This window comes from Cervus canadensis, chromosome 7 (genome assembly GCF_019320065.1).
Source record: "Cervus canadensis isolate Bull #8, Minnesota chromosome 7, ASM1932006v1, whole genome shotgun sequence".
In the NCBI taxonomy this organism is placed as follows: domain Eukaryota; kingdom Metazoa; phylum Chordata; class Mammalia; order Artiodactyla; family Cervidae; genus Cervus; species Cervus canadensis.
Window position 1 is genome coordinate 92,509,976 of NC_057392.1, and position 72,089 is coordinate 92,582,064.

At 38.9% G+C, this 72,089-nt stretch overlaps 1 pseudogene; it reads right to left on the reverse strand.

Moving 5' to 3' along the window:
- Positions 1-28,495: 28,495 nt before the first annotated feature.
- Positions 28,496-49,527, reverse strand: LOC122444784 (annotated as a pseudogene).
- Positions 49,528-72,089: the final 22,562 nt, after the last annotated feature.

The window sequence follows — 72,089 nt, forward strand, 5'->3', positions numbered from 1 at the left end:
ATCTGAGTCTTGATTTAGGTAGACCATCTGACCTGAGCTTTAATTTTGATATGAGTTCTAATTGAAAGATGTTGTTGTCACTAAATCGTGTCCAACTCTTTGTGATCCCACGGACTCCTCTGCCCATGGGATCTCCCAGGTGACAATACTGGGAAGTGAGTTGCCATTCCCTTCTCCAGGGGATCTTCCTGACCCAGGGACTGAACCTGCATTTCCTGCATTGGCAGGTGGATTCTTTACCATCGAACTCCCAGGGAAGCCCCCTAGCCTCCCATTTTAGAAATTTGTTCGTTAAGATACTGAATTATGCCTTTCTTTGAAAGAGTTGAAGGCAAGTAAATGTCCTTCTATGCTCAATAGCCAAGTGGTAGGGGAAAATGTGGCTATTATCCCCTCTTCTTGAATAGAGGGAACTAAAGAAGAGACAACCACAGCTATTTTAGATCTCTTGTGCATGTGAATACACCATGAGTCTGGTCAACATGAGTCTCCACTAATAGGTTCATAGCATACCTTTGTATAGTTACCAACATTTGCCAATGAGACCATCCAAATTATGCAGACTGAGGATAGAGAGGAATCCCTAAAATCTGTGAAGAAGTCTTCAACAAGCCAACAGCAAATATTTTTTGAGTACTTATATATTAGACTATATATGGGGTGTATACAGACCTGTTGTTCACTATCAAAGGATTCAAACACTTAAATATTTGGTAGTGCATGGGTTGCATATGGCATTCTATCTTGTAGTTGCCATTGGTCATAAGGCAGAATGAGGAGAATGGCAGGGAATTCCTCCCTTTTTACAGTCCGTAGGGGAAAAGGCACCTTAAGGGCCACACCTAGACTTTATGCCTGACATCTAGTGGCCAGTCTAGGAATTGCAGTGCAGGGTTGCTGAGAGGGCCTGTTGGCACTCTCAAGATCGGAGGGTGCTTAAGTAAAAATTCATTGCTATCAGCTTCCTCTCTCATAGTCCTGGACTTAACACTTATATACTTTCTACTGAATTTTCTAAATATGGTCCTAAATAATCATTTAATTTTAGGGCTAGAGTGTTCTCACACAACTTTCATTTATTATATTCTCATCAGTTCAGTCATGTCCGACTCTGCGACCCCCATGGACTGCAGCAAACCAGGCCTCCCTGTCCATCACCAACTTCCGGAGTTTACCCAAATTCATGTCCATTGAGTCGGTGATGCCATCCAATCATCTCATCCTCTGTCTCCCCTTCTCCTCCCACCCTCAATTTTTCCCAGCATCAGGGTCTTTTCAAATGAGTCAGTTCTACGTATTAGGTGGCCAAAGTATTGGAGTTTCAGCTTCAACATCAGTCCTTCCAATGAATACTTAGGACTGATTTCCTTTAGGGTTGATTGGTTTGATCTCCTTGCAGTCCAAGGAACTCTCAAGAGTCTTCCCCAACACCACAGTTCAAAAGCATCAATTCTTCGGTGCTCAGCTTTCTTTATAGTCCAACTCTCACATCCATACATGACCACTGGGAAAACCATAGCCTTGACTAGACAGACATTTGTTGACAAAGTAATGTCTCTGCTTTTTAATATGCTGTCTAGCTTGGTCATAACTTTTCTTCCAGGGAGCAAGCATCTTTTAATTTCATGACTGCAGTCACCATCTGCAGTGATTATGGAGCCCCCCGAAATAAAGTCTGTCACTGATTCCACTGCTTCCCTATCTATTTGCCATGAAGTGATGGGACCAGATGTCATGATCTTAGTTTTCTGAATGTTGAGTTTTAAGCCAACTTTTTCACTCTCCTCTTTCACTTTCATCAAGAGGCTCTTTAGTTCTTTGCTCTCTGCCATAATGGTGATGACATCTGCATATCTGAGGTTATTGATATTTCTCCTGGCAATCTTGATTCCAGCTTGTGCTTCTAATCACTGTATGAAAATACGAAGAAAAGCAAAACTTAAGAATTTCTGACTTTAACGAGTGTTTTGTCTAGAATTATCCTATTGGAAAGATGAGTGCCCACCTGTTTACTTTGTGTATAGTTTATCATTTTTCCTTCTTGAAAAAAAATGCATACTCATTTACTAACCTACCTCATAGGAGGATGTTGTTGTTGTTTGGTCCCTCAGTTCAGTTCAGTCACTCAGTTGCATCCAACTCTTTGTGATCCCATGAATCGCAACACGCCAGGCCTCCCTGTCCATCACCAATGCCCGGAGTTTACTCAAACTCATGTTTGTTGAGTTGGTGATGCCATCCAACCATCTCATCCTCCTTCGTCCCCTTCTCCTCCCACCTTCAATCTTTCCCAGCGTCACGGTCTTTTCCAATGAGTCAGTTCTTCGCATCAGTTGGTCAGTGTCAGAGTTTCAGCTTCAGCATCAGTCCTTCCAATGAATATTTAGGATGTTAAATCATGTAAGTAATATTGTACAGTGCCTGGAACATAATAAATACTCAAGTGGTTTTTGCTATTATTATTTTTTATTTTGGTTTTCATGATAATTAACATATTATTTCTGATGCATGTATGTTAGTAGCCTTATTACCTGTGAGGAGTATTATTTTCCCCAAATATTAATATCTACCTATTTAAATAATTCAAATTATATGTGATATTCAGGGATCATAGATATTCAGATTTGAAAAGGCATTCCCAATGTCTAATCCAGTCCTCTTTTATATACAAGAAAACATTATTTGACATGTTATGCAACTTTACAGGGTTGTAGGTGACGAGATCAGATGAGACTGAAATGTGAGTTTCCTCAGGAAGTTCAGTTCTTTTACTAGCTCTACAAGTAGCTCTTTTGTATTTTCAAACTAATGCTAAGAAATGAATTTTCCATCACATGGAGAAGTGTGAAATGCATGGTTACGGATTTATACTATACAGGTATAATGAAAAAGTTCGGTAGATATCCACATTTGAAAAATATTAATAATTTTAACAGTATAATAAAAACAATTCTTACTCACTATTGGAAGATTAGTAATATAAGCAGGCAAAAGTTAAACTAAAAAAGTATAATCCCGTTGCTCAAACATGCATATATATTAATATACATATACACACACATATATATTCAGTATGTTCATTTATGCATTTTATACTATCCTATATTCAGATGCACATACATTTGGACTAAAAGGTAGGTTTAACTCTACTCTGTAATTTGGGTCATTTATTTAGTTTATGAACATGTTTCCACATTAACATTCATCTTTAGCTATTTTTATTGGCTACATTATTCCTATTATGTTATTTTTATTAATTCCTCTTCTAGATCAAATTAATGATCAACAACAGGCTCCCCCTGTGGCTCGGCAGTAAACAGTCTGCCTACAGAGCAGGAGACTCAGGTTCAGTCCCTGGGGGAGGATCCCCTGGAGAAGGAGACGGCAGCTTACTCCAGTGCTGTTACCTGGAGAATCCCATGGACAGAGGAGCCCGGCAGACTACAGTCCATGGGGTCACAAAAGAATCGGACATGACCTAGTGATTCAACAATGATCAACAAAGAAAGTGAGGCTGTTGGTTAATAGCAGGAGACAAAGGAGAGAAAGACAAAATTGAAAGCGCTGTATTCCTCTCATTCTTTAGACTGAGATCCTCATGTCTCGCCAAATGGTACCAATGGTTGGGGAAGGCATGCTGGATCACGATGTGCTGACTTGGGTCCCGATGGGAGAGGACGTGGAATGTTCTGCTGAAGGAATATCAAGTCGTAAGTTTGAAAACATGAGTTCTGTGAAATGGCAGCACATGGAGTGTGTTACAGAATTCAGAGATCTGAAGGTAAAATGTGAAAAAGAGAGTAAGCTTCCAAGTCTTCAGGGATGGGGGCCAGGTTCAACCATCATGGAGTTGGGCAAGCCTCGTGGCTTATCGTTGCCTCCATAAATTTAAAGCTTGTTAGTATTTGCTTACTTGGCTGCCTGCAGTCTCCTGCTGCAGAGCAGGGACTCTGGTGTGGCTCAGGCAGGCTCAGCGGTTGCGGTGAATGAGCTCAGAGCACCAGGGCGTGTGGGACCTTATTTCCCTGACCAGGCGTGGGACCCGCACCCCCTCCATTACAATGTGGACTTTGAATCACGGGACCACCAGGAAAGTCCCCTACAAATTTAACACTGAATTGTAAATATACACACTGTAAATATGTGTGCACATCCCTTTCCATAAAGGTTTCCTGAGAGCCCAGCAGAGGGCTGACCAGCTAACGAGTCCGTTCACAGATGTGGGGAGTGAAGCAAAGCTGACTGAATGTGAGCTACTCTAAGAGTTTGACTGACCAGAGTCTCAGGACAGAAAATTCTACATACACAGAACTCGAATTAAAAACAGCCCACCAAATTTCCATCTTATAAGAGAAAACCAAAGAATGATCACTCAAGGATGTGAGCATATGACAAAAGTCAGGGCAGAACCACATCCTTTCCCATCTTGCTTTGCACCTAATTTTTCCACGTTCATCCATCACACTTTCACAGTTGAGCAAAACTCTGTGAATGGACTGGAAGCTTCCCCCCAGCCCCTATGCTGTGGCTTCCTTTCTTGCATGCCCTTCCACAGCTCTGGATGACCCCTTTACCTCCAACATCAAAAATACACCTTGTGTTAAACTGTGCATATTTATATTTGCCCGACAAAACGAGTTTTCATCCCTCAATAGTGCACCCCTCGCTTTTTCTGCAACACCAATGGCAAACTTTTGAGAACCCGAGCAGTGCTCCTTGGACCCTGCCGGGTGCACCCGCAGGCGCTCCCCTGATCCGCGTGTCGTCTCGGGTGCCGCCTGTCACAGCGGGGAACACGAAGCCAGTGCCCAAGGCCCCGCGTGCGGCCGGGCGCGGGGCGCGTGTCCCGCCCGCCGCGCCAGCCTTGCGGGGTGGAGCGTGGGTGGACCGTCCGCTCCGCCTGGCCCGCCGGCGGGTGGAAAGCACTGCGGAGAAATGCGCAGGTCTTGTCCTCCGGAGGCAAAGGCATGAAGTGCCTTCTTCCCGCCCCCCACCTTTGGAGGGGCGCTTCCTGTCTCTAAAAGACACAGGTAGAAAGTCACAAACAGAACCCTAGTCGACCCACCTTCCACACTTTGCTTTGCCCTCCAAATGCAAAGCTGTTTTCTTCAATCTAAGAATAGAATTCCACGGCTGTTTTCCCGAAAAAAATACAATAAAATCCCAGGTGAGGGTTAGCTCTCCTGGCTAATAAAGGGGGTCTAGTTTTTTTTGTTTTTTTTTTAAAAGGATCTCACTTGCTCTCCATGTCTTCCTATGTGAGACAGAAATAGGCAGACAGGTCTGCCAGGACAGCGTTATTGAAACCGTATATTCACACCCGTTCCAGTAGATGGTTTACGCACTTTAATTCCTGTTTAAAAAACTTAATTAAATTGCACGATTTATTATCTTATGTTAGATGTTGAGAAAAACAGTCTGGAAAGTCTATGTGCTGTGTGTCGGACCCAGCCAGCTATCTCAGACGAAAGACTTTCCGTCCTGTGTAAATTTTGTGAACAACTGAATTGCTAACAGGCTCTTTGTTGGATATTTTTCTGCACTTAATAGACCTCACATCACTTGGAAAAAAATGATGTTCTAAAAGGAGAAAAGATAGTGTGTATTTTGTTAAACAAATCAGCACACTCGATAATGATATTTTCCTTTGATGTCTAAGGGATTCTGCTACATTTCTACAACTATTAGTCTATAAAGGTATTTTGTAATATAGTCCACCTTTAATTTTACTTTCTATGAAAGTGACTGCCAACTATATTTATCTCCGTGCTTTCAAACCTGCTACAAATGTATATCTTTCTGTGATTGCTTTTAAGAGCACAACCTTAATTCAGGCTTTCTACACTCCTGGTTTATGGTGATATTAAATTCAAAGCAAATTCACTCGTTGAAATCAATCTGGGGGGAAAAACTCACTGGTCTGTAATTTAGGATTATTTGACTGTTCACTGGTGAATGATTAGATAGCATAATCACTTACTGAGCCTCAATCTGTGTTTTCTGAAATACTTTGCATGTACTATACGGTGTATTAGAATAAAGAAAGAAACAAAAATAGTAGTCAAGTTATGGCAACCAAGCCATTCTTCAGCTCTTGAGTTCATGTCTATAACTTAAAATGCCTTTCGGGGGGTGAGAGAAGGGAGACTTACAGAATTGTCTAAGATATTTCATATTTTCAGATAGACTCACACAGTCACATAAATGTGTCCACACACGTGTGCACACACACACGTATACACTTCTTTGCAATGAACTCATCGGGAAACCCCTCCCTAATTTAGGCCCATGCTTGCAAAGAAGTCAGTTGTTTTTTCTTTTTTCCTGACACTATTACATCAAAACAGTATCCAGGCATTAGACAGTATTTATTAGCTTGTAAGGCCAGAGATAATGATCCCATTCAATCAGAACACATGAATAATTCAAGAGTCCCAACTTCACATAATTTCTGGCTCTACTTTTAAAACCAGTGAAAGAACCATTTGTATCATTTATTTATTTTTCGTGACAATGAGTAAAAGACAAAAGAGGTTTTGTTTTGTGCTTTTTTTTTTTTTTTCCAGGAAAGAGAGTGTCTTGGCTCTTTCATTTCAAACTGATCAAAGACAATGCCAAAAGAACATGTATATGTATGAAAATATGAAAAAGCATACTACAAGGGGAATATACAGCAATTACCTCTTTGGATGATTTCTAGGAATTTATGGAGGGTATTTTAATCATTGTGAGTGGTTCAATATTATTTTACACACTATAGCTAGGAAGCAATTATGGTTTCTACAAGACCAATGAGGTTACAATTTCAGGAGTCATTTCTGCCATGTACTATCTGAAAAATACATTTGAAAGAGTATGGGCTATTTTAAGCAACAAAGAGAAGTTGAAATAACTTAATCTTATGACAAAATGTTGCTGCTCCCCCTTTGCTAACATAAACAATGAAAGTCAATGGAAGAGGTCACCACTGTCTCTCTCAAACAGCTCTGACCTATGGGACTCTATGTGATGAAGGTATGTTCCATATTTATACTGTGAACTATGGAAGCTATTTGGAATCTGTGTTTATTGAACACTTGAAATGCTCTTGATGCAACCCAGTAACTAAACTTGAAATTTTATTTACTTTCAATTAATTTAAATATAAACAGCTACATGGAACCAGTGGCTCCTTATTAAACCTCATAGCCTTTTAAGTCCTCAAGGAGAAAGGTTATTGGAATATAAATTTCAATAGGTAGATGCTTATTATTTTAAAAAAATTATTTATATTAACTTTATTTAAGAAATATAATTCTACAAAAGTTCCCATTTGGGCAAAAAATATAATTACCTAAGTAATGAGAGGTAGAAATTACAACACAAGAATGATAGAAGAGTTTTTGTTTGAGTTCTTTATAGCACTAAATAATGTCCCATGGCCTGAATATTGCAGTTTTTTTTTATCCCTTTCTGTCCTGAAGGACATCTTGATTGCTTTCAAGTTTTAAAAAATCATAAACAAAGCTTCTTTAAATTTCTGAGCTCAGATTTTTGTGTAGACATGTTTTCAACTCTTTTGGGTAAATACTAAGGAGTAAGATTGCTGAAATGAATAGTGTGAGTATGCTTAGCTTTGTGAGAAACTGCCAAACTGTCTTCCAAGGTGATGTACCATTTTGCGTCCTTACCAACAATGAATGAGAGTTCCTGCTTTTCCAGTGTTGTAGATTTTGGAAATTTTAATAAATATAGATGCTTATTATTAAGGTATTTTAATCCACCTTTTAGATTTACAATTTCCATTAAAACTCTTACTGTCTTACAAAATATTCAAGCATTTTTGATGAACCCATCCTGTACTTTCTTTGACTGATTCATTTGACAATATTAGAGTGAAATTGTGTTTCAATTGCTGCACTTGGTAAAATGTACTATAATGAATAATGTATGATACAACCATAAGAATGAATCAAAAAGAAGAAACAGACAAATTAGATGAGAGAAAGCTTTTATTTATATCTTAATGATTTAATAATAGGCAAAAATGTATTATCAATTTAAAAGACCTTGGAAAGGAAATTTATTTGGGAAATACTCCCTAAGGAAATGTTTGGTCTCTGATAAGCTAAAATTTGGATTTGTTCTTGAATAAACTAAAAAAAAAATAGCTTTTTTAAAAGTATAAAATGATTATACTTCAAAGATTATAGAAGAGACATTCGGCACTTTTTTCTTTATTATACTCTGTTAGTTGGTTTTCCTCCACCCCCGTGTAGAGTAGGTGAAGAAGAAAAGGAATCAATAAAGTAAAAATCACAGGATAGGAGTAAGACTAATCAATGTACCTCGCATATTTATTTGAAGTTTGTAAACAACTACCATAAGCATTTTCTCAATCAGGGGTCCAGAGAGGGAAGGTCGTTATTGAACCTCAAGTTACAGATGCACTTGTTAGCTTCCAGATATAGTTCAAGTGCATGCTCATGCATTCATACTAGCCACTAATTAAGGGCCACTTGGGGGGAGTTTAAGCTCTTAAACTGGATTAGTGAAAGTGATCAAAAGGACCAATTGAATTTTGTAAATTAGTTTTACAAGATAGGGAGTGGACTATGAAAAGGACTTTCTAAATCAGACATCACTGATTTCTTCATCACACCCTTAAGATGAGGGCTGTCATCAAGAGGATTTGAGCAGAATCATCAACTCAATGTTGACACTATCGCCACAGTAGCTGAAATGTGGTGTGTTGTACCAACAATTGGTGTCAAAATTCCAAATGCAAAATCCAGTGGCACTTTATGATTTAGAAGTTAAATTTGAAATGAAAGGTCCCTTTCCTTATTCTAGTAGCTGATTTAGAAAGAATCTCTTTGTTATTCTCAAAATACATTAAAAATTATTTTTGGATTTTTACATTAATGGATTTCTAGGTTGGGTAGTTAAGAGTGTCGTTAGATACAGCACAATTTTTTTGTGTATTTTCTACTATTATCGTTGTTTGGTTTAAAAGTGCCATTTTTTGAGTTTCAATTTTGTATGCATGCTTGCTTAAGTTGCTTCTGTCATGTCCGACTCTTTGTGATCCCACCAACTATAGCCCACCAGGTTCCTCTGGGATTCTCAAGGCAAGAATACTGGAGTGGGTTGCCATACCCTCCTTTGTGGGATCGTCCCAACTCAGGGATCGCTCTCACATCTCTTATGTCTCCGGCACTGGCAAGCAGGTTTTTTACCACTAGCGCCACCTGGGAAAATCTGAATAATCCTCACAAAACCTTCCACGGCGCATGTTTCTATTTTGCAAAGGAGAGAAAAAAGTTTCATGGATATTAGTAAATTTCTTTATGATTTCAGGGATAGTGCATCATAGAAGAAAAAAATTCATATATTTCTTTATGACAACATGGGCATCATGTACTAGAACTGAAAGTCCAGAATCATCCAGATCCAAAGCATTTGTTTTTCTTCAACACCTTGTTATCTCTCCAATTTGAATATAAAACACACAGTGTTTAAGTCTGTTTGGCAAGAACATATTTACAAAAACATTATTACAAAAAATAAATGTTGTTATTTAGGTCACTTATTTGGGGGCGGGAGGACCTTTTGTCTAGGACTAAGATTTTTTTTCCATCTTATGTATGGAACTGAACTGTTGACCACTGTTACTCGTTTCCAAGAAGCACAGGATTCTCCAAAGACTAGGCCCAAAGAAAGTCATATTTCATTAACATCTGTCTTCTAGCCTTTCGCTGATGTGCATTTTCTGATTCAAAGTTAATGGTTCTGATTTAGCTCAGGGACCCCTTTGAGAATCAGCGTGTGTAGACTGTTTTCTCAAAAAAAACCCACAAAAAACAAAAAAGCATATATTATTTTACAGGGTTCAAGAACCATCTGAATTGCAAGTTTTCTAAAGTATGATTTTCAGTTTTCTACCAAAGAAGATAATATTATGAATTCTTGATGGGAAAAGTAGATAGTGTTTTAGCTTCCTAGGGTTGTGGTTACAAACTGCCAAAAGCTGATGGCCCCAAACAACAGAAATTTATTTGCTCACAGCTCTGGAGGCTAGGAGTTTGGAATCCAGATGTCAGTGTGGTTAGCCTCCCTCCGTAGGCTTCAGAAGGAATCCTGCGTGGCTTCTTCCAGCTTCTGGGGGCTTCAGGTGTTTTTCTTGGCCGCATTACCCCCATCCCTGCCTCTGTCTTCACATGGGCTTTTCCTCCATGAGACCATCTTTTCTTCTTTTATGAGGGCACTTGCCGTGGGATTTAGATCCCACCCAGGAATCCAAGATGATCTCATGTCAAAACTCCTTTACTTAATTCCAGCTGCAAAGACCCCTTTTTTTCCAAAAAGGTCACATTTGCAGCCTCCAGGGCTACAATGTAAAAATCTTTTGGTAAGCAACAATCCAGCCACAGTCAGCAAGGCTTATTTTGTTTTTGAACCTCATTTCCCCACATAACTGGTTCATAAAAGCCCTGAAAATACTCCTACTTAGAGCTCCTGACAATTAATAGAAATGAAAAATAGGAAGGCAATCTACAGACCTAAGTAGGAGGCAGGAAGCACAGTGGTTAAGGTCACAGACATGAACATGATACTGACTCCCTTGGGTACAATCCCGTTGTGAACTTTCCTCATCTGAGTAATAGGATGAGTATCTACTTCCGAGGGGTCTTGTAAAGATCAAATGAAAAAAATCATGCCCAGAATTTAGCATAATGCCCTGGTATGCAGTTAATGGTAAGTAATGGCTTACCATTGGGCTTTCCTGGTGGCTCAGTGGTAAAGAATCCACCTGCTGGGCAGGAGGCATGGGTTCAATCCTTGGGTCAGGAGATGGCAAACCCACTGCAATATTCTTGCCTAGATGACCCCATGGACGGAGGAGCCTGTATAGTCCATGGGGTCGCAAGAGAATCGGACACTGCTTAGCTATTCAACAAGCGAAAACAAACAATCAAAAATGCTGGTCATTGATACACATGCTCCCTTAGAGCATCCTTTGATGTTCCTTACGCATCTATCTATCAATTTATATATCTATCTACTTATCCATGCATTCATCTTTAATCTATTCATTAAGCAGATTATTTGTTTTACTAACAATGTTTATAAATAAGAATGAATCAACTCCCAGACATGGAGGTTTTCATGCTTAGAAGTCATTTTCATGGGCAAAGACCAGTAAAATGAGCGTTCTTTTGGCCTGTAGAGACCGTAAACATTTATTCCCCCATTTGCCATTTACTGGACATTCTTATTTCAGGGTTTGTGATAGAAACAAGAGACCAAAAACGATTTGGACAATTTCAGCTGTCAAACAATTTAAATTCTATTCATGGACACATGAATTATACAATAATTATAATAGGGCATAAAGATGTAAGAATAGGAAGCCACGGGAACAGAATGAAGTGCTGGGCTCCTGCAATTTAGAAAAGCAGTGGACAGGCGGGTCAAAAGACTGTCTCCCAAAAGATGGCATTTTAGTGGGAAGAACATAGATCCAAGAGTCACGGAGACACTAGAGGGATGAATTTTCTCTGTGTCACTCTTGAGCCGTTCCTTTAACTCTCGGTTTCCTCATCTGTAAAATGAAACTAATATTTATATCATTGAATTGTTTGGGAATTAATTAAATAATGCTTTTGGAATAATACCTAGCAAAGGATATATAAATATCGCCTATTTAGTTGTTGTTGTTACAGCCACTCAGTCAATTTCCTAGTGCATAGGAGTTCAACAAGGCATGTTTTCTTTCTATCTATGGACAGCGATGTCCATGTTAGAATCATCTCCTGGAGGAGGCCATTTATAAGTACCACCTCTCACTTCCCCATTCTCTATATTCCATGGCAAGAGCATATGTATGTTCAAATAGCTGGTTTCTGTGTTTTTCTTCTCCATTATACCATAATCTCCTTGAAAACTAATAAAGTATCTTATTCAAATATGTTGCCCTCTCATATAATAAAATATGGAAGTTAATCAGTGAATGTTTTTGAGCTATTAAGATTTCAGGTGCACACTGTCCTCCCCACCCCCCCAAAATCTGATAGGCTATGAAGCTGTAGTAATACCTCAAGAAGTTTCTTATCATTAGCTTTAAACCAGAAGTCTAGGAGGAGGTTCTTTAAGTGTAATTGTGTTACTTTTCAGCTGTACATAATAATTACCAGGAACAAAGTGAATTAAAATAGCATAGTTCATGTCCTGGCTATTATAAACAGTGCTGCGATGAACATTGGGGTGCATGTGTCTCTTTCAGATCTGGTTTCCTCAGTGTGTATGCCCAGAAGTGGTATTGCTGGGTCATATGGCAGTTCTATTTCCAGTTTTTTAAGGAATCTCCACACTGTTTTCCATAGTGGCTGTACTAGTTTGCATTCCCACCAACAGTGTAAGAGGGTTCCCTTTTCTCCACAGCCTCTCCAGCATTTATTGCTTGTAGACTTTTGGATAGCAGCCATCCTGACTGGTGTGTAATGGTACCTCATTGTGGTTTTGATTTGCATTTCTCTAATAATGAGTGATGTTGAGCACCTTTTCATGTGTTTGTTAGCCATCTGTATGTCTTCTTTGGAGAAATGTCTGTTTAGTTCTTTGGCCCATTTTTTGATTGGGTCATTTATTTTTCTGGAATTGAGCTGCAGGAGTTGCTTGTATATTTTTGAGATTAATCCTTTGTCTGTTTCTTCATTTGCTATTATTTTCTCCCAATCTGACGGCTGTCTTTTCACCTTACTTATAGTTTCCTTTGTAGTGCAAAAGCTTTTAAGTTTCATTAGATCCCATTTGTTTAGTTTTGCTTTTATTTCCAATATTCTGGGAGGTGGGTCATAGAGGATCTTGCTGTGATTTATGTCGGAGAGTGTTTTGCCTATGTTCTCCTCTAGGAGTTTTATAGTTTCTGGTCTTACATTTAGATCTTTAATCCATTTTGAGTTTATTTTTGTGTATGGTGTTAGAAAGTGTTCTAGTTTCATTCTTTTGCAAGTGGTTGACCAGTTTTCCCAGCACCACTTGTTAAAGAGGTTGTCTTTTTTCCATTGTATATCCTTGCCTCCTTTGTCAAAGATAGGACATGGAAGCAACCTAGATGCCCATCAGCAGATGAATGGATAAGGAAGCTGTGGTACATATACACCATGGAATTTTACTCAGCCGTCAAAAGGAATTCATTTGAACCAGTCCTAATGAGATGGATGAAACTGGAGCCCCTTATACAGAGTGAAGTAAGCCAGAAAGATAAAGAACATTACAGCATACTAACACATATATATGGAATTTAGAAAGATGGTAACGATAACCCTATATGCAAAACAGAAAAAGAGACACAGAAATACAGAACAGACTTTTGAACTCTGTGGGAGAAGGTGAGGGTGGGATGTTTCAAAAGAACAGCATGTATACTTATCTATGGTGAAACAGATCACCAGCCCAGGTGGGATGCATGAGACAAGTGCTCGGGCCTGGTGCACTGGGAAGACCCAGAGGAATCGGGTGGAGAGGGAGGTGGGAGGGGGGATCGGGATGGGGAATAAGTGTAAATCTATGGCTGATTCATATCAATGTATGACAAAACCCACTGAAATGTTGTGAAGTAATTAGCCTCCAACTAATAAAAAAATTAAAAAAAAAAAAAAATAGCATAGTTCAGTTATCTCACTCACAGCTGAGGTGTGGGTTCTCATCTTCAGGGTCCCATGAGGTTGGGATCAAGGTGCACATTGGGTCTGCCATCTCTTCAGAACAATGAAAAGGATTTGCTTTCAAGCTCCCTCAGACTGTTGACAGAATTCACGTCCTTGCAACCTTAGGATTCATGGCAGCTTGTTCCTTCAAAGTTAACAAGGAACATGGCATCTCCAGAGCAAGTTTGCCAGCAAGATGGAGCCTTACATAACGTGCAGTAACCACACGAACGGTATCCCATGATCTTGGCCATATAACATAGCATAATAATGACGGTGACACCCCATCATTTCTGCCCTATTCTGCTGGTTAGAATCAAGTTCTGCTCATAAGAGAAGGAGATTGTTCACAGTGTAAAGATCAGGAAATCGGGGCCCCTGTTATTACTGTTATTGTTTAGGTTCTTGGTCACGTCCAGCTCTGTGAGACCTGATGGACTGTAGCCCGCCAGGCTCCTCCGTCTGTGGGACTGTCCAGGCAAGAATACTGGAATGTAGTTCCTTCTGCCATTTCCTTCTCCAAAGGGCCTCTGGAGATCTTAAGATCTTAAGGACCTCTTAAGATCTGTCTTCCAAAGTTATGTTAGGGGTGCCCAGGAGTTCTGGACTTCAGGTGCTTTCACTGAGGACTAGGGATTAGACGATAATGATAGTATTTAACAGTGATATATGCATAAGAAGAAATAAATAGAATGTGGGAAAGAATACAAAAAGACTTCTGCTGATATAATTCTCCGTAATAAAAAATCATGTACCTGAGGCATGTTGCTGTGTGAACTTAAAAGTATCTATTAGTTGATATGTTACGGTAGAACAATCATTAGAAAGATAATTCATCACACTAGAAGAACTGTGCTGTGTGTTATAAATTACTGTAATAATACACTGCACCTGATAGTTATTAATTTCAGTGCCATCTGATTTATCATAACATTAAACCATTCTGTATTTGAAGAGAGACAAATGGAAGTTCATTTTCTTGGTGTTCTGAAATATGGGGAAACAAGATGCTCAAGAATAATAATTAGGAGCATAGAGTTACTGTATTTTCTGGACCAGAGTCTATGATTATATGGATATGATGGTTAAATTTCTTAAGCTCATTATTATTATTTAGCAACCAGTCTGGGTTTTACTAAATGAAGGTGATTGTGAAGCTCTCTTTTGTTGTTCATTTGCTATGTTGTGGCTGACTCTTGTGACCCTGGTGGGCTGTAACCTCTCAGGTTCCTCTGTCCATGGAATTTCCCAGGCAAGAATACTGGAGTGGGTTGCCATTTCCTTCTCCATGGGATCTTGCCAACCCAGGGACTGAACCCACGTCTCCTGCTTTGCATCCAGATTCTTTATTGCTGAACCACCTGGGAAGCTTGCTCACGTTATATTTGCCTGGAATATCACATTGGCCGCGTAGGTAATTTGGCCAGTCTGACTGCCTGAGTGGGGCCTCTTCCTCACCTTGGACCCTTGCAACTCTCTTTTATACCTGCAGACTAATAGACAAAGATCACCTTCCCAGCTTGAGATGGATTTTTCCAGGCATTCCTCTTCATGGAAACTCTGAATTAGCATTCAATTCAAGTAACTTCAGAAGTCAGGAAGATGCAGTTAGTGAGGAAGTTGTGATGTCAAATAATGGTGTTAAGCATATGCCCCATTTCTACAGGTCAGATATTAATCATATCCAGTGGATTATTCCCACTTAGGAACATGGGCCTCATGATGTCCAACAAACTAGGGAAGTGCCTATAATTTCTGTAGTTTAATTAGTCATGGAGAGATAAGTTTTCATTGTGTTTAAGTCCCAATATTTACTTATATATTTTATATTTGGTGACAAAAATGCTACAATATGTTACACCTACCCAATAATCATTCAACAGTCATTTCCCAATCCATATTTAAAAATACACAACACAATTTTGTGTATGAATGCTTGAAAAATGATGCCTGTAGCTAATTACCAGCCCCATCCTGGCAATTTGGGCTTCTATTAGAAGAGAGGTTTAAGTGGAATGGCTTGTAGACTTGTAAGCTTTTCATGCCATATTGGGGCCTTCCCTGGTGGCTCAGATGGTGAAGAATCACCCCCACAACACAGGAGACCCAGGTTTGGTCCCTGGGTCAGGAAGATCCCTTGGAGAAGGGAATGGCTACCCACTCCAGTATTCTTGCCTTGAGAATTCCATGGGCAGAGGAGCCTGATGGGCTACAGTCCACGAGCCCATGACTGAGCGACTAATACTTCCACACTTTCATGCTGCTTTGACTCTTTGGAGCAGTGAAAGCCCTCTGTGGTATCCGCTGATCGTCACTCCTTCATGAGTAAGCACCTACTGTATACACAGTACTATTCTAGATCTTGGAGCTATGACAATGTGTAAGATAAAACCTCTGCCTTCAACAAGCTTATCAGTGAAATGGGGATTGAGAAGAAGACAGAAAAAAAACAGATGTAACATAATTCAAATAGTGATGAATACTATGCTGGAAAAAAGAAAACAGGGTGTTTTAGTCACTTAGAGATGCTATTATAAAACAAAAACAAAAACAAAAACAAAAACTACCAAAATTGGATGGCTTATAAATCAAATTTATTTCTTTCAATGCTGAAGGCACTGTGGAGTCCAAGATCAAGACACAAACATTCAGTCCATAACACAAAATATAAGTTTAAGAAGATGATAGCAGAGAAGGTTTAGAGTTCTAGTTGTTGTTCAGTCACCCCATTGTGTCTGACTCCTTGCGACTCTATTCTCAGCTGGGGGTGATTCAGAATTTTTTTTTTCTATGGCAAAAAGAATCCTTCTAATTTTGCCCCAAGCTTAGCTGTTATACCTCTTCTTTGAAATGGCATTAGACCCAGTATCACAGCCTTATGCCCATTCATAATTAAGCTAATGCCTAAAGTGAAAATATTTTTTCAATGCTTTGTTTCACCTTATTTACAACAGATATGAAACATAAATACTTTTATTTTTAACAGCTTCTTTATTGATCCTGATAGCTGAGATATAGTATGTATGTATACACGGTTGTCCCACATGGCTTGCTGCCAAATCTGCACCACTTCCTCCCAGAGTCTCATTTCCCGGAATGCCTGACCCTCTTTGGTACCTGTTTAATCAACTAGAAGAACTTGGGTAAATGTGGATGGTGGGGAAGGAGAAGCCGTTTTTCTCCAGAGGCAGTAGCAGCCAGATGTCTACCTTTGCCAAACGAAGAATGTGGAAGCCATTCAAACATCTTGTCTTAAAAGACCAAAAAAAGAGAACAATGGCTGTGGAAACGTTCCAGGTTAAAGGAGGCCAAGGTGATAACCAGATGCAGCACCCAGTCCTAAGCTGGATCCCGTACTGAAGAAAAGTAAAATGCTATAAGGGATAATATTAATTCAGCTGGAAAAACATGAATGCAAATAGCCAGTTGGGAAAAAGCATTGTATCATTGTTAATTTACTGGAGCTGATAACTGTATTGTGATTATATAAGAGGCTATTTCTACTCAGATGAACTGCACAAAAAATCTTGAAGGATAAAAAGTCATAATTTAAGGAATTTACCCTCAAGTGGTTCAGAAGAAAAAAAAAAGTGTGCGTGTTTGTGTGTAGGATGGGAAGCAAGAAAGCAAATGTAGTCATTTAAAAAAAAATAGGTGAGTGTGTATCGTGCGTGTTTTGTACTATTTAAAATTTGGCAGGACTTCCCTGGCGGTCCAGGGGTTGAGAATCCACTTTCCTTTCCAGGGGACATGGGTTCCATCCCTGGCCGGGGAAGGTCCCACATGCTGTGTGGCAGCTGAACCTGTGAACACGAGGCCTGAGGCCCGCGCATCTGGAGCCTGCGCTCCGCGACGGGAGAAACCAGCGCCCGGAGACTTCGAGCATCGTTCGGAGGAGGCGCCCTGCTTAGGGCAGCCGGAGACAGCCTGCGGGCGGGGTGGAAACCCCGTGCGGCCAAACAGAAGTAAATAACACTTCACAAGTTCCTTGAAATTGTTTCCCAGTTTTCAAAAAGAAAGCTTTAATTGTTGTCTCACGTGATTAGATTTGATGACAAAAATGACCTCTTTGCTAGTAGAAAAAGGGATAGATGGTGAAGTGTATGATTGGCAGGGGCCAAAGAGTTGTTTAAATGATCCTTTGTGGTTTCCTGAAGCAAAATAACCGGAGAAGGAAAGACTAGAATCTCAAGTAGCTTTTGTAGTAGAACATGATGTTGGATATAAGATCTTGAGGATTATGGGTAGTTTGGCTATTTATGACTGCACTGGAGAATTTTTTAAAAAGAAACTGATGAACTCAAGGTCTTAACTTCTCAGCTCAAGGCGCAAATAAAGAGTCAGAAATTTTCCAAGACTGCCCCCAAATGAAATATCTTATTTTCTATAATTGCAAGACTGAGATTTCTCAAACAAAGACTATCTCTGCAAATGGCTGAGTTACGATATAAAATCAATCGACAGCTTGCAAGATCCCTGAAGTTCAAGATAGGATGTTGAGAAGAAAATCTTTTATTTGGAAAATAGAAATAAACACTGGATCTAAAGTGATGAAGATGCTTGTGTGTTCATTATTATTTTAATTTTGTAAAGTTGGGTATAATATACATCCAGTGATATGCAATACATACAGCAGAAAGGTATAGTTCGTTAAATTTTAACAACTACCTATGCCTAGGTAATTTATACCCCAAAGTACAGAACATTTTCATCAATCTGAACAACTACCTCATATCCCTTTCCAGTTAATCCCTTCACCACAGCCAGGAGTAACCACTGCCCTGATTTCTGCTACCCCAGGGCAATTTTCTTCTTTAATTTTACGTGGTGGACAGAATAACTATCTCCCACAGGCACCCACACCCTCATCACTAGAACCTGGGACTCCGTTAGATTACATGGTGATCGGGAACTAAGGTTGTAGATGCGCTTAAATTTGCTAATCAGCTAACTCTAAAATATTACAGATTGTCTGGGGCTTGCCAGGTGGCTCCGTTGGTAAAGAATCTGCCTGCCGATGCAGGAGATGTGGGTTTGATCCCTGGATCAGGAATATCCCCTGGAGTAGGAAATGACAACCTGCTCCAGTATTCTTGCCTAGAAAATTCCATGGACAGAGGAGCCTGGCGGGCTTTCTAAGTCACATGACTTAGTAGCTAGTGGGACACGGCTAAGGGCCTAGCAAACACAAACACACTCTCTACGACTACTTGATATTTAGGGCTCCCAAGCATGAAGCTGGGCTATGTACTCCCCCTAATTAACTTCCATTTCCTAAAAGATTTTTTTCCTTTTTGTATTTTAATACTAAATTCAAACTTTTCTTCCATGAAGCAACTTAGAATACTAGGGTTATGACTGTTTATATTAGTAATAGCAATAACATCAGTAAATCATCTTTATAAAATTATATATAATCTCTTTTGAATCCTACAAAAGTATTCCAAAGGAGTCCAGAGATGAGAAATGTCTTTCTTAAATGATTATAACAACAGGAGCTAGAATCTGAATCCAGACAAGACCTTTGACTCAAATTCTTACATTCTTCCATAGAAGTTCTTTGCTGAGTTCATTCATCCATTACTCACTCATCAAATAGTTATGGAATGCCTATGGTATACTAAGGAATGTGCTACCACAGTCTGTGATAGCATATTGTATATTTATTTTAACATGTAATAGAGATTGATAACCTATTAGTGCATACTAGTGGAATTGTCAAAGGGCATACTTTATTTTCCTACTTGCTCATAACAATAAGGAAAGGCCAGAATTTTATGAGGTTCCAAATGGGGACTCCATTTTCAGGAAAGCATCTACTTTTGATGTGAAAATTTTAAAAAGAACAAACTCTTCATATATCTTTATGTATCTTCCCATAAACATGAAGGTAATTAGCTCTTTCACTTTATCAAAACCTTTAAGTGTCATTTCACATGGAAGAAAAAGAGATGTATGGTCTCATTTCTAATAAAAATAATATTTGATTAGCTTATTTCTTTAATATGATGTAAATGATCAAACTCCCAATACCTATTCCAAGACTGATTCACTGTAATTATCTACCAGTGAATTATTCTCATTCAACTTATTCAGAACAGTAACTCTGAAACTTATTTGACCATAAAACTCTAAAAATTATATTTTCCAAACTCCAAAGGCGAAAGGAAAAACTTGTCTCCTAGAAAAACTAATAGCTTCATGGGTTGACGCTAGATTTAATTTATATGTTTAATATACAATAACCACCGGATACATCATCCATACACAATTTGAATCAGTAGTCATTTATAAGATGACACTCGTTGAGATGGTTATTGGAGGGGGTTGCCCGTGTGGAGACGGGCAGTTTGAATGCCCTTCATTCATGTCACAGTAATTTCCTAGTCTTCTCTGAAGTGATACACCTCAGGCAATTTTTGCATTAAAAACAGCTATCTATGCCTGCATCTCTATTCCCAGTAGCATTGACATATATACAACACCATGGATAAAACAGACAGCTAGTGGGAAGCCGCTGTAGACCCCAAGGAGCCCAGCTTGGAGCTCCGTGATGACGGAGAGGTGGGACGGGGTGGGAGGGGGCTAAAGAGGGAGGGGGTGTGAGTGTATGCAGAGCTGATTCATCCTGATGTGCAGCAGAAACTAACAGAATGCTATAAAGCAATCGTACCCCAAAATAAAATTTAAAAAAACTAAGTAAGTCTATGCAATCTTTGAACCCACTTACATGCTACATTTTAGAAAAACAATGCTCCTCGTATCTGGTTCCCCTGAGTTTTGTTTGTTAATTTTTCCGGAACACAAATTGATACCACACCAAGCAGTTTGGGAAAAGCTAATCTCATTTCTCTCTCTTTGCTGCTTCTGGTCACGACACTGAGGGCGGTTTTATAAACAGAGAGTTTGTATGTGACTGTATTTATCTCTGGCTTCACTCCAAAATGAAACAGAAATTACATCCGCATAATCATTTCCTTTGTTTCTTTCCTCTGGCCTATATCACTGACAGTGTTCTGGCGACTGGGGTTACCAATGACAGAAGAACAACATCATGCCAACTTTTAGTCACTTACAGAGTACATTTCTTTTTTAAAAGTGTCACACTGGGAACATAAATACAAAGACTGGATTCCCATGTGCAAAGTGAATAGAAGTGACTTCATGTAAGCCAGAACCTCTAAACAGAAATCCATTTGGATTTAGATAATTGAGCTCATCTTTATCAATGAAATTTGCCTCAACACTCTTACCATCTCCGCCTAACGACTTCTTAGACTTCCTTTCCTGAGGCCCAAGGTCAGGTTAGCTATGTCTCCTCTGCGCTCCCCGACACACTCCAATTTTCCAAACACAGCACTTTCTCTCACTGTGACTCCTCAATCTCCCAACGTGATTTCCTCTTTGTTTTGGTGGATTTACTACTGGAGTGTAAAGTCTTTAAGGACGGAGACTGTTTCTCTGCTTCACTGTTGTATTGTTAGTGTCTTGCATGGTATCTGGTACATAGTATGTGCTCAATAAATATTTGGGAAATTAGTAACTGTTCTCTCCCCTCTTCATATATATATATATATATATATACACATATATATATATGCACACATGTATACATATATATGTGTGTGTATCAAAAGAAACACAGATCAAGAATTAACAATTATAAAGGCATAATGTCTCGTGTTATAATCATAGTGTTGGTAACATCAAAGAATGCAATGTCAACAATCTCTAAGTATTACATTGGCTTAATACTTAATAATTGATTGGCTGAAAATTTCAATGCTTAAAATGAGTGTTTTTTTTTCTAAATAAATTTCCTAAACTGAGTACTGAATAATGTCAGCCTAACTACATTTCAGATACACACATGCTTTGTTAAAGTCTCCATTTTTCACTTTCCTTCCGTCATTTTTTCTTTCCTTTTTTCCTTCCTTTCCATTTTAATTTTGTTGTGTTCTTATTTGGGAAATACTTTTGGCTATCAAACAGTTAAATTCTAGGCAGCACTGCTTTGTTTAGATTTCATAAGGTTGATGCTTTTGTTATTAATTTTAAATGGACCTATGCTATGTAGCTGCCATGATGAAAGCAATTGTAATTTTTTCCCATTTTATAATTTTTTCAGATACACCCTTGAGTATCTTAACTACTTATCTTTGAGAAGAGTTTACAGAACCACAAATGCTGTACATTGTAAGTGATGGATCTCTAAGGAACTTGAAAATCATGTAGTCACCAATGGGAAAACTGGGAAAGACTTGATAATTCATATATTAGTTGGGATTCTCCAGAGAAACAGAGCCAATAGTGTGGATGGATATATAGATAAAGAAAGACAAAAAGAGAGAGGGGGAGATTTTAAGGAACTGACTCATGTAACTGTGAAAGCTGACAAGTCTAAAATATGCATAATACACCGGCAAACTAAAAACCCAGCAAAGAGTTGATGCTGCAATTCAAATCTGAAGGCAGTCTGTTGGCAGAACATTCTTTTCTTTGAGGGAGGTCAGTCTTTTTTCTATTCAGAAGTTCGAATGATTGTAAGGTCTACCCACATTAAGGAGAGTAATATTTGTTACTCAAAATCCACTGTTTTAAATGTTAACCTCATCTAAAAAATATTTTTACAGCAACATCTAGAATGATATTTGAACAAATATCTGGGTACTGTGGCCTAACCAAGTTGACACAGAAAATTAACCATTATATTCCATATAGTGAATCTCTTCTCTTTTACCGTGCCTAACTAGACAATTCAGGTATGACCTAAATCAAATTCCTTATGATTATACAGTGGAAGTGAGAAATAGATTTAAGGGACTAGATCTGCTAGACAGAGAGCCTGATGAACTATGGACAGAGGTTCATGATATTGTACAGGAGACAGGGATCAAGACCATCCCCATGGAAAACAAATGAAAAAAAGCAAAATGGCTGTCTGAGGAGGTCTTACAAATATCTGAGAAACAAAGAGAAGTGAGGAGCAAAGGAGAAAAGGAAAGATATACCCATTTGAATGCAGAGTTCCAAAGAATAGCAAGGAGAGATAAGAAAGCCTTCCTCAGGGATCAATGCAAAGAAACAGAGGAAAACAACAGAATAGGAAAGACTAGAGATCTCTTCAAGAAAATTAGAGATACCCAGGGAACATTTCATGCAAAGATAGGCACAATAAAGGACAGAAATGGTATGGACCTAAGAGAAGCAGAAGATATTAAGAAGAGGTGGCAAGAATACACAGAAGAACTGTGCAAAAAAAGATCTTCATGACCCAGATAATCACAATGGTGTGATCACTCACCTAGAGCCAGACATCCTGGAATGTGAAGTCAAGTGGGCCTTAGAAAGCATCACTATGAACAAAGCTAGTGGAGGTGATGGAATTCCAGTTGAGCTATTTCAAATCCTAAAAGGTGATGCTGTGAAAGTGCTGCACTTGATATGTAAGCAAATTTGGAAAACTCAGCAGTGGCCACAGGACTGGAAAATGTCAGTTTTCATTCCAATCCCAAATAAAGGCAGTGCCAAAGAATGCTCAAACTACCGTACAATTGCACTCATCTCACACTCTAGTAAAGTAATGCTCAAAATTCTCCAAGCCAGGCTTCAGCAATACATGAACCATGAATTTCCAGATGTTCAAGCTGGATTTAGAAAAGGCAGAGGAACCAGAGTTCAAATTGCCAACATCCACTGGATCATTGAAAAAGCAACAGAGTTCCAGAAAAATATCTATTTCTGCTTTATTGTCTGTGCCAAAGATTTGACTGTGTGGATCACAATAAACTGTAGGAAATTCTTCAAGAGATGGGAATACCATTCCACCTGATCTGCCTCTTGAGAAACCTGTATGCAGGTCAGGAAGCAACAGTTAGAACTGGACATGGAACAGACTATTTGGAACAGACTGGTTCCAAATAGGGAAAGGAGTATGTCAAGGCTGTATATTGTCATCGTTCTTATTTAACTTATATGCAGAGTGCATCATGAGAAACGCTGGGCTGGAAGAAGCACAAGCTAGAATCAAGATTGCCAGGAGAAATATCAATAACGTCAGATATGCAGATGACCCCACCCTTATGGCAGAAAGTGAAGAAGAACTAAACAGCCTCTTGATGAAAGTGAAAGAGGATAGTGAAAAAGTTGGTTTAAAGCTCAACATTCAGAAAACTAAGATCATGGCATCTAGTCCCATCACTTCATGGCAAATAGATGGGGAAACAGTGGAAACAGTGACAGACTTATTTCTGGAGGGCTCCAAAATCATTGCAGATGGTGACTGCAGCCATGAAATTAAAAGATGCTTGCTCCTTGGAAGGAAAGTTATGACCAACCTAGACAGCATATTAAAAAGCAGAGACATTACTTTGTCTGCAAAGATCCATCTAGTCAAGGCTATGGTTTTTCCAGTATTCATGTATGGATTTGAGAGTTGGACGATAAAGAAAGCTGAGTGCCGAAGAATTGATGCATTTGAACTGTGGTGTTGGAGAAGACTCCTGAGAGTCCCTTGGACTGCAAGGAGATCTAACCAGTCCATCCTAAAGGAAATCAGTCCTGGGTGTTCTTTGGAAGGACTGATGCTGAAGCTGAAACTCCAATACTTTGGCCACCTGATGTGGAGAGCTGACTCATTTGAAAGGAACATGATGCTGGCAAGATTGAGGGCAGGAGGCGAAGAGGACGACAGAGAATGAGATGGCTGGATGGCATCACCGACTCAATGGACATGAGTTTGGGTAAACTCCAGGAGTTGGTGATGGACAGGGAGGCCTGGCATGCTGTGATTCATGGGGTCACAAAGAGTCAGACACGACTGAGCGACTGAACTGAACTGAACTGAACTGACATAGACAGTTTAGAAGGGCAAAGATATTATTGGAATCCTGGTTGGGATCTCTTCCCCGAGAGCAGGGAGTATTTAAGAAAAAAGAGACAGCAAATAGGATCAATAGTTTTTACCACTAAATTCAGAATGGGCTCTGCCGTCAGTTTGTGTGGCTATAGATCATCATTTAAGTTGTTCTAAAACAGTGTGCATCAGTTTCCTCCTTGTAAAAAATAACTATAAATCCCCAGTGATGTGGTAAGTGGGATACACAAATGCAGAGATTCTGATATTGGTTATTGAAAATGGAGAACCAGAGACAAGAAACTGGCTCTAAATTTAGAATATAAGGTATAATTGGATTCTAAATCTGACAAAGTGGCTGTTCCTTATCCCCAGTCAGTGATGAGTGCTGGAAGAGCGATAGACTAAGTACATGCAACATTTTCTTTGATGCTCTTTAGCACACCAACTGCTTTTGATCCACGTTTGAATGCTCCCATGAAGCACACTCACGAGTTCTTGTAAAAATATTTGTCTACATGAGAAAATAAAGTCCTATGATTTTGCCATGTGGCAAAACAGGTGGCCGTGGGGAGTTTCTGTATTGTGGATAAGAATGTCCTTCCCCGAGGGTAAACAGTGTCCAAGGAGCTTGTCATAAGCTAGACCAGGTGCTCACAATACCACACAAGAAATACACTTTGCAGTGGAATCGGATCTCTCCTTGATGCATGCACGTTTCATTGTGGATAATGGGAATTACATGTGTATTTTCAGAAAGCACTATGCTGGGTGAACTGCAAAAGAAGAGAAAACACAGGCATGAAATTTTAAAAGAAGTTAAATAAAAAGAACAAGAAACAAGAGAGAAAAGAGGCCCCAAGCATTATGCCTCGGTCCTCCTACGGTGATAATAAAAACTGTGGATGCTGGAAATGAAAGCGTGTACTTTTTAAAGAAACTAAATGTAGCTTCATGCCCTCCCATCTACGTGTAAGCTCAGATTCAAGATCATATTTGGCAACTAGTATTTTAGCTATTCATTTGCTTCCGTAAAACAGTAGGTATATTGCATGGGGGTGTTGACTTTATTTTTCTCCTTTTCAGTTATTGATTTTCAATGATTTTAAAATATTATAATTATAAATTCTGGAATTAATATAACTGTATAAATATTTTTTTTTACTATGTAGAGATCAGAAAAAATAGACTTTTGATTTATACATCAAAGTATCCTTCAAATAAAAGCAATAGTTATATGTAGTGTCAAAATATATTCAAGATTACAATTTTAGGCAACAGTTGATAAGAATAAAAACCAATTCCTATTAAAACAGGTAGCATCAAAAACTCAAAGGATAGTACTTTTTTGAGGTATGTAAAATTTGGGGATGTGTAAATATTTTTAATTCTTGCAACATAGCTAAGTACAAACTGTTAGCAAGGATTAACATCTTGCAAAAAAATTCTTGGCAAAACAATAAAACAGAAGGAAAAAAACAGAAAATATTGAGTCAGTCTCATAAAAGGAAGTAAATAGACTGTAAATAGAAATTGCTTTATTGCCAAGTCAATTCATTTTTGGCAAGCTGCATGGTAATATGATGTCTTTTATATGGTGCTGAAATAGTTTTCACTGTGAATTGTGAATAGACCCGTTACTAATGATTAACATTTACTACATGATAGTTAATATTCACAATAGAGCAGATATGGTTTCTGCAATATAATTTAATCAAATGCCATGAGAATTTTTTTTTTTTTTTTAACTGACCAACATTCAATTATCCCTGTGTGTGGTTTCTGTGTACAAAGCGAAGATGATTTCTCCTTCACATTGCCACTATGACCCCTGGGGCTGTTAAAATTAAGATCACAGCCACTACTTAGATTTGCCTGGGCAATTAATAATTCTAGAACTTATTCTACTGGCTTTTCCAGCATTTTAATGATAAAGTTGTTAATGATAACTATGATGATGGCCTTTAGAACCTACTCTATACTTTACATAAATCACTGCTCCTTCTCACAATAATCCTGCTATATATATGTATGTATATATATATTCCCAAAAAAATGCTTATTATAGATGAGGAAACTGGGCTCATAAAACTAAGTAACTTTTCCTTGTGGTAACATAAATGGGAAGGAAATCCAAATAAGAGGGAATATGTGTGTACATACGGCTGATTTACTTTGCGGTACATCAGAAACTAACAGCATTGTAAAGTAAATGCACACCAATAAAAATTAGCTTAAAAAAGCTCAATAACTTTTCTACCATTGTAAGCTGGAAAGCGTCTGAATGACTAAGCCCAAGGCTCAGAGACCCAACTGCCTACGTTTATGTGGTCAATGCTTATCATGTAATCAAGAATTAAGTGACTCTATATTAAAGGTGGTCAAATAAAAATTTAATATGCTACAACAAATAGTTTTTTATATGAAAACTTTTCATATATTTTGTGACATAATTTTTTTAATTTTACTATTGTCCAAGTAAATTAAAGCCATGACGACAAACTGTATCATTGCTTTGATATGTTTTAAAACACAGTATAGTGATTATAAATTTTATTGTAGATGAAAATGCCTTTAAAATAAAAAATATATATGTGTCATGATTATTTGTTGATACAGAATGTTCAGCATATTTTATATTCTAGAATTAGAGGGTGTATGTTAAATTAGGGCATCAAACAGCATCAAAGTACCAAGTTATGTTGCTTAGCTCAGGCATTATCTAAATCCATTATTAGAAATAGCAATGTACTAATATTGCTGAAGTTTTGGGGCATTGATTTCCTAACCAAATGCTCCATATTTTATAGTTCCCTACAAGTGCATAAATAGTAGTAACTTTTGCTAGCAGAATGGATACTAGGTGCTTAATTTTTTTTCCCAAAGTTTTTGAAATAGAAAAGAAAACTTCCTTCTGTTTGACTCAAATCGGGTTTCCAGATGTGTGGGGTCAAAGGTTGGAAATAAAAGTATCAAATTCTGGGCTGGTCTACTCCAACAGCCTGCCCAAATGTGTGCGAGCTTTCCCAGAGGAAAGTTTGTCGTTTTCTTTTTTCTCCTACTTCTCCTAGTAAGAGGTCCTTACTAACTCTGCTGAATAAGAGCATTCTAATTCCACCTTGTAAGTGACCTGGGTCGTCTCTTGTATTTATTCTTCAGGAATTGACTGCACTATGAACCATTAAAATGCTTGTTATAAGTGCATAAATTTGGAAAGCTCCTGATCTTCTTCCCCCTGAGTCTGACATTGCCACGTTCTACTTAGTAACATTTGATGTTCTCTGTCTCTGTTAACTAACTACTATTATAAAATGAGAGCTATAGGGTGAACTAATAAAAAAAATAGAGACATCGTGAACGTGATCCTTTTTACCCTGCTGAATGGTTGATCTTTAGCAATTACTTTACATTTTAAGGATAAAAACTTTTTTGCTGGCTATGTACATTTAGAAAATATCTAGAAATTTGAAATTTTACCAAAAAGTATGTTAAAGGATTCTTTACAAAGGCTTGAGTTAGGATGTCAACTTGAAATATCTACTATCAAAAATAAACCTGAAGAAACATCTATGACTGTTATTCTTCTTAATTACTTATCAATATACTCTACACTTTCTGAGTTGTGGAGTCATACCTTAGAGATATTGTGGGTTCAGTTCTAGATGACTGAAGTGCAGCAAATATCACAGTAAAGTGAGTCATGTGAAACTTGGTTTCCCAGTACTCATAAAAGTTATTTTTATGCTATAAGGTAGTCTATTGAGTGTGCAATAGTGGTATGTCTAAAAAAACAATATCCATGATTTAGTAAAAAATGCCTTATTCTAATTCTTTTTTTTTTTTCCCAATTATCTTTATTAGTTGGAGGCCAATTACTTCGCAACATTGCAGTGGGTTTTGTCATACATTGACATGAATCAGCCATGGAGTTACCTTATTCTAAAAAATGTCAACTATCACTTGAGACTTCAGAGAGTCAAAATCTTCTTGCTAATAAAGGAGTTTGCTTCAGAGCTGATGGTTGCTGACTGATCAGGGTGGTGGTAGCATCCTGAAGGCTGGGGCGGCTGGGGCAATTTCTGGAAATAAAATATAAGATTTGCCACATCAGTTGACTCTTCCTTTCACAAAAGCTTTCTCTGTAGCATGCAATGCTATTTGATACCATTTTACCCACAGTAGAATTACCTGCACAATTGTCAATCTTCTCAAACTCTGCCACTGCTAGATGTAATATTTTAAACCTGTGGTTGTCATTTCAACAATCTACACAGCATCTTTACTAGGAGTAGTTTCCATCTCAAGAAACTACAGTCTTTGTTCATCTCTAACAAGTAACTCCTCATCCTTTAAAGTTTCACCATGCGATCACAGTGATCCAGACACATCTTCAGGCTCCACTTCTAATTCTAGGCCTATTTCTACCGTGTGCTCAGTTACAGCCTCCACTGAAGTCTTAAACCCCTTAAAGTTGTCCATGAGGGTTGGAATCAACTTCTTTCAAACTCCTCTTATTGTTGATGTTTTGATCCCTTCCCATGAGTCACAAAGGTTTTTTTTTGTTTTTTTTGTTTTTTTAATGAAGATTCTTAAGAGAATCTAGAATGGTAAATCATTTCCAGACTTCCAATGACTTTGTTCAGATCCATCACACTGATCACTATTTGTGGCAGCTAGAGTCTTAAAAATGTACTTCGTAAACAATAAGACTTAGAAGTTGAAATTACTCCTTGATCTATGTGCTGCAGGATGGATGTGGTGTTAGCAGGCATGGAAACAGTAAGCTCATTGTACATCTCCATCAGAGCTCTTGGGTAACCAGGTTCATTGTCAATGGACAGTAATATTTTGAAAAGAATGTTTTTATTCTCAACAGTGGGCGTAAAATATCCACAAACTATGTTATAAACAGGTGTGCTACACCCAAGCTTTGTTGGGTGTAGAACACAGGCAGATTTAGCATAGTTCTTAAGCAGCCTTGCGTTTTCTAAATGGTAAATGAACCCTGGCTTCATCTTAAAGTCACCAGCTGCATTAGTCCCTAACAAGAGAGCCAGCCTGTCCTTTGAAGCTTTGAACCAGGCCTTGACTTCTATTCTCCAGATATGAAAAGTCCTAGAAGGCATATTTTTCCAATAAAATGCTGTTTGATCTATGTGGAAAATCTGTTGTTTAGCATAGTCACCTTCATTCATTATCTTAGTTAGATCTCGATAACTTACTGCAGTTTCTACAACAGCACTTGCTGCTTCACCTTGCACTTTTACGTTATGGAAAAGGCTTCTTTCCTTACACTTCACGAACCAACTTTTGCTAGCTTCAAACTTTTCTTCTGCGGCCCCCTTACCCCTCTCAGTCCTCATAGATTTAAAGTGAGTTAAGCCTTTGTTCTGGATTAGGCTTTGGCTTAAGGAAATGTGGTGACTGGCTTGATCTTTCAAAACCCTCTACATATCAACAACAATGCTATTTCTCTTATCATCTGTGTGTTCACTGCAGTAGCTCTTTTAATTTCCTTCAAGAAAATCTCCCTTACATTCACAATTAGCTGTTTGGCACAAGAGGCCTAACTTGCAGCCTATCTCCACTTTCAGCATGTCTTCCTCACTAAGCTTAATCATTTCTAGCTTTTGATTAAAGGGAGAGATGTGCAACCATCTTTTTCACTTAAAGTCTATTTTAAGGTTCTTAATTGAGCTAATTTCAATATTGTTGTGTCTCAGGGAATAGGCAGGCTCAAGCAGAAGGAGAGTGAGGCAGAATAGCTGGTCAATGGAGCAGTCAGAGCATATATACCATTTATTGATTGAATTTGCTATCTTACATGGGCACAGTTTTTGGCAGCCCAGAACAATTACAATGACAATATCAAAGATCACTTATCACACACAGATCACCATAACACATACAGTAAAAATGAAAAGGTTTGAAATATTATGAAAATTACCAAATAAGACACAGAGATAGGAAGTGAGCAAATACTGTTGGGAAATGGTGCCATTGACTTGGTGGAGACAGGGTTGCCACAAACCTTCAAATTGTAAAAAATATATTATTTGCAAAGCTCAGTGAAGTGAAACACAATGAAACAAGACTTTAGTAACTCAGCAAATATACAATGAGCAAATATTAAGAAGTGCCTAGCACAGAGCCAGAACAATAGCAACAAAAATAGTCTCTTCTCTTCTATTAAGATTAAGTTGAAACATTGCAAGTACTCTCTTTCCTGTAGTTTTTTTCTAGGGCTTTCACCCCTTTATATGAGTTGTAAAACTAGGGGACATCTCATGAAACAGTTTCTAAATCTGGATATTTGGCCAATGCCTCACAGCCTCATGGTGAGAAAGACACAGAGAACAGTGAAGGAAGATATGGAGGATAAGTAGTGAAAAAAAATTATGGTGGTAATAAATTTGTTGCTGTCTCATCAGTAAGTCCTGTCTGACTCTTTTCAACCTCATGGACTGGATCACCCATCCCCCAGGCTCCTCTGTCCATGGGATTTCCAGGCAAGAATACTGAAATGGGTCACCATTTCCTTCTCCAGGAGATCTTCCCAACTGAGAGAAACGTGCTCCACAAATCCACAGCTGCTCCACTGCAGGTGAATTCCTTACTAGTGAGCTACCAGGGAAGCCCTGGTAGTATAGTAAAATCAGTCATTTCAGTTGCTCAGTCGTGTCCGACTCTTTGCAACCCCATGGACTGCAGCACACCAGGCTTCCCTGTCCATCATCAACTCCCGGAGCTTACTCAAACTCTTGTCCATAGAGTCAGTGACGCCATCCAACCATCGCATCCTCTGCGTCCCCTCTCCTCCCACCTTCAATCTTTCCCAGCATCAGGGTCTTTTCCAATGAGTCAGTTCTTTGCATCAGGTGGCCAAAGTATTGGAGTTTCAGCTTCAGCATCAGTCCTTCCAATGAACACCCAGGACTGATCTCCTTTAGGATGGACTGGTTGGATCTCCTTGCAGTCCAAGGGACTCTCAAGAGTCTTCTCCAACACCACAGTTCAAAAGCACTAATTATCTTGTGCTCAGTTTGCTTTATAGTCCAACTTGCACATCCTCACATGACTACTAGAAAAAAACAGCTTTGACTAGATGGACCTTTGCTGGCAAAGTAATGTCTTTGCTTTTTAATATGCTGTTCAGGTTGGTCATAGCTTTTCTTCCAAGGAGCAACTGTCTTTTGATTTCATGGCTGCAGTCACCATCTGCAGTGATTTTGGAGCCCCCAAGAATAGTCTCTCACTGTTTCCACTGTGTCCCCATCTATTTGCCATCAAGTCATGGGACTGGATGCCATGATCTTAGTTTTCTGAATGTTGAGTTTTAAGCCAAGTTTTTCACTCTCCTCTTTAACTTTCATCAAGAGGCTCTTTAGTTCTTTACTTTCTGCCATAAGGGTGGTGCCATCTGCCTGTGTGAGGTTATTGATATTTCTCCCAGCAATCTTGACTCCAGCCTGTGCTTCATCCAGCCCCGTTTTTCTCATGATGTACTCTGCATATAAGTCAAATAAGCAGGGTGACAATATACAGCCTTGAAGTACTCCTTTCCCAATTTGGAACCAGGCTGTTGTTCCATGTCCAGTTCTTTTTTTGTTGTTGTTATTGATAAGATTACTTATTTAGTAGGAGGATTTATATTGTTTTGTGACAATTGCAAGTAAGTATTTTTAATCACAGGAAATCTATTTTTTTTCTCACTTATTTTTATTAGTTGGAGGCTAATTACTTTACAATATTGTAGAGGTTTTTGCCATACATTGACATGAATCAGCCATGGATTTACATGTGTTCCCCATCCCGATCCCCCCTCCCGCCTCCCTCCCCATCCCATCCCTCTGGGTCTTCCCAGTTCACCAGGCCCGAGCACTTGTCTCATGCATCCAACCTGGGCTGGTGGTCTGTTTCACCCTTGATAGTATACTTGTTTCAATGCTGTTCTCTCAGAACATCGCACTCTCACCTTCTCCCACAGAGTCCAAAAGTCTGTTCTGTACGTCTGTGTCTCTTTTTCTGTTTTGCATATAGGGTTATCATTACCATCTTTCTAAATTCCATATATATGTGTTAATATACTGTAATGGTGTTTATCTTTCTGGCTTACCTCACTCTGTATAATGGGCTCCAGTTTCATCCATCTCATTAGAACTGGTTCAAATGCATTCTTTTTAATGGCTGAGTAATATTCAATGGTGTATATGTACCATAGCTTCCTTATCCATTAATCTGCTGATGGGCATCTAGGTTGCTTCCATGTCCTGGCTATTATAAATATGCTTCTTGATTAAGTTGGATTCAATAGGACCATCTCCCTTTGGCCGTATTAGTTACCGTAATCAATCGAGTGACATATTTGCATTGACAGGTCTTCTTCACATATAAATCGAACCATGGTAAGACTCATTGAGAACCATCTTAGATTCTGCTTTCCCAAAAATTCAAAACAAAACAAACAAGTCTCTTGTTATAGTTGCTTCCTTTTCTTGTTTCCCTTTACTGCAAAAAATACTTACATTTGGGCTTTCGTGGGACGCAGGACTAAAGGATCCCCTGCCACTGCAGGAGACGCAGGAGCTGTGGGTTCAGCCCCTGGGTTGGGAAGCTCCTTTGGAGCAGGAGATGGCAACCCGCTGCATTATGCTTGCCTGGGAAATCCCACGCACAGAGAAACCCAGAACCTCGGAAGCACGGGGTCACAGAGAGGCAGCACAGCACAGTACTGACATTTACCTCTGGTGCTGCTTTCTCAGCTCTCGTTCCAAAACAGACTTTCCAAAATACCTTAAAAAAAAAAGTATTCTGAATGCATATATCCTATTGCCCACCAGCCATTTTATTCACAACATCTTCAAAAGCATCACTATGAGCTTATCCAATTATGAGCTTATCTCTTCCCTCCCTTTCACTGCCCTTATTTTCCTAATATCATTAACAGCTCAAACAAATATTTTTTCTTCTAAAATAGGATCCTGAACTCACACTTGACTGTCTACACCCATATTTCTCACTTTTAGGTGGTCATTGCGTCCTGACAATCTTCCTTGGAAATGTTGAACCTGAACTATCTCTTTTCAGATAGTCTGCCCATTTGGTGTTGGAGAAGATCTTGAGAGTCCCTTGGACTGCAAGGAGATCCAACCGGTCCATCCTAAAGGAAATCAGTCCTGAATATTCATTGGAAGGACTGATGCTGAAGCTGGAACTCCAAAACTTTGGCCACCTCATGCGAGGTTCTGGGGTACAGCATAGTGATTCAGAGTTTTTACAGATTATACTCCATTGAAAGTTATTACAAGAAATTGACTATAATTCCCTGTGCCATACAGTATATTCTTGCTGTTTGTCCAGAGAAAGAAAAATACTGTATAAAACCATTTATATGTGAAATCTAAAAATAATACAAATGAAAGTATATGCAAAAAAGAAACATATTCACATATGTGGAAAATAAGCCAGTGATTATCAAAGGAGTGAGTGAGGGCGGAGGGGCAAATTAGAGGTATGAGATCAAGAGATATAAACCACTATGTATAAAGCAGGCAATCAACAATATCTTCCCATTATTTTGGATCAGTTCCTTTCACATGTGGGCAGCCTGGTTCCTGCTTATCCAATCATCTGGAAATACTTCTGTCCTCCAAAATGTTAAATCCCTAAATCCCTAAACGTAGAAATGCCCAAGGAATGGTTTGAGGACTCTTTTAAATTTCAAAATTCAAATACTAACATTAAAATTTGCATAATTGATAAAGGATAAGCAGTTAAAGGGCTTCCTTGGTGGCTCAGTGTAGAGAACCCACCTGCCAATGCAGGAGATGAGGGTTCGATCTGTTGGTCAGGAAGATCCCCTGAAGAAGGAAATGGCAATCTCCTCCAGTATTCTTGCCTGGGAAATCCCATGGACAGAGAAGCCTGACAGGCTACAGTCCATGGGATCACAATACAGTTGGACACAGCTTAAAGACTTAACAACAACAAATAGCAGTCAAAATATACCATTCCTTGAAATATGATTAGATAAACCTTTAAAGATCACACTATTAATATATATCTTCCAAGTTTTTGAGGTGTTTCTTTATACAATTTCTCTGCCTTTCAAAATATCAACAAAGATAGATTAAATAGATTAAACATGCTTATTATTACAGTTTATTGAACCAATTCCACTCCTAATTCACCCCTACACATAAATATGTAATTTGAGGGGAAAATTTATCAATTTTAATAACTTATTTTGTGTCTCGGTTAAATCTTTACCACGGTAACATCCCCCCTTGGATGTTTTTCCAAACCTCCATCCACCCAACTCTAAGACGTATTTTGTTTCAAAACTTCCTTTTACATGATCTTACCCTCTTTAGCAGGGTTTCCCTGGTGACTCAGATGGTAAAGAATCTGCCTGCAGTGTGGAAGAACTGGGTTCAATCCCTGGGTCAGGAAGATCCCCTGGAGAAGGAAATGGCAGCCCACTCCAGTGTCCTTGCCTGGAGAATCCACGGACAGAGGAGCCTGGTGGGCTACAGTCCGTGGGACCACAAAGAGTCAGACATGACTGAGTGATGAACACTTTCACTTTTCTTTATACATAGCAGTGTGTCTCTGTCAGTACCAATCGCCCAATTCCTCCCTTCCTCCCTTTCCCCCTGGTAATCATAATATTGTTTTCTACATCTATAACTATCTGTTCTGTAGATAAGTTCATTTGTGCATTTATTTAGGTTCTGCATGTACGCAATATCATCTGACATTTTAATGCAATGTTTTTCACGACTGAACGCTCATTAAGTTTGATGCTCATAGAGATGAACACCTGCGGTTTCAAATCATAAAACAGTTGTTTTTGTTCGATCACTCAGTTCTGCCCGACACTTTATGACCTCATGGACTACAGCACACCAGGCTTCCCTATCCTTCAGTTTCATGTCCATTGAGCTGATGATGCCATCTATCCATCCCATCCTCTGTTTCCCCCATCTCATCCTGCCCTCAGTCTTTCCCAGCATCAGGGTATTTTCAAGTAAGTTGGCTCTTCACATCAGGTGACCCAACTATTAGAGATTCAGCTTCAGCATCAGTCCTTCCAATGAATATTCAGAGTTGATATCCCTTAAGATTGACTGACTTGATCTCCTTGCTGTCCAAGGAACATCATTAAGAGTTTGGGAATTTTAAAGTTATTAGAACGTTAATTCAGCCTTGTTTGTATACAACTATCAGTCACTCAGTTCAGTCACTCAGTCATGTCCGACTTTTTGTGACCCCATGGACTGCCACACACCAGGCCTCCCTGTCCATCATCAACTCCTAGAGTTTACTCAAACTCATGTCCATCGAGTTGGTGATGCCATCCAAACTTCTCATCCTCTGTCATCCCCTTCTCCTCCTGCCTTCGATCTTTCCCGGCATCAGGGTCTTTTCCAGTGAGTCAGTTCTTCATATCAGGTGGCCAAAGTATTGGAGCTTCAGCTTGAACATCAGTCCTTCCAATATTCAGGACTGATTTCTTTTAGGATTGACTAGTTTGATCTTGCAGTCCAAGGGACTCTTCAAGAGTCTTCTCCAACATCACAGTTCAAAAGCATCACTTCCTCGGTGCTCAGCTTTCTTTATAGTCCAACTCACACATCCATACATGACTACTGGAAAATCCATAGCTTTGATTAGCTGGACATTTGTTGGTAAAGTCATGTCTCTGCTTTTTAACATGCTATCTGGATTGGTCATAGTGTTTCTTCCATGGAGCAAGCATCTTTTAATTTCATGGCTACAGTCACCATCTGCAGTTATTTTGGAGCCCCCCAAAAATAGCCTCTCACTGTTTCCATTGTTTCCCCATCTATTTGCCACGAAGTGATGGGACCAGATGCCATGATCTCAGTTTTCTGAATGGAGTTTTAAGCCAACTTTTTCACTCTCCTCTTTTATTTTCATCAAGAGGCTCTTTAGTTCTTCTTCCCTTTCTGCCATAAAGGTGTTGTCATCTGCATATCTGAGGTTATCGATATTTCTCCCAGCAATCTTGACTCCAGCTTGTGTTTCATCCAGTCCAGCATTTCTCATGATATACTCTGCATATAAGTTAAATAAGAACGGTGACAATATACAACCTTGACGTACTCCTTTCCCAATTTGGAACCAGTCTGTTGTTCCATGTCCAGTTCCAACTATTGCTTCCTGACCTGCATACAGATTTCTCAGGAGGCAGGTCCGGTGGTGTGGTATTCTCATCTCTTGGAGAATTTTCCACAGTTTGTTGTGATCCACACAGTCAAAGGCTTTGGAGTAGTCAATAAAGCAGAAGTAGATGTTTTTCTGGAACTCTCTCGTTTTTTTGATGATCCAACAGGTGTTGGCAATTTGACCTCTGGTTCCTCTGTCTTTTCTAAATCCAGCTTGAACATCTGGAAGTTCATAGTTCATGTACTGTTAAATCCTGGCTTGGAGAATTTTGACCAATACTTTGCTGGTGTGTAAGATGAGTGCAATTATGCAGTAGTTTGAGCATTCTTTGGCATTGCCTGTCTTTGGAATTGGAATGAAAACAGACCTTTTCCAGTCCTGTGGCCACTGCTGAGTTTTCCAAATTTGCTGGCATATTGAGTGCCATACTTTTCACAGCATCATCTTTCAGGATTTGAAATAGCCCAACTGGAATTCCATCACCTCCACTAGCTTTGTTTGTAGTGATGCTTTCTAAGGCCCACTTGCCTTCACATTCCAGGATGTCTGGCTCTAGGTGAGTGATCACACCATTGTGATTATCTGGGTCATGAACATCTTTTTTGTATAGTTCTTCTGTGTATTCTTACCACCTCTTCTTAATATCTTCTGCTTCTGTTAGGTCAATACCATTTCTGTCCTTTATTATGCCCATCTTTGCACAAAATGTTCCCTTGGTATTTCTACTTTTCTTGAATAGCTCTCTAGTTTTTCCCATTCTATTGTTTTCCTCTATTTCCTTGCATTGATCACTGAGGAAGGCTTTCTTATCTCTCCTTGCTATTCTTTGGAACTCTGCATTCAAATGGGTATATCTTTCCTTTTCTCCTTTGCCTTTGACTTCTCTTCTTTTCTCACTATTTGTAAGACCTCCTCAGACATCTATTTTACTTTTTTGCATTTCTTTTTCTTGGGGAGTCTTGATCACTGTCTCTTGTACAATGTCACCAACCTCCATCAGTAGTTCTTCAGGCAGTCTGTCTATCAGATCTAATCCATTGAATCTATTTGTCACTTCTATTGTATCGTCGTAAGGGATTTGATTTAGGCCATACCTGAATGGTCTAGTGGTTTTCCCCACTTTCTTCAATTTAAGTCTGAATTTTGCTGTAAGGAGTTCATGATCTGTGCCACAATCAGCTCCTGGTCTTGTTTTTACTGACTGTATAGAGCCTCTCCATTTTTGGCTGCAAAGAATATAATCAATCTGATTTGGTTTTGAGCATCTGGTGATGTCCATGTGTAAAGTCTTCTCTTGTGTTGTTAGAAGAGGGTGTTTGCTATGACCAGTGTGTTCTCTTGGCAAAACTCTGTTAGCCTTTGCCCTGCTTCATTCCATACTCCAAGGCCAAATTTGCCTGTTACTCCAGGTGTTTCTTGACTTCCTACTTTTGTATTCCAGTCCCCTATAATGAAAAGGACATCTTTTTGGGGGGTGTTAGTTCTAAAAGTTCTTGTAGGTCTTCACAGAACCATTCAACTTCAGCTTCTTCAGCATTACTGGTTGGGGCATAGGCTGGATTACTGTGATATTGATTGATTTGCCTTCAAAATGAAGAGAGATCATTCTGTCGTTTTTGAGATTGCACAGATGGTTTGTATGCAACTATAGCTTTCTTTTGTGGGTGTTATTTACAGGGTAGAAATACTTTCTAAATCAGAAATCTCTGGTAGGACACAGTACTCGGCATCACCGGATAATGTTTTAAAAACCTTTAGGCCACCAGCAGGCTTAAAATGGGTTTGTGTCTCATATCTACACTTTCAAAGTCCTGCAGGGACTTCACATATTTTTTTTTTTTTTTTGTAGTTTAGATTTCATTGAACTGGAGACTTCACAGTGAAAACCTTTAATAATCTTGAAGAAAAATAGCAGTTTGGTACACTAGCAGAGCCTTTTATTCTCACTTTCCTGCCCATTAAATGTAATGAATTAATCTCAACACTTTGCTAAAAGTCTTTAACTAGAAGTTTTTGCATCTGGAATGAAAATGCAAAATGTTCTGAAATACTTTAGAAGTGTTCAGTGTTTCAAACTGTTTCTAACATGACACAACTTAAACTTCAAAGAAATGGCGATTTATTCATAAAACAAGTGTGGTTTTGGATGATGGCTCAGAGCATGGACCTGTGCTGGTCTGCGACACCCCTGAAATCCTGAATGGTCTATCTCAATTTAAGTACTTGAATAAAATTTTCCATTTGTAGCCTTAGCTACTTTTAAGTGACTAAGTACACTTTAGTACAGTTTTAATACTGTACTTCTTAAGAGGTTACTAAAAGATTTTCTTTAAAAATTGTCAATATATCAACACGGACATGTGATATGTAATAGAATTGTCTACTGAAGTTTAGATAATAGCCACAGTTTCACTGAAAATCAGCACCAGTTTGAAAGAAATAGCTGAATCAATTTTCTAAATAGAAACTTTAATAGGAAAGAGAAAACAATCTGTGAGAACACATACTTTTTTAAACATTAAAAATATTCTTTTACTATATATTGTACTATGTCTTAAATCAATTTCCTAGATTATTAGAAATAAATGATAGTTATTTTCTTCCAGAGTATGATTAAAATTATTTACCAAACGCTTTGCTTATTCCAGGGACTTACTGAAACAATGCAAAATTAGTTAAAAGGGTAATCTTTGAATACTTAGAATTAATGATTCAATAGAAATTTCCAGGCTGATATAAATCATTACCGTAATGTATAGAACATATCTTATGTGGCAGGCACTGTTCTTTCTATTTAATTATTTTTAATTACATACTATTATATATAAAATATTTTTTAGATGGGGAAAATGAAGCATAGAGACTGTGCCTTGTCTAAATCTGCCGTCGAAAATCACATAGTTAATAAGTGAAGAAGTTGGGATTCAAATTCAGAGTTCATGATTATAACCATTATGGTAAACAGCCTTCAAAGAATCACCCAGACTTGACTGAAGGCTGTTTATATTTTAAGTCTTTAAAGAGGTTGCATAATATTGGTAAGTATATAGAAATAGAAACTGGCAGCAGAAAAATCAGGAAAGAGACGGGATAACTATATAACTCAGCTTTTCAATTGCCAAGGACATAATATCTGAGAAAAAGCTGTATTAGTATTTTAGAACCAGAAATTTGAAAACCATTAATAAATGCATTTAATTTCACAGTGATACTTTGCCACCCATTTTAAACATAGTTTGTATTTAATTAGTACTTAATTTATTATATATATTTCTACCCACTAAGAAGGTTTCTGCTCTTTCGAATATAAATGAGTGTTTTATTCTTTTAAGCACAATTTTTTAAAACTTAGGTTATTTTTCTATTATTCTGTGAACAATAGCAACATTAAAATCTTATAGAACTTTAATGGAATAAAAATTAAATTGAGCTGTTAGCCAGACAAAGGGCTTTTATACATTAGTCACTAATGTGCAAAGAAAATAAGAAAGCCACTTTTCCAAGAACAAAAATTGCTCTTTCCTATAGCATGACTCAGAGTCTGAGCTGTAAATAAAGAGGGACACAGAGAGGATGAGAGGTGATAGCACTGACAACATGGATGTCTATGCATATAGAACCAAACTAGCAGCTGAGACAGCTTTTAAAAGTCTTTCTAAGAAAAACTCCAAAGGTTTTAGTCAAAGTCCTTACCCAATATTCCAGAGCCACCATAGCATGTGCATGCTTATCTGTACACACGTGCGTGCTTATCTGTACACAAGTGTGTGTGTGCCAAGCTGCTTCAGTCCTGTCCCACTCTTTGCAGCCCCATGAACTATAACCCACCAGGCTCCTTTGCCCGTGGAATTCTCCAGGCAAGAATACTGGAGTGGGTTGCCGTGCCCTAACCCAGAGAATCTTCCTGATCTAGGGATTGAAGCTGTGTCTCCTGCACTGAAGGCACTTTCTTTACTGCTGAGCCATGGAGGAAGTCCTGGTCTGTATACACATATAAATAACTGACTGTATATATATTTGTATAAATATATGTGGTTATTTCATAGCTATAATATACCTGTATTTAATCTTAGTTGACCACAAAACACCTGTGGAGATAGGAGGAATAGAAATAAGTAAATATGTGTATATATATTTTCTATATATAGATGTTGTTGTTTAGTAACTAGATCGTGTCTGACACTTTTGCAACCCCATGAACTGTAGACCGCTGGGCACCTCTGTCCATGGAATTCTCCAGGCCAGAATACTAGAGTGGGTAACCTTTCCCTCCTCCAGGGGATCTTCCCAACCCAGGGATCGAACCCAAGTCTCCTGCATTGCAGGTGGATTCTTTACCAGCTGAGCTACCAAGGAAGACTGTATTGATAGATAGGTAAATATGATATTACAGATTTTATATAATATACATATTACGGTGCACATAATGTGTAGGTATATATGGAGAGACAGAGGAGAGAGAGAAAAAAAAATGGGGGATGCCAAGAATTATTCTTCTCAGCTGGTGACAGACAACCTGGAGATATTTTATCAACCGTCTCTGAAATTTTCCACTTTCTCTCCTAATCTTCATATACCTCAATCCCATATACTTTTTTCTAGGACACAAAAAATTAGGTTTATCAAGAGTATTTGTAATATATTCTTAAACAAATCATTCAAAAAGCATACTAAAACAGGTTAAATATCTACTCATATTGTAATAGTTCTCACATATTTTTCACAAACTGCCTCTTTAAATACAGGCTAGAGTTAAAGAACAATTAAAAACATATTTTTTGTTTTTTTTAACATGTATAATAGCATGACCAACTGTTCATTAGCTCTAGTAATAGAAGCACTGAGAACATGGAAAACTGTGAAGAAAGTGTCTCAGCAAACATCAAACATCTAGTCTTCTGGCTCACTCACTGTCTAGTTTTCACAATTAGTACCAGTGGTAAATCACTTGTCTTATTATTTATGCTTTTTTTTTTCACTGAAAAATATTAAGAAGCAATGAAATATCCAATTTTTTTTTTTGTCCACAGGTTTGCGTTCTCCTTGTCATTGTTTATTTGACTGCACATTATTTCACCAGTTCTAGAATGATTCAGTATTAGTTTTTGCCAAGTGTTGGGGGACTAAAATGCATCCCAGATTTAACCAATTATAATTGCACCTGGAATGGTCTTCTCTTCCTGAAACTTCCCTTGTCTCCTCCCCCAACAAATAAACAATAGCACAACCTCATCGTAATTTTTTTAAACTTGAATCTAAAGCAAGTCATTTCAGAATGGTCCTTAAAAACAGTGTTAGTGTTATGACCTTTTATGCTAGGGTAACTTTCTTTATGTCTGCAAATGCCACCAATGGCTCCTACCCTAATGAGCGATTGACTGTGAAGATCTATATTCACCAGGTGGGGATGTTGCATCAGGAAAGAGCACAAGGATTTTTCTGCTGCTTGGGAAATACAGAGGGCAAAACCATCTGTGTTTTCAGGATAGGACATGAAGTAAGAGATGCTTAAAATATTGTGAAAATATTTCATTTTGATGCTGAAGTAGATTATCTACATTAGGTAAATATTTGCAAGTTGGAATTAATTTATTGGTATTTTTCTTTGTGTCTTGCTAGCAGAAAGTGTTTTGTTATCAACTGCTCTTTCCCATCCTGGGAAAGCATTTATGAATACCTAAGGGAAGTAAGGTGTAGTGGACTTTTTTCTTCAATTTCCTTGAGATGGAGCTGTAGCTGTAGGTCTATTCTATTTCACCATTTCACAATTTGTTTTAATTCCATTTTAATTTCCTTGTCATTAGAAGAAAATGCTATAGTCTTAAGATCTCCACATGGATGGCTATTCAAAAATATGATTAGTAACTATAGATACATTTTTGTTTTTTCATTTTAACTATGATTCTTTTATTGCATTTTTAAAGAAAAATAGATGAGATTGACAAATTAAGTTTTATTTGTTTGATCATAAACATTTCACATGTGTATCTATTAAATTGTATAACATGCTTTATTGTGTATGCCTCTGAAGTGAACTGTGAATATTTCAGGCTGTAGAAAAGCACATTTTCAGGAGAACTTCATTTTGAGGGATTCTCTGAGGTAATAGCTTAAAATACCTAGGAATGAGGACACACACATACAAAACAGCAAATTTTCACTTAATTTTTCTCCCTATTTTGTTTCAAGTGAGCAAAAAAGAATTATTAAAGGATACAAAGTTTATTCAGAAATTGCTTATCAGGCACAAATGAGCTATATATATTATGAGGTCTCATTCTGTAGTTCAAGTCAGGAAACTAAAGAAATTCTACATCTCTGACTACAATGCCTTGGGTATCAGGTTACTTTGTCACATCTCTATACTTACCACGGGTAGATTAAGGAAATAAAAACAGTGCCAATAAGATAATGACAAGAAGAGGAAGAGGAGGAGGAAGAGGACAGGGAGGGGATGAGAAAATACCCCAGACATTAACAAAGAGAATAAACGCTCCAACTCGACCTCCCATGTATCTAAGGCAGTTACTTCAAGGAATTCTGAAACCCAGCTTCCACAAACACATCCACTATGATTATCACACATTTTCTATCTTGATCATTTCTCCTGAGGTGGCTCCCACTTAACCAATTCCATGGCCTGAAGAACTGTCATAAATTGTTTACCATGAAACTAGAAATTACCATCCAGAGGGAAATACATATTTTTAAATACATATTTAATTAATTATTTATTTAAATGTATATAATACATAATTTAAATTTATACAATATATATTCATTTAATTTTATAATTATAATAAATTATATATAAATAATAAAACTATATTATTATAATAAATATTTATTATATATTTATATAATAAATAATTTAATTTAAATAAAATTTAAAATTAAATATTATTTGGAGAATAAAATATTAAGATAATGAGATCATTTTCTTTAAATTTATTTTTTATTGATGTATATATATAATATTATGTGCTACAGATATACAATATAGTGATTCATGATTTTTAGAGGTTATATTCCCTTTATAGTTATTGTAAAATATTGGCTACATTACCCATGTGGTACAATATATCCTTGTAGCTTATTTTATACCTGATAATTTATATCTCTTAATTCACTATCCTTTCATTATCCCTCCCCTACCCCCTCTGGTAACCACTAGATCAATGATATCATACAGTATTTGTCTTTTTTTGACTTATTTTACTTAACATAATGCCCTCCAAGTACATGCATGCTGCTGCAGATGGCAAAATTGCATTCATTTTTATGGCTGAGTAGTATTTCATCGTGTGTGTGTGTGTGTGTGTGTGTGTGTGTGTGTGTGTGTGTGTGTGTATATATGACTTTTTATTTTCACCTGTTGATGGAACTTAGGTTAGATCATTGTTAACAATAACAATAGCTAGCATTTACTGAGTGCCCACTCACCACTGGGCACACACTACTGAGTCCAGTCTGCATAAAGGGCTTAGCACATTGCCGAGCATAGTAAGTATCAATGAAGTGCTGGTATTATCATTAGGGCTTCCCCTGTGGCTCAGCTGGTAAAGAATCTGCCTGCAACGCTGGAGACCTGGGTTTGATCCCTGGATCGGGAAGATCCTCTGGGGGAGGGAACGGCTGCCCTCTCCAGTACTCTGGCCTGAATGATTCCGTGGACTGTATAGTTCATGGGGTAGCAAAGATTCGGACATGACTGAGTGGCTTTTACTTTCAATTTCAGTATTATAATTTCTAATTTTCCCAACTTCCATGCAAGATATATATTATTATTCCCATTTTCCAGATGAGAAACTTGGGGCTCAGAGCAAGTAAGTAGTTCAGTAATTATTAGCAATTTGTACTTCATAATGGTTAATCTTTATAACTACCTCTCAAGGTAGGTAATATTCCCACTTTGTTATTAAGAATGCTGTGATTCAAAAAAGATAACCTGAGTGAAGGCTCAGGATTAGAAATTGAATGCAGGTCCACAACTCTTCCCCACCCCAGCCCATCTCATGGCAAATTCCATATGCTCTGTGAGCAGTCTACTCACAATTCCTTTATATGAGTAGTAAGGAATATGGTGTTTTTTTTTTTTATTTGATGAGAAGGTGGCAGGGAAGGATTGGAGGCTAACTTCCTATTAACATTAGTATTAATCTGTAGCAATATTCAGGAGGGCTTAATATGTGGCAGCTACTATGCTAAATGTGTCACACAGATTATTAATTTTCAGAATAATGCTATGATGTAAATACTGCTACTGTCCTCACTTATGAAAAGGGGACGCTGACACTCATTTGACTTAAGTAGTCAGTAACCCAAGTAAGGGACTGGAACCAGATAGCATGCTATCTTATTTAGCATTTTCTTGAGTACTGTATTGGTGCATATTCCTCAATCCTAGAGTCTGAGGGGCCTGTAAAACTAGTTTATAACCTAAGGTGGTTGGAACTCCAGCAGTACATGTTAATTTTTTTTCAAAATTTATTAAAATATATTGCATGAAGGATCTTGTGGAGCTTAATTTAGCAGAAGGTCAAAAGCTGAATTAGAGTGAGTGGAGATTGTGGGGAGGCATTAGGTAGAAAGAAATTGCGGTGCCTTAGGCATATGCTGATGATATTTCAGTCATAAGCCCTTGAGGCTTGGGAGGGGAGTTGGCAGGAAAGTTTTTTTTACATGAAATGTTGATTTTCTTCAAAACAGAAGACTGTCCACATGTAATGTGAACCCAAACTACTGCTTTGGAATGCCTCTAAAGTAAAAGCAGTTACTTTATAATCACAACTAGACAAAGGGACATCACACCACAGAACTGATCCAAATGATGAAGTAATTTTCAAAACCCAGTACAACTAAGGCTTGGCTTGGAAACATTTTCTGATGTGAATGAATAATTGTTTCGAATTTCTTCATTCTGACTTTTCACTTTTCATTTGCTGACTGCGCATTTTCTATGTGGCATGGACTAGAGTTTTCTATCATAGGATAATAACATATCTGAAACAATCCCAACTAATGAAAGACATGAAAAAGGAAAATGTAGTTTTCCGAAATCCTTAAGATACCCCCATTTTTTCCCACTTCAGAATAGGTACAGTCTTACATTGCACCTGTCTTCTTGGAAATTTTGTGTAACTATGTTTCTGTATATAAAAAATATTACACAGTCATGCTTCTTAAAGAAATCCTGTGGTGGATCCTTTGCTGTTAATTAATCTCTCTTAGTAGATCCGCTTGTCAATCTTGAATCTCTTGATCGGTCTTCCTTGGTGTTTCACCTATATTGTTATTTACTCAAACAACTTATAAAATGAGTCCTTCTTTATACAGAGGAAAAAATAAATACTAAAGTTATAAAATAACAATAACCTTGAGAAAAATTTACAGGAAATAACATGATTATTTTCTAATCCAGATGAACATATTTGAACTATTTAGCATTTCAGTATCAGTAATCATTGAGCTCAGTTCAGTTCATTTCAGTCCTCACTCATGTCCAACTCTTTGCGACCCCATAAACTGCAGCACGCCAGGCCTCCCTGTCCATCACCAACTCCCGGAGTTTACCCAAACTCATGTCCATTGAGTCAGTGATGCCATTCAACCATCTCATCCTCTGGCATCCCCTTCTCCTCCTGCCCCAATCTTTCCCAGCATCAAGGACTTTTCAAATGAGTCATCTCTTCCCATCAGGACAAAGTACTGGAGTTTCAGCTTCAGCATCAGTCCTTCCAATGAACACCCAGGACTGATTTCCTTCAGAATGGACTGGTTGGATCTCCTTGCAGTCCAAGGGACTCTCAAGAGTCTTCTCCAACACCACAGTTCAAAAGCATCAATTCTTCTGCACTCAGCTTTCTTTATAGTCCAACTCTCACATCTATACATGACCACTGGAAAAACCATAGCCTTGACTAGATGGACCTTTGTTGACAAAGTAATGTCTCTGCTTTTTACTATGCTGTCTAGCTTGGTCATAACTTTCCTTCCAAGGAGTAAGTGTCTTTTAATTTCATGGCTGCAGTCATCATCTGCAGTAATTTTGGAGCCCCCAAAAATAAAGTCTGAGCCTGTTCCCACTATTTCCCCATCTATTTCCCATGAAGTGAAGGGACCAGATGCCGTGATCTTAGTTTTCTGAATGTTGAGTTTTAAGCCAACTTTTACACTCTCCTCTTTCACTTTCATCAAGAGGCTTTTTAGTTCTTCACTTTCTGCCATAAGGGTGGTGTCATCTGCATATCTGAGGTTATTGATATTTCTCCCAGCTATCTGGATTCCAGCTTGTGCTTCATCCAGCCCAGCATTTCTCATGAAGTACTCTGCATATAAGTTAAATAAGCAGGGTGACAATATACAGCCTTGACATACTCCTTTCCCTATTAGGAACCAGTCTGTTGTTCCATGTCCAGTTCTAACTGTTGCTTCCTGACCTGCATACAGGTTTCTCAAGAGGCAGGTCAGGTGGTCTGGTATTCCCATCTCTTTCAGAATTTTCCACAGTTTGCTGTGATCCACGCAGTCAAAGGCTTTGGCAGAGTCAATAAAGCAGAAATAGATGTTTTTCTGGAACTCTTTTGCTTTTTCAATGATCCAGCAGATGTTGGCAATTTGATCTCTGGTTCCTCTGCCTTTTCTAAACCCAGCTTGAACATTTGGAAGTTCATGGTTCATGTATTGCTGAAGCCTGGCTTGGAGAATTTTGAGCATTACTTTACTAGCATGTGAGATGAGTACAATTGTGCAGTAGTTTGAGCATTCTTTGGCATTGCCTGTCTTTGGAATTTGAATGAAAACAGACCTTTTCCAGTCCTGTGGCCACTGCTGGGTTTTCCAATTTTGCTGACATATTGAATGCCACACTTTCACAGCATCATCTTTTAAGATTTGAAATAGCTCAACTGGAATTCCATCACCTCCACTAGCTTTGTTTGCAGCAATGCTTCCTAAGGCCTGCTTGACTTCACATTCCAGGATGTCTGGCTCTAGGTGAGTGATCACACCATTATGATTATCGTGAAGATCTGGGTTGTGAAGATCTTTTTTGTGGAGTTCTTCTGTGTATTCTTGCCACCTTGTCTTAATATCTTCTGCTTCTGTTAGGTCCATATCACTTCTGTCCTTTATTGAGCCCATCTTTGCATGAAATGTTCCCTTGGTATCTCTAATTTTCTTAAATAGCTGTCTAGTTTTTCCCATTCTATTGTTTTCCTCTATTTCTTTTCAATGATTGCTGAGAAAGGCTTTCTTATCTCTCCTTGCTATTCTTTGGAACTCTGCATTCAAATGCATATATCTTTCCTTTTCTCCTTTGCTCCTCACTTCTCTTCTTTTCACGGGTATTTCTAAGGCCTCCTCAGACAGCCATTTTGCTTTTTCCCATTTCTTTTTTTTGGGGATGGTCTTCATCCCTGTCTCCTGGACAATGTCACGAACCTCCGTCCATAGTTCATCAGGCACTCTCTCTCTCAGATCTAGTCCCTTAAATCTATTTCTCACTTCCACTGTATAATTCTAAGGGATTTGATTTTGGTCATACCTGAATGGTCTAGTGGTTTTCCCTACTTTCTTCAATTTAAGTTTGAATTTTGCAGTAAGGAGTTCATGATCTGAGCCGCAGTCAGCTCCCGGTCTTGTTTTTGCTGACTATGTAGAGCTTCTCCATCTTTGGCTGCAAAGAATGTAATCAATCTGATTTTGATGTTGGCCATCCGGTGATGTCCATGTGTAGAGTCTTCCCTTGTGTTGTTGGAAGAGGTTGTTTGCTATGACCAGTGCGTTCTCTTGGCAAAACTCTGCCCTGCTTCACTCTGTACTCCAAGGCCAAATTTGCCTGTTACTACAGGTGTTTCTTGAAGTCCTCCTTTTGCATTCTAGTCCCCTATAATGAAAAGGATATCTTTTTTGAGTGTTAGTTCTAAAAGGTCTTGTAGGTCTTCAGTAATCATTAACATATTTTTAAGGCATATTTTATTCCACAGTCAGTCAGTTCAGTCGCTCAGTCGTGTCCGACTCTTTCCGACCCCATGAACCACAGCACACCAGGCCTCCCTGTCCATCACGAACTCCCAGAGTTTACTCAAACTCATGTTCATTAAATTCGTGATGTCTTCCAACCATCTCATCCTCTGGCATCCCCTTCTCTTCCCACCTTCAATCTTTCCCAGCATCAGGGTCATTTCAAGTGAGTCTGCTGTTTGCACCAAGTGACCAAAGTAATGGAGTTTCAGCTTCAGCATCAGTGCTTCCAATGAACACCCAGGACTGATCGCCTTTAGGATGGACTGGTTGGATCTCCTTGCAGTCCAAGGGACTCTCAAGAGTCTTCTCCAACACCACAGTTCAAAAGCATCAATTCTTCGGCGCTCAGCTTTCTTCACAGTCTAACTCTCACATCCATACATGACCACTGGAAAAACCATAGCCTCGACCAGACGGACCTTTGTTGGCAAAGTAATGTCTCTGCTTTTTAATATGCTGTCTAGGTTGGTCACGACTTTCCTTCCAAGGAGCAAGCATCTTTTAATTTCATGGCTGCAGTCACCATCTGCAGTGATTTTGGAGCCCCAAAAATAAAGTCAGCCAAAGTTTCCACTGTTTAGAATCAAACCCCATCCCCACTAGAGATGCTCAGAGGACTCTCACGAGCCTTGGGCGCACCAGGACCCAAGGACCCCACAGAGACTGAGGCAGAGCTGCGTTTGAGCGTCTCCTGTGAGGGTTCGGGTCAGCAGTGGACGGCCGCAGGGGCAGGGGCGCTGGGTGCAGACGTGGGTGCAGCATAAGCCCTCTTGGAGGAGGTCGCCATTAACCCACCACAGAGCTGCCAGAACTGACGCAGGACTGGGGAAATGGCCTCTTGGCGGCACAAACAGAAGCTTATGCACCAGGACCCAGGAGAAAGGAGCAGTGACCCCACAAGAGACTGGCCCAGACTTGCCCGTGAGAGTCCAGGAGTCTCCATGGGAGGCGTGGGTCGCGGTGGTCTGCTGCGGGGTCCGGGGCACTGGATGTGGCAGTACATACCTGGGGTCTTTTGAAGGAGGTGACATTACCTTCATTCCCTCCACCACAGCTTAAAATGAAAGAAAGTGAAGTCGCTCAGTCGTGTCCAACTCTTTGCAACCCCATGGACTGTAGCCCAGCAGACTCCTCAGCCCATGGAATTTTCCAGGCAAGAGTACTGGAGTGGATTGCCAGTTCCTTCTCCAGGGGATCTTCCCGACCCAGGGACCGAACCCCGGTCTCCCGCATTGCAGGCAGACGCTTTACTGTCTGAGCCAGCAAGGAAGCCCTCGGTCACTTCGTGTCTAACTGTGTTAAGTGAACGTGGTACACTAAAACATTTCTAAGGTTGTTCCCAGTTATGGTTTTGACCCAGTTTGGAATTTAGAGGAAGTTTTTGAAACACATGGCAGAGAGGGTACTTTTATTTTTCTCAAGTAGAGTGAGAATTTTCTCTGCCCTCCTCCTGCCGAGACATGGAGACGAGTGCCAGATGAACTGGCAGAAGAGGCATGACTACATCCGTGAAGCCTGGGCGTCTGAGAGCCATCAGTTATGACCCAGGACACATGAACAAAGCTGGCTTGTTTACACTATAAGGAAGAAGGCTTAATAAAAGCTGTAGTGATTAAGCCAGTGTCACCAGAGGGGAAGGAGAGACAGATATCAATAGGACAGAAGAGAGGATCCAGAAGTGGACTCACGCCACGTGGTTATGTAAACTGTGATAAAGTTGGCACACACACATCGGCAGAAGTGTGTCCTGTTCAGTAAACTGGTGGGTTAATTGGAAGGACCTGTGGGGGGAAATGGGGGTCTTCAGTGTTAACTCATTCCAAATACAAAAACCAATTTCATATGGATTATAAATATAGACATAAAAGATAAAACAGGCTTCCCTGGTGGCTCAGATGGCAAAGTGCTCCTTGCGATGCAGGAGACTTGGGATCCATTCCTGGGTCGGGAAGATTCCTGGAGAGGGCATGGGAACCCACTCCAGTATTCTTGCCTGGAGAATTCCATGGACAAGAGGAGCCTGGCAGGCTACAGTCCATGGGGTCACAAAGAGTCAAATAAGACTGAGTTACTAACACACACACACACACACACACACACACACACACGCACACGCACACACACACACAGAGGCAACTCTTTTAGAAATGGGAAAGAGGTTTTATAAACACTTCCCCAAAGATCACATCCAGCTGTAAACTAAATACATGAAAGAGATGGTACCTCAACTTTCTTAGACATTAGTGAAATGCAAATAAAACTATAATGCAACAGCACCATGTACCCACTAGTATTTTCTGTCAAAATAAAGAAGGCAGAAAATACTAACTGTTGGTTAAGGATGTGGGAAAACTGGAACTTTTAAAAAATGCTATCAGCTCTACTCCTAGATATTTATCTAAAAGAAATACAAACACTTGATCACCAGGCAAATTTCAGAATTTTCATAGCAGCAGCATTTGTAATAATACCAAAATAGAAATGGTCCATCAATAATGTAACAAATAAACAAATTTTGGTATATTCATTCACTGTAATACTATACTGCAGTAAAAAAAAGTGGGGGGGGCAGCTATCATTACACCCAAAATGTGAATGAATTTTACAAGCATAATGCCAAGTTTTAAAAAGTTCAATGTGTGATGCTATGCTTACAAGTTCAAAAATAAGAAAAAAATTCCATTGGCTAATATATGGGAAGAGAAGATGATGATGGGCAGTAAAAGGGACAGAAGGAGGTCTTCTGGTGAATCTATTATTGTTTTGTTTTCGGTTTTGTGAGTCTGTTTAACTTGTAATATTTAAATAGCTGTAAAATGATGATAAGTTTCCCAAGTGACGCTAGTGGTAAAGAACCTACCTGCCAATGCAGGAGACGTGAGAGATGCAGATTTGATACCTGGGTTGGGAAGAGCCCCTGGAGGAGGGCATGGCAAACCCACTCCAGTATTCTTGCCTGGAGATTCCCATGGAGGAGGAGCGTGGTGGGCACAGTCTATAGGGTCACACAGAGGAGGACACGACTGATGTGACTTAGCATGCACGCATAATGCTGATCGGTGCCACACTTTTCTGCTTGTACCTAATGCATCAAGAGAAAATGTTTTCTGAAAGAAAAATTACAGAGCATGGTGAAATTTACACTTTTAAAACCCTGGTCAGGATGTAGTGTGGGAGAGAGACGTGGCTGATAAAAGTCATGAGAGTAAAAGGTTATGAGACTATCGCAAGGACAGAGACAAGAGTAGTTTCAGGGGAGATGCTTGAAGCAGAGGAGACAAAGAGAAGCAGATTAATTCAAACGTAAAATGATGAAACAGAACTGGAAGAACCTGATGATGATTGTGATAGGGAAGAAAACAAAATACAAGTAGTGTACATATTCAGTTCAGTTCAGATCTGTTCAGTCGCTCAGTCGTGTCCAACTCTTTGTGACCCCATGAACCGCAGCACGCCAGGACTCCGTGTCCATCACCAACTCCCGGAGTTTACTCAAACTCATGTCCATTGAGTCGGTGATGCCATCCAGCCATCTCATCCCCTGGCGTCCCCTTCTCATCCCGCCTTCATCTTTCCCAGCATCAGGGTCTTTCCCAATGAGTCAGCTCTTTGCATGAGGTGGCCAAAGTATTGGAGTTTCAGCTTCAACATCAGTCCCTCCAATGAACACCCAGGACTGATCTCCTTCAGGATGGACTGGTTGGATCTCCTTGCAGTCCAAGGGACTCTCAAGAGTCTTCTCCAACATCACCGTTCAAAAGCACCAATTCTTTGGCACTCAGCTTTCTTTATAGTCCAACTCTCACATCCAGACATAACTACTTGAAAAACCATAACTTTGACTAGACGGACCTTTGTTGGCAAGCTAACGTCTCTGCTTTTTAATATGCTGTCTAGGTTGGTCATAGCTTTTCTTCCAAAGAGTAAACATCTTTTAATTTCATGATTGCAGTCACCATCTGCAGTGATTTTGGAGCCCTCAAAAATAAAGTCTGTCACTGTTTCCCCATCTATTTGCCTTGAAGTGATGGGACCAGATGCCATGATCTTAGTTTTCTGAATGTTGAGTTTTAAGCCAACTTTTTCACTCTCCTCTTTCACTTTCATCAAGAGGCTCATTAGTTCTTCTTCGCTTTCTGTCATAAGGGTGGTGTCATCTGCATATCTGAGGTTATTGATACTTTTCCCGGCAATCTTGATTCCAGCTTGTGCTTCATCCAGCCTAGTGTTTCTCTTGATGTACTCTGCATATAAGTTAAATAAGCACAGTGACAATATACAGCCTTGACGTACTCCTTTCCCTATTAGGAACCAGTCTGTTGTTCCATGTCCAGTTCTAACTGTTGCTTCCTGATCTGCATACAGGTTTCTCAAGAGGCAGGTCAGGTGGTCTGGTATTCCCATCTTTTTCAGAATTTTCCATAGTTTGCTGTGATCCACACAGTCAAAGGCTTTGGCATAGTCGATAAAGCAGAAATAGAAGTTTTTCTGGAACTCTCCTGCTTTTTCGATGATCCAATGGATGTTGGCAATTTGATCTTTGGTTCCTCTGCCTTTTCTGAATCCAGCTTGAATATCTGGAAGTTCAACGTACTGTTGAAGCCTCACTTGGAGAATTTTGAGCATTACTTTGCTAGCGTGTGAGATGAAGTGCGATTGTGCAGTAGTTTGAGCATTCTTTGGCATTGCCTTTCTTTGGGGTTAGAATGAAAACTGACTTTTCCAGTCCTGTGGCCACTGCTGAGTTTTCCAAATTTGTTGGCATATTGAATGCAGCACTTTCACAGCATCATCTTTTAGGATTTGAAATAGCTCAACTGGAATTCCATCACCTCCACTAAGAAACTCCAGTCATCAAGGCATATGTATGAAGCCGTTGGAAGGATAGGGTTTCCTAAAACTGGGGGGAGAGAAGGAGGTGCTCCATAGGAGGCAGAACTTGAGTTGATACAAGTAAGTGCTTTTCAGAGGAAGTATCTGCATGCTGACTTTGCCCTCCTTTTTGCTTACCTTTCGTCCCTCTTGTATAGCACATTCCCTAGCTTTTCTTTGTCTCTCTTGATGAGTCCTTTTTGGTCTCACATATGGTTCCTCTTCGTGCATTTATGCTAAGTCACTTTAATCATGTCCACTCTTTGAACAGATCAGTATGCAAATCTGATTCTACCAAACATGTACTGAAAATTCTTCAAAGGTTTCTGATTGATTTTAGGCTGAAGATCAGAGTCCTAAACAAGGTCTCCTCCATCTGGCTCCTCCCTGCCTTGCTCACTCCTCCTCCATAAAAGCATCATTCATTTTGACCTCCAGTCTCAAGACTTTTGTATTGGCTGCACCTGCCATCCAGTCCTGATGCACCAAGATACCCCCAAGTTATCCTGCTTTCTGACGTCTCATCCTTTAGATTTCAGTCCAGCTCTCAGCTCCTTAGGGTAACCTACTTGATTCTTCAGAACATCCACATCCTTCATGTACCCTTCCTTTCAAACCCCATCACAGTATAGCTCACATTTTTCTGTTTGTTTATTGGGTAATGCCTGTGTCCCTAAATTGCAATTTTCATGAGGACAAGAGAGTGTCTTCACCTGGCACTGTACCTCAATTACTGAGAGCTTAGAATGTTTACATTCAAAAATTATCAATGAATGAAAGAGTCATTTGGGGAAAGCAGACTCCATAATAAATGGCACAAAAAAACAAGAGGATGTCATTAGCTCACTGCTAAGGAATAAAACATTAAAATCAGCCTCCTATGACTTTGCATAAGTTGCCTTTGACACCCAGGGCAGTGCTATCCCACCTATTATTGTGTTCATAAATGTCATTAATTCATTTCTGGGAAACAGATATCAATTCATGGCTCAGAATACTTCGGACTCAAATTAAACAACGGAGAAGTCAGAGATCTTAACAATATTTACCTTTTAGAACATTGCCTGACTTATGATAACTATATGGAAAAAATTTCAATGTCATCAACATGGGGACTAAGGGACCTAAAAAAGCTGCTTCTGAGACTTTTCCACACCCTGGACACTTAGCAGAAAGCTGAGTGGTGATAACAGCTTAATAGATCAGGCAGCAACACAAGAGACCGGCACAGGCGGTCTGTATTAAGGTCTGCTTTGGGGGTGCCAAGGGTTTTTTCTTTTTTGAAATGTGAGCTCTAAAATAATTTGGTTTTTTGCCTCTCACCACTGTTCTCACTCCACACTTGCCGTTTTACATATGATTATTGAGTTGACCCAAAAGACTTTTAGGTTGGGAGGTGCAAGGTCAGTGTCCCTGCCACCTTCCAATCTCCGTCTGTACCTACCTCAGACATGTCTTTGTACGATCCCTGCTGGACACTGCACCTTTCCGTAATTATAAATGTCTGTTTTCAGTCACTTCAAAGCTTTCCCAGCACTGGGAGTCCTCCTTCAAAGCCTCTGCATTGCTGAGGAACTTCTGTCATTGACAGGAGGTCCTGCTTTGAAGTTTTTCATGCCATTTATTGATTTCCCCCCTTTAAAGATGTTCAGATTAGAAAATGCTTCACCCCCTTTGAAAATGTGCATATTTTCATGATGGTGAAGGGTTAATCCTTTGAAGATATTTACATTTTATAGCAATGTCCTTATATGAAGAAATTTGACATCAGATATGCCACATGCTTAATGGTGCTTTCCTTTTCTCTGCTGGATCCTTCAAGATCAAGATCCTTCCAGTTTAGTGTGTTGTTGGTTTTTATATTATGCTTTTGTTCCTTTTTTTTAATGTGATGCCAAAAGAACTCAATCAGTGTGCTAAAATGAGTTTGCCTAATTTGGAAATGGCTTTTATTCCAGTTGTTTATATAATTCTGCATAAAGTTGAGACACTTTAAATGCTTGGGAGTGTTTACAGAATTTTCATGATCTCATGACCATCTGCAGTGTCCTAATATTATACTTAACCTTCGACAAAACAGCTTTGAGAATGAGCACTATGTCAGTTATGAAAGGCGTGTTTCATACACTCTTTTTGTTTTTGTGCTGAAGCCTCAGTTTCCTACCTCTTAAAGAGATGGATAGGATGCCATTAGGATTAAACTTTCAAATTGCGGTCAAGGATTCCCCCACACATAGTAAGTTAGCTATACCTATGGCAATTAAATGGACAAATTCAATTAATTTAACACTGGACAATAGCCTATTTAACAAAGAGATATTCGCCTCAGAACTGTTCCTACTGATCAGAAGTACACTAGCTTCTTCTACACTAGCTGATTTCAGCAATTCTGTCACTTGGAATTTCTGTCACTTAGCTTAAGACTTGGATTACAGTTAGAATAAAGTACTATTGGGAGAGGTAATACTTTAAGTCCCCAGTGTATATGAAGATTCTGAAAGCATATTATGGTGATGTAAAGAGATGAGAAAAAGAGGAAATCGTGCTCACTAGTAGAAAAGGAGATGTGGAAATTGCAAGATGATGGGAGAAAGAATAGAACTTCACATGAGAACTGTCACACAATTCTTTCAAAGATAAAAAATAAACTGAGCATGTAAATGCACACACACACACAGACACACACACACAGACACACACACACACAGACACACACAGAGACACACAGACACACACACACACAGACCCACAGACACACACACAGACACAGACACACACAGACACACACAGAGACACACAGACATACACACACACAGACACAGACACAGACATACACACACACAGACACACACACACAGACACACACATACACACAGACATACACATACACACACAGAGACACAGAGACACACACACACACAGACTCACACAGACACACACACAGACACACACACACACACACACACACACAGACACACAGACACACACAGACACACACACAGACACACACATACACCAGACACACACACACACAGACTCACACAGACACACACACACACACACAGACACACACACAGACACACACAGACACACAGACACACACAGACACAGACACACACACACACACAGACACACAGACACAGACACACACATACACACACACACACATACACACAGACACACACATACACACACACACACAAACACACACACAGACACACACACAGACACACACAGACACAGACACACAGACACACACAGACCCACATACACACAGACACAGACACACACACAGAGACACACACATACACACACACACAGACACATACACACACACACAGACACACACACACAGAGACACACACACACACTACCCATGAACCTAATTTACAACCAAATGTAATGAGTTGTAGTATAATGCACTGAATTTCAGGTGCTAAATCTAGAATCTTCCCTCCACACACACAAAAGGAAAATAAATATAATGGGGATGAATTTTGATACCTAGTGGGCTTGTAAACTCATATTAAATGTAGTCCAGTTGTTAACCAGGAATCATATATGACCTCTCTGTGTATAATAAAAATAAAGTTGTGCTATTTAATTTCTGTGTTTGGCATAATAAGATTGTAATCATTATGCCATGGAAACATTTTCATTTTCCTGGGTGTCAGTGATTAATTTTCATTTCTCTAGCACTCTAAATGTATTGTTTCATTCCATAATTTAATCATTCATTTATTTAATATTTATTCAGTGTCATGGAAGTACAAATGGCCAATAAACACATGAAAAGATGCTCAGCTTTAGTATTCATGAGAACAGAGTAGGTGTAGACAACAATGAGGTACACATTTTATCCACGGGGCACGTAATAATATTGAGTGTTATTAGGGGTGGGGAGGAATTAGTGTTCTTATGTGGTGCTGATGGAAGTATAATTCAATATAAATTTGGGGAAGATAATTAGGAAATACCTATAAAAATATAAATGTGTATATCCTTTAATACAGAAATTTTCCAGCTTGGCTCAATTATGGAGAGACATTGTGTTAATAGAAAAAAAACAAAAACTTTTTAAAAAGAGGAAGAAACCAACACAACATTGTAAAACAGTTTTCCTCCAATTAAAAAATAAATTTAAAAACTAGAGGAGAGAGGGAATAAAGGAAAGAAGAGAAAATATTTAAATACCCACCAATAGGGAGGATGGTGTAAATGAACTATAGATAATCCATCTCACACAATATTACCCAGAAACTAAGTAAGAAGGCAGAAAATGCATATATATGCCCTGACATGGAAAGATTTTTCAGCCATGTGGAGAAAGAAAAAAGCAAGTTGTTGAATAATATGTAATGAGTGACATCAGTCGAAAACTGTACAAAGTGTATATTTTTAACATATTCTTTCTTATGTGTGTGTAAAAGATGATAACACTTCTTATTTCTATTATGGTTCTGCATTTAGAGTGCTAATCAAATGAGCTCTTTATTGATTAAGCATTACATGAAGAACATATATTTTCACTGAGTAATTAAAAATAAATAGGACAATTAAATATGTATGCATTTAATAAATTATCCTCTAAACAAGTTACTATATTAGATTTGATTCCAAATATGCAAATATCAAACTTGTCTGTTAGTCATTAAATGCATATTTAAGTTTGTGCTAGTTCTCCATTTGTCAAAAAAGTGCTGCTTGTTATCAATTTTGGGGGAGCACAAAAGGGATATATCTATATTGAGTATATCCAAATTAGAGTAGAGAATATGTCCAAATTGCCCAGATTACTGTCCCAGAGTTGCCTTGGATACAGGCATCTGCCCTGTCATACATAATCAGTGGGCACAATCAAGAAGTGTGTAAAAGAAAAAAAACTCCTGTGTGTCTTTCTGCTCATCCAATCTCCCAACAACTCCCTCTAACTCCAGAGTTTCCTAAGGGTCTATCAGGGCCAGGGCCTTAAAAGAAAAGGAAGGTTTGTAAGATGAGTTTCTTAGGCACATCTTTGTAGATTATCTTCCAAATTCTTCTCCATTTCCTCAAAGGAAAATATCAGAAAAGAGAACAATAAGTTTCCTGAGTAGTATGTGTAACAGAAAATGTTTGGGTTTTCAAAGACTGTTTGTGTCAGAGTCCCCCTTCCCTGTATCTCAATCTTTCTATAAGAAAAAGTGTATATTTCCTACTCTTAAAGGAAATTCAAACCCGACACTTACAGTTTCACTACAAAATCAGAACCCCTGAAGTTCAAGTTGATTTTGAACATAGAACAATGCATTTGGACATATTGATTCTCTTCTGTAGTCTTGTAACTGCAAAAACCCAAGCAACTGTATGTATGTGTATACATGTATCTTTTGTTCATGAAGGAACACACTCACTCCTGATGTAAATTGTTGTGATGCACTTGGCCTTTGCATTTATTACACAACATACACATGCTTTTCCATTAAGATATGATTTCCTTCAAAACTGATTTTTGACATCTGTAGATCTGTCTTTGGATTTTAATTAATTTCCAAAAGCTGAGTGTTAGCTGGTACTGCTGCCCTAGTTAACTGATACCTAGACCTTTTATTTTGAAGTGTAAACACAAATTTCATCTGGCTTTTCCTAGATTGTGGTCGTTGAGGACACCTTTTATCTTATTATTTTCTTTTTAGTGAACACTGTCAAAGAAGGCAGTTCTTTCTCCAAGTTATGGATTCACAGTATTTTCAATGAATACATAGCAGACTTTATTGAACTCACTATATAATTATCCATTGTTTCATAGAATTATTTGATTCTGAAAAAAATAAAATATGGTGTTCTTAGGAAAAACTCAGAGTAGTCATGGCTATTTATTATCATCAACTATGAGCATAAAAGCAATATGAGTGAATTAAATTGTCCAAAATAAAAGGTTTCATTAATATTCAGGGAAAAGTGTTTGAAAATCTGCCCATATATTTTTTAGCTACTAATAACATGCCTAAGATTTTCATTTCTATAAAATTGCACACATGTGAGTTCTTCTTTCTCTCTTAAAACTGAAAGTGACTTTATAATTGTTAAACAAAGTGTGCTACCCAGTAAGCACTGGTTAGTTATTTACCTTTAGTTTTGCCCATGAAATAATGAAAAGAATTTTTCTTTACATGTTACAAACACTTTCCAAAGCTTGTTGAGCCCTCTGAAGTCCAAAACTTAAAACAAGATAAAATAAACAAAACCAAAAAATGGCAGTATCAGTTCTTGTCCCACGAATGCATGTAGAGTGTGCAGACTGTCAGCTGCTGTCTTCACGCACTGATGCGTGTTATAGGGTCTTTGTTCACTAAAACCCTCAAGGATAACCACAGTCACGTGGGGTCCCTCTGGTAGCCTGACGCTTGTGGGAGTTCCATGCGGTAAGCGCAGGGTCACAGGAGCATTGGAGACACAGGCAGCCTCCCCAGACTTGGAACAAGTGAGCCCCAAAGAACAGAAGCTTTTCTAGAGGCAGGAACATCTGAACTGAACCTGTAAAGATCAGCAGGAGTTAGCCATCTGAGGGGAATGAAGAAGAAAAGAAATGATGCTGTAAATGTGCTAAAGTCTAAGACAACATGGAATTTTAGTAGAACCTCAAAGATCTCAGCATGAATGGCACAAAAAACAGGGACGTGTAGGCCTGGGACTAGAAAGTTGGACAGAAACCAAATGCCAAGTCATGGTGGGCAGAGAGTACTTGGGGGCCCTACTGAGCAAACTCTCCTGGACATGGCGGAGAGGTGTTCAATGGCTTCAATCACACATGAGATTTAGTCAGGCTCACGGTTTAGAAAGCCACCTTGAGGGACTTCCCTGGTGGTGCAGTGGTTAAGAATCTGCTTGCCAATGCAGAGTGCACAAGCTCGATCCGTGTCCCAGGAAGATCCCACATGCCAGGGGGCGACGAAACTCGTGTGCAGCAGCTCCCGAGGCTGCACGCTGCAACTACTAAGACCCGTGTACCCAGAGCACGTGCTCTGCAACGAGAGAAGCCTCACAGTGAGAAGCCCGAGAACCGCGACAAAGAGTAGTCGCCGCTTACTGCAACCAGATAAAGCCCACAAGCAGCAACGAAGACCCAGCACAACCATAACTAAGTAAATAAATAAGTAGAAAACTATCTTGTCATCTGGAAGAAGTCAGTTCTTTCGATTGCTCAGTGAAAAGTTATATGGAATTCTGCTTTATGCCATACTCTCTGTCGCATCTCAGCTCCAGCCCAGCAAATCTTATTGGCCTGAATCTTATGTCCCGAAACTGAGCAGTTCTATGCCCACCATTTCCACATTGGTCAAAATCACCATGGTCCTATCCAAGGATTACACAATTATATCCTATCTCCACTTTTTCCCTTGTTCTTTTCTACTCTAATCGCTATAGGAACAAGAACGATCCTATTAAAACCCATCAGACCATGCCATCCCTCTGTTAAACATGTTTCAAAGACTCCATTTTTCATAGAAGATAAACCAAAATCCTTACAATTGCTTTTAAAAGACTTACACCATTTTCCTCATTGCTTCTCTGGGTCAGTCTTTTATTATGTTCCCCATCACTCAGTCTGCTCTGGCAACTTGCCTCATAGTCCTTACACTGGACATTGCTTCTTTCTTGGACTTTCATCCTCAAATCTGCACTTGATTTTCATCTTCATTATACCTAAAGTTTTTATTCAAACATTACTGTCTTTTTAGGAAGAGTCCTTAGCACACTGTTTAAAATCACAAAACCATGTTGTTAAAGTTTAAAAAGTCAGTTAAAGGCCCTCTTGTTTCAACTCCAACATACAAAGAGTTTAGCAGTCACCCCTCCCAGCTTGACAATAAGAAAAAGCTGAACAAATTCAGTTCAGTCGCTCAGTTGTGTCTGACTCTTTACGACCCCATGGACTGCAGCAAACCAGGCCTCCCTGTCCGTCACCAGCTCCTGGAGCCTATGTCCATTCAGACCCATGTCCATTGCATCAGTGATGCCATCTAACCATCTCAGCCTCTGTCATCATCTTCTCCTCCCACCTTCAATCTTTCCCAGCATCAGGGTCTTTTCCAATGAGTCAGTCCTTCATATCAGATGGCCAAAGAAATGGAGTTTCAGCTTCAGCAGCAATCCTTCCAATGAACACCCAGGACTGATCTCCTTTAGGATGGACTGGTTGGATCTCCTTGCAGTCCAAGGGACTCTCAAGAGTCTTCTCCAAAACCACAGTTCAAAAGCATCAATTCTTTGGCAGTCAGCTTTCTTTATAGTCCAACTCTCACATCCACACATGACGACTGGAAAAACCATAGCTTTGACTAGATGGACCTTTGTCAGCAACATTTCTGCTTTTTAATATGCTGTCTAGGTTGGTCATAGCTTTTCTTCCAAGGAGCAAGCATCTTTTAATTTCATGGCTGCAGTCACCATCTGCAGTGATTTTGGAGCCCAAAAAAAATAATGTCTGTCACTGTTTCCCCATCTATTTCCCATGAAGTGATGGGACCAGATGCCATGATCTTAGTTTTCTGAATGTTGAGTTTTAAGCCAACTTTTTCACTCTCCTCTTTCACTTTCATCAAGAGGCTCTTTAGTTCTTTGCTTTCTGCCATAAGGGTGGTGTCATCTGCATATCTGAGGTTATTGATATTGCTCCCGGCAATCTTGATTCCAGCTTGTTTTTCTTCCAGCCTAGCGTTTCTCATGATGTACTCTGCATATAAGTTAAATAAGCAGGGTGACAATATACAGCCTTAAGATACTCCTTTCCCAATTTAGAACTAGTCTGTTCTTCCATGTCCAGTTCTAACTGTTGCTTCCTGACCTGCATACAGATTTCTCAAGAGGCAGGTCAGGTGGTCTGGTATTTCCAACTCTTGAGGAACTTTCCACAGTTTGCTGTGATCCACACAGTCAAAGGCTTTGGAGTAGTCAATAAAGCAGAATTAGATGTTTTTATGGAACTCTCTTTCTTTTTTGATGACCCAACAGATGTTGGTAATTTGATCTCTGGTTCCTTTGCCTTTTCTAAATCCAGCTTGAACATCTGGAAGTTCACGGTTCACATGCTGTTGAAGCCTGGCTTAGAGAATTTTGAGCATTACTTTGTTTGCACGTGAGATGAGTGTAAGTGTGTGGTAATTGGCTTTTGATAAAAACTTGGACCCACCAGAGAATCGAGATTGCAGGGCAAATCACCACTTTATACTTTGGAGAGAAATTAATCCAAAAAGACATGGCTGAGTTCTGCTTACCTGGAAGCAGAAGCCACAAACAGATAGGAATACTTACAATTTTTTGCAAATATTTAGAGGTTGAGTTTGTACCAACATGCTAGTGAGAAACTCCTGAGGGCTGCAGTCTAGAGGAACTGCTACAATTTCTTGGCTTTTACCTCCAGGGATTACACCAGGTTCTTGCTGGGAAGATCTGAAAAAGATTCCCTTGTGGCTCTGGCCAGAAGAGAAGACATATAATCATTGCAAAATGCACCCAGAGCTTTCTTCATAGCAAAAGGCTATGTCCAAGGGAAGATATTTTTTCAAACCTTATCCCACTTGGAAGAAAGGCATTCCTTCCAGTCCTGTCTCTTATAGCCTTCTGGCTCACCTAATGGAAGAAAAAAATAATTAAAAATATGGGTTAGATCTTTAAGAAAATAAATTTAGTACTCTACAGCAAGGAAAAGGATTCAGGGGACAGATGACAAAAAAAAAAACAAAAAACCAAACCCATAGCATGGGATAAACAATTGTAAAGATTTCAGCCCAACACACAAACCCACTAAAAGACTGAGTCTGTAGGGTATGACATCCCCACCCACCCCTGCCACAGACACACTTTAACATCACAGCAAATGGCTGTAATGTACAAACATTAGATAGCAGCTGAAAGAGCTACTAAACACACACTCTCACCAAGGAGGAGAACTCAGGAAAACTGAAAAATAAAGACAGATTGTGGATGGGGGTTTGGGTGTAGGTGGAAACAAGGTCACTAGAGGAATTTAAAGCCTCTACAGCAAATAGGAAACAAAAACCAAGTCATAGCCAGACTAGCACAAATCCCTACACTAAACGTCTAATACCCTTAATTTCTGTTACTAAATGCAATTTGTTTTTTTTAACAAAAGAATTCACAAGGCATGCCATGAAGCAAAAAAAAAAATGCAGTCTGAAGACACAAAGCAATCATCAGAACCAGACTCAGATATGACCTATATATCTGGAATTATCAGTTAGAAAATTTAAAATAGCTCTTTTAAATATGTTAAAGCATCGAGTGGAACAAGTGGAAGTGTGCAAACACATGTGGATTATATAAGCAGAGAGATGGAAACACTAAAAAAGAATCAAAATAAAATGCTAAGAAAAAAAGAAAAAATACTATAACAGAAATGAAAAATGTATTTGGTAAGCACATCAGTATACTTGACTTAGCCAAAGAAAGAATCAGTGAGCCCGAAGAAAAGGCAACAAAAAGTCTTCTAACTGACACACAAAGAGGAAAAAAAAGGTAAAAACAAAAACAGCCGGCCAGACACCTAAGACATGTGGGACAATTTCAAAGGTGCAGCATACACATGATCACAATAGATGAGAGAAGAGAGAACAACAACAAAAAATATTATCGAAATAACAGTCAAGAACAGATACCAAACTGCAGATCCAAGAATCTCAAATTACAAGCATGATAAATGCTTGCTTGCCTGGTGGCTCATTCAGTAAAGAATCTGCCTACAAATGCACGAGGGCCAGGTTCAATCCCTGGGTTGGGAAGATTCCCTGGAGAAGGAAATGGGAATTCACTCCAGTATTCTTCTCTGGGAAATTCCCTGAGCAGAGGAGCCTGGCAGGCTACAGTCCATGGGGTCACAATAGTCAGACACGACTTAGCAACTAAACCACCAACCACCATCACCCTGATAAATACTGAAACAAATAAATCAGAACCATGTCTTGGCTTACTGTGCTCAATTTTAAGAAAATCAAAGACAAAAGGAAAATTCCAGAAAGAAACTAGGGCAAAAACAAACAAAACAAAATGAAACAAATGTTACTTATAGAGGAAAATGACTTCTCATTAGATAGAATGCAAACAAAAGGTAATTAAATATTGAGAGAAACAGAAAAACAACATGGAATTCTTTACCCAGTAAAATTATTCTTCAAAAGAGCAGTGATAAAACCTTTCTCAGACAAATAAAAACTAAAGGAATTCATTGCCAGCTGACTTTCCCTGCAAAACATGTTAAAATAAGTTCTTTCGACAAAAGAAAAATGATATAGGTCAGAAACTTGGATCTACATAGAGAAAGAAAGAGTGTCTGAGGCGGAATAAATGAAGGTAAAATAAAATATTTTATATTTCTTCTTTTTAATTGACCTAAAGGATAACTTTTAAAAATAATAGTAGTAATAACACAAGAAGTGATTACAACATATACTGTTATATCATTGAAATGAAAGATAGAAATGTTGCAAAGGACAGGAGGGAAGAATTGGGAATAGTCCTTTGTAAGATAATTATCTACTTATGAAAGATATAATGTTTCCTGTTTCTTCTCTCACCAGCTTCTCTCAAACTCACTTCAATCAGGTTTTTCACCTCTATCAATTTACCAAAAATGATCTCTTCCAAGTCATCAATAAACTTCACGTTCCTAAATCCAATGGTAAACATTTAACCGTCATCCTACTTGACCTGTAAGCAACTTCTGACTCAGTGGCTCTCTCTCTCCTCTGACGTACCTGCTTTACTTGGCTTCCCAGGTACGTTGTGGATTTTTTGTTGTTTTGTTGGTTGGTTTGTTTTCTTCCTCCTTCTCGGCTTCTCTAGTTGCTTCCTGTCAATCTCCTTGGCTAGTGTACCTCTCCTCTAGACCTCAGATCTCAACCCTTGGTTGCTTTCTCTCCTTTAGAAATCCTCCCTAGTGCCAAACTCCGGACTCATGTGTACACTGCCTTCTTGACATCTCCAAGCAGCTGTCTGACAGGCATTTCAAGCCGGGTCTGCCTCAACTCACCCAGCATTCCCACATTCGGTTCAGTCCAGTTCAGTCGCTCAACTGTGTCCGACTCTTTGCAACCCCATGATTCCCACATTAATTGATGGCAACTCAATCTTTTGATTCATTCAGGCCGACAACTTAAAGTCTGTTTAGTCTTCTGTCACATCCCGCATCCAACCTCTGGTGAAATCCTATTGAGTCCAACTTTAAAGTGCAACCGGAATCCAACCGTTTCATGCCACCCCTTCTACTGCCGAACTGGTTGAGCCATTATCTCTCCTCTGTGCTATTGCAATTGTCTCCCAACTGGTCTCTTTGCTTCTTATACTTATCGACCACCTTCTATTTCCAACACAATGTGATAGTGATCCCCCTGCAATAGCTCTGCATTTTACTAAGAGTAAAAGCCAATGTCCTTGCAATGGTCTTCAAGGACCTACCTCACCTTGCATGCTACAACCATCCTCCATACTTACCTTGATTCAGCTATTCTGGCCTGATAGATCTTATAAAATCTTCTAGAAATAGCCTTTGCTCTGGCTGTTCTCTCTGCCTGTAATGATCTTTCCCCATATATCCATATAGCTTATTCTTCACTACATTCACTACATTCCAAGTTTCCCCAGTGCCAGCTTCTCAATGAATCTGATATCATAGCCTCACCCCAAACACACACTCTCTTGATTTCTTTACTTACTCTTATGCTTCTATATTGTACTCATCTCCTTCGCTCAGTAAAGCATCTGCCTACAATGTGGGAGACCCAGGTTCAATCCCTGGGTCGGGAAGATCTCCTGGAGAAGGAAATGGCAACCCACTCCAGTATTCTTGCCTGGAAAATCCCATGGAGAATCCTGGTAGGCTACAGTCCATGGGGTCACAAGAGTCGGACACAACTGAGCGACTTCACTTTCACTTTTACTTTCCTTACACTAAACTACGCTGCTTATTTATTTGTTATGATTATTGTCTATCTTCTCCCATTAAGATATGCTGAAAAGTTTTGACTGAATACATATAAAGATCTAATTGTCTCTAGTTAACGATTCATGAACGTGGCAGCATTCCATCTAGCAATAAAGAAGCTCCAAAGAGCTGTACAAAATGGAAGACTTTTATGTGCAGGAGGAGACAAGATATGGAAATTATTAGCGAAAAGTGAATTATCTCAGGTAAAGTCACCTTCCTTTGGAGAATGGCAAGGGTCTATCTCACGGATTACCTCACTAGTTCCGAACAAGAAATTCCCCCCTGACTCATCAAGATTACATTCCTGGGGGAGGCTGAAACTGTAATTAAGATAGGTATTAAATATTGGTTTAGTGATGTGGGCTTAGCAAAGTGACTCCACTTGAAGCCTGTTTTCTTTTTTTTTTCAAACAGGTAGAAGCTCCATAAAATTAAATATCTTTTTTTTTCTGTTTGTTTACTGCTATATTCCAAGCGCCTGGAACATTAAGTCTACACAATAATAGAATAAATTTCATGTAGCTCAGTCCCTTATTAGTCTCTTTTTAATACATTTAACCTTGATATGGTAAATCTCATCATAATCCTTTTGAAATTTTGAAAATTCCTATGTTTCAGGGAAATCTCATGTTTTCTTCAAGGGGACATCCAGGAAATTTCTTTTTAACTAGTTCAAATATAAGTGGATTTATTCTAAGAAACTGATTAATTTTTACTTATGAATATTCAGTTGTTTAACTTCTAGCTGCCTTAAGGATTACAGCTACATTTTTGGAAATGTATAAAAGTCTTTGGTGTGTCTTTTTTTTTTTTTTAGTCTTAATTATGCTTCATTTTATGTTTCTGCTATTGAATTTCCTTTTTACAAATATTCATTGCCAATTCATATTATTGTGTTCCCTGTTAGCAAAGATAAATAGTAAATGCAGGAATAAGAATAATGTTGACAATAAGAAGAAAGTGATAGGACTATAGATTGTGCTAAGCTAAGTCTGAGTTGTCCACTTTGGACAAACAAGTGAAGACATCTCCTTGATTTGAGGATCCCCAGTAGGAAGCTTTCTTCAGTGAAGATGTTAGAACGAAATATACTTACTAGGGGTTAGCATAATATAGGATGTACAATAAATAGTATGTGGAATGTCTTAGGAAATTTCCCCCAGAAGCAGATAAGATTCATGAGCAAGTGATTTATTGAAAAAGTGCTTCTAGGAAAAAATAAAATCAGCATGACAGAGAGAGAAACAGTGAGAGAGGATGGAAGGGGAAGGCACAGAAGAAGAGCTCCAGTTTAGGCAAAGTACTGAGTTTTCTCCCTTAAGTTTTGAAGCTTAAACAATACTTCAGCATTTGTTTCACATAAAGACAAGGAAGCCAGATTGTCTTATTTCTGCGTCAGCCTTAGTTATAGGCTTCCATCAAGGGCACATATACCATCAGGTACTTTCAGATCTCTGCAAAGGGCAAAGTGTTTCCAACAGCCTCCAGGAAGTCCTTTGAGGAAGGGCGGAAATGACAACCATTAAGAGCAAATCACAGAGACGCCAAAGAATGAATTACAGTGCCCACAAGGCATGGAGCTGGGGGAGCTGGGGCCCTGCACCGACAGCGTCTGCCACATGTGACTTTGAGATCATCCAGAGGAAGTGGCTCCCCAGCTGGTGAAGACGCCGCAGGCCAAAGCAGGGGACACAGGAAACGTGAGTTCAGTCCCTGGGTCAGGAAGATCCCCTGGAGGAGCACATGGCCACCCACTCCAGGATTCTTGTCTGGAAAAGCCCATGAACAGAGGAGCCTTTCAGGCTACAGTCCATGGTGTCACAAAGAGTCAGACACGACTGAGTGACTGAAGAAAGGAAGTTGGGTGAGCAGGAAATAAGGGCAAAATAATGAGCCAAAGAATGAAACAAAGAAAGTAGGAGAGATCTGGAAAAGCCAGAAGGAGGAGAAGGGGAGAGAGAGAAATCAAGACTTGGGTAACTCCAATACGTCGAGGATGTAAATCTATCCACTAAATGTGGAACGACTTTTGGCTAGGACAGTTATAAGGTATGATTGGATTGAAAACCAGATTTGCTATGGATTTCAGAGAAAATGAAAATTAAGAAATTGGTGGTACCGTTTTCTAGTCTCTCAAAAAGGCTGCCTACAGTTGGAATGGAAATACAAGGTCATACCTGAGGTGTTGGGGGAGAAGAGAGGGGGTTTAAAAATTGGGAGAGGGTCAAGCAAGCTCATAGCCTGAGTAGAATCCACAGTAAAGAATTCTGTAAAGGTTTAACAAAACTTATTGAAACAGTAATGCTTTTACACTGCCAACACTTGCTCACGCCTCCGTTTTCAGCCACTTCTAATCTGGTTTTCACCATCTTTATTCTTTTTACTTGCTTCTTTCTTACTGCATCACCACATCTTGCAATACCTAATGCTGGCTTTTCTCTGTAAAATTGGACCCTGTAACCTGTAAACTCTCAGCATTTTATTTAAATACAAATCTCACGTGTCATTTCCTATTCTACATGGATTTTGCATTTATCTCTTCTAAACTAAAAGCAGCCTAAAGAGAGAAAAACATGTTTTTTATGGTTTTATCCTCAACTGTAATTCAATAGACCACATTTGCTCTAAAAAAGTTCTTCATATCTTTTTCTTGATTTGAATTAAATTAATGCTAACTGTAGGGGGGAAATGATGTGTTTAGTTTCAATATTTCTCTAATAACAAAGGCATGGACCCTTAAGAAATTCTCAAATCTTCTTCTAGTTCTAATATTCACATTGATTACTTTGTGGAGGCTGGGGGTTGGGGGAGTGATGTCATACATTATACACTAAACAGTCAGGTCGTAGGGGATGTATTGTGTCTTGTGGACTTCTTATAGTTTTTAACATTAGTTTCCCACTGATGCTCCAGCAAATCCCTACCAATATAGTGGTTTAAATTAACGCAAATTGATTATCACACACTTCTGTAGATCAGAAGCCAAAATCAGTTATTCTGGGTTAAAATTAAAAGTGTTGTCAGGGCTGTATTTTTTCCTGGAGACTCAAGAGAACAATCAGTTCTTTGCCTTTTCCAGGTTCTAGAGGCTGCTCACATTCTTTCCATCCTTGTCCCATCTCTCATCACCTTTTCCACATCTGTTTCCATCATTTCATGTTCTTGTCTCTGAATTTGACCCTTTTGACTCTCATAAGAACTCTTGGGGATTATAATAGGCCATCTGGATATTCTAGGATAATCTCTCCACTTTAAGATTCTTAATTAATCACATCTGTGAAGTTCCCTTCTGCCATATAAGGTAAAATATTCACAGGTTGTAGATATTTTGTGGGGGCCATTATTCAGTCTACCACATTCTTCAAGTTTATTTTTGTTAGTTTGTGGGATTTTTTCATAATACAAATTATACATAGAAATCATGAAATCATCAATTTTCTGAGACTTGCATCACCAAGGAAGGACTACACCAACTTTTTGCAATGAAATCATTAGTCAAACAACATTAATTATAATACGGATTACCAAAAAAGTGAAAACTAATATAGTGATATGTGAAATTCAAGCATTTTTGATACCTAGGATTACTTAAAAATGGTACATGATTTTTCTTTGCCCCCACCTATGTTTTATGTATCTACCTATTTTTTTCTTTGTATATTATTATTTCACAATTTTAAATATGCTTGCCCATGCTCTGCAAGGACCGAGGCTTAAGAAATCTTAGGCTATTAGATTGGAAAGGGAATAAGGGTTACAATCTTCTCTCTGTGACCTTTTGTAATTTATAAGTCCAAATGGACTGAACAACACTGAATAATTAATTCATGCTGTGTTTAAGACCCTATGCTTGCATGTTTTACACCCTAATTATTATGAATTCCTTCCTTGTGCAAATCTTTGATTCCCCAAACTAAATCAGGTTAATATAGACTCATATGCTCCAATTATGGTGATATCTTTCTCTTAACCTTGGCAGAAGGAGCATTATAGTAGGTCAAAAAGTATCTTTGAGTTTCATTGAGAAATTAACCCATGAGGGAATTGTGCTCATGGTTGTAGTGTTAATTAGTTTCACCAAGAACATATTTTGTGGCTTATTTAACATTCAGATGCTCTCTGCATTTAAATAAAAATGTATACCCTAATATGCTAAAACCACTCGAACGTGATTTTTATATAATGATTTTTCTTCCTTGTGAATCAAGTAATTAGCACATTGCACATTTTGACTAATTAAGAAAAAATAACTGTCACCACACCCCAGTGAGTCACGCTGGTGGTGTTTCCCCAGTTGCAAAGGTAGAAAAACTGGAAACTAAGAAAATTTTTTCACTAAACACCAAAATGAGAATGAGATATGACTTCCTAGAATTTGAAATTCAAGATAACCAACCCTTGAAAATACTGTGTCCAAAATCTGTGAGCTAAGCTGAAAAGGATAACGCAGATGTCTTGAATTAAGACAAACTAAAGCAAATAGTTTGATACATGGATGCTCTGTATAGATTCCCATCACACACTCATGTGCCATGTGACTACTAAGATAGGACATTGTGATGGGTGTGTCCACTAGAAGATGTGAATATTATGGATATGATCACTGCACCCATTAGTCTGATCTCATATTAGGAAAAAAAATTGAAATGGCTTATTCTCTACATATTGACAATAGTGCATATTTGCTATCTTTCATCTCCACAGGGATGGGGTGGGGACTTTCAGATATCAGAATGAAGAAAATGGCATTATGAACAAGTATCAAAACCTTCACCGAATGTTTTAAAACTCAAGAACTTTTGTACAAACTACTTATAATTTAAAATGTGTTCCTAAAAGTGTGAAGCAATTTCTCTTCTTGAATCTAGTGCATAAAAACAAGACTTGCATGAAGAATATACAAATGACCTAGATATTTCTTGTGAAATTCGAGTGTGGGGAATCGCAATGATTGCTCTTCTTGCATGCTTTTTGTTCACCAAGTTGGTTTCTCTCTTTTGGGTACATACCTAGAAGTAAGACTTTTGAGTCAAAGAGAACGCACAATATATGTTCTGATACACATCAACACAAGCTTCTCAGGTGGCTCAGTGGTAAAAATCCCCCTGCCAATGTAGGAGACATGAGTTCGATCCCTGGGTCAGGAAAATCCCACTGAAAAGAGAAAGACAACTCACTCCAGTATTCTTCCCTAGAAAATCCTATGGACAGAGGAGCTAGAGGGCTACAGTCCATGGGGTTGCAAACAGGTGGACATGACTGAGCGGCTGAGCACGCACCCACATGTCAACACACTGCCTTCCAGACTGATTGTACAAATTAACATCCCCATCAGTAGTGTATGAAAAGCCTCAGGGTTAGTCACTCAGTCGTGATAAGCAGTGTGTAACGACGCCTATTTCTCTACGTACTAACAATCCTTTTACTCTTTGCCTGTGTAAGAGGAAAAACATCTCAGTGTTTTAATTTTCAT